Genomic DNA, 60948 nt, shown 5'->3' with positions numbered 1-60948 from the left:
ATTTTCTACAGAAATCATTAAGTTGAAGCACTGAATGCAGGACTTGCCCTTTTAAAGTCTGAGAGGAATGGGAAATTTCTGTTAACTGGTGTGGGATCCAGAGGCATTCAGTCCCTCCCTCTTGGTGGCATATTCATCAAGCTGGTTCTACAAGTTTGGGAGTCTCCTTGGGTCCCAGGTTGTATCCATTTAGTACTGTTTGTCCAGTTGTCTAATCTTTGTGCTCCAGTTTCTTCATCTATAGGTAGGGTGAATAATAGTACCCAATCTTACTAGAGCTTTTGTTTTTTTTTTTTTTTTAATTTCTTTATTGATTAAGGTGTCACATATTTGTCCTCATCCCCCCATTCCCATCCCACCCCTCTCCCCACGCATGCCCCAATCCCCTGATGAACTTAACCGTTGGATAGGCTTATATGCATGCATACAGGTCCTTTGGTTGAACTCTCCCCCTCCCCCCACCCTCCCCCTACCCTCCCCTATCCTCCCTCTGAGGCCCGATAGTCCGATCGATGCCTCCTTGCTTCTGGTTCTGATCTTGTTCCTCAGTCTATGTTGTTCATCATTTCCTCTAGATGAATGAGATCAAATGTCACTAGATATATACTAATAAGAACTGAATGTGAGACGAGCAATAATATTTATGCTGACAGGCAAATGAATCAATCTGTAGCGAGCTTCCCCCTGGACCAACAGTTCTTTTGAGACCCAATTTCGATGTCCAGTAGTTCCTTATGTGTACATGTCAGCACTGACCCCTCAGCTCTGGATGGTGGACAAATGGTGGTAATGGAGGTCTGACTCCCTCTGGTTTGGTCTCGGCCGAACCCAGGGGCACGGCGTCACCTGGACTAAGGGGCACGTGGCCTCACCCATACCCAAGGGGCGCGTGGTCTCACCCGGGCCTGGGACCCAGCCTCACCCGGATGGATCCAGGGGCGCACGGCCTCACCCGGACCCAGGATCTGGCTTCACCCGTACCCAGGGACGCTTGGCCTCTCCCAGACCCAGGGGCACGTGGCCTCACCCGGGCTTAGTTGCACAAGGTCTCACCTGGATCCAGGGACACATGGTCTCACCCAGACCCAGGAACGTTTGGCCACTCCCAGACTCAGGGCCACTTGGGCTCACCCGGGCCTAGGTGCACGAGGCCTCATCCGGATCCAGGGACGCATGGTCTCACCCGGACCCAGGGACGCTTGGCCTCTCCCAGACCCAGGGCCACTTGGGCTCACCCGGGCCTAGGTGCACGAGGCCTCACCCGGATCCTGGGACACATGGTCTCACCCGGACCCAGGGATGCTTGGCCTCTCCCAGACCCAGGGCCACTTGGGCTCACCCGGGCCTAGGTGCACGAGGCCTCACCCGGATCCAGGGACACATGGTCTCACCCGGACCCAGGGACGCTTGGCCTCTCCCCGACCCAGGGCCACTTGGGCTCACCCGGGCCTAGGTGCACGAGGCCTCACCCGGATCCAGGGACACATGGTCTCAACCGGACCCAGGGACGCTTGGCCTCTCCCCGACCCAGGGCCACTTGGGCTCACCCGGGCCTAGGTGCACGAGGCCTCACCCGGATCCAGGGACACATGGTCTCACCCGGACCCAGGGACGCTTGGCCTCTCCCCGACCCAGGGCCACTTGGGCTCACCCGGGCCTAGGTGCACGAGGCCTCACCCGGATCCAGGGACACATGGTCTCACCCGGACCCAGGGATGCTTGGCCTCTCCCAGACCCAGGGCCACTTGGGCTCACCCGGGCCTAGGTGCACGAGGCCTCACCCGGATCCAGGGACGCATGGTCTCACCCGGACCCAGGGACGCTTGGCCTCTCCCCGACCCAGGGCCACTTGGGCTCACCCGGGCCTAGGTGCACGAGGCCTCACCCGGATCCAGGGACACATGGTCTCACCCTGACCCAGGGATGCTTGGCCTCTCCCAGACCCAGGGCCACTTGGGCTCACCCGGGCCTGCCTAGGTGCACGAGGCCTCACCCGGATCCTGGGACACATGGTCTCACCCGGACCCAGGGATGCTTGGCCTCTCCCAGACCCAGGGCCACTTTGGCTCACCCGGGCCTAGGTGCACGAGGCCTCACCCGGATCCAGGGACACATGGTCTCACCCGGACCCAGGGACGCTTGGCCTCTCCCCGACCCAGGGCCACTTGGGCTCACCCGGGCCTAGGTGCACGAGGCCTCATCCAGATCCAGGGACGCATGGTCTCACCCGGACCCAGGGACGCTTGGCCTCTCCCAGATCCAGGGCCACTTGGGCTCACCCGGACCTAGATGCACGAGGCCTCATCCGGATCCAGGGACACATGGTATCACCCGGACCCAGGGACGCTTGGCCTCTCCCAAACCCAGGGCCACTTGGGCTCACCCGGGCCTAGGTGCACAAGGCCTCACCCGGATCCAGGGACACATGGTCTCACCCGGACCCAGGGACGCTTGGCCTCTCCCAGACCCAGGGCCACTTGGGCTCACCCGGGCCTAGGTGCACGAGGCCTCATCCGGATCCAGGGACGCATGGTCTCGCCCGGACCCAGGGACGCTTGGCCTCTCCCAGACCCAGGGGCACGTGGCCTCACCCGGGCCTAGGTGCCCGAGGCCTCACCCGGATCCAGGGACACATGTTCTCACCCGGACCCAGGGACGCTTGGCCTCTCCCAGACCCAGGGCCACTTGGGCTCACCCGGGCCTAGATGCACGCGGCCTCACCCGGATCCAGGGACACATGGTCTCGCCTGGACCCAGGGGTGTGTGGGCTCTCCCAGACCCAGGGGCGCTTGGCCTCGCCCGGGCACGGGATCCAGCGTCATCCGGGTCCAGGGGCACTTGGCCTCACCCGGACCCGGAGTCCGGCCTCACCTGGACCCAGGGGCATGTGGCCTCACCTAGACCCAGGGACGTGAGGCCTCACTTATACCCAGAGGCGTGTGACCACACCCGAGCCCAGAGGCGCGCAACCCCGCCCGCACCCGGGTCTCAGCGGGGCCCCGTCTTCCCGATCCCAATTCCTGCCGGTCAATCCCCCCTCAGCAATTCCCCTGGCCATCCTTCCGGAGCTCCAGTATGGCTGCTGCAGAACTCGTCGGGCGGCGGCTCGGCGAAGCTCCGGTGCACCCGGTGCATGGCGGTGGGCCAGTCTGGCGTCGCTGTGTCGGCCCTTGGGTCTGCATCGGTGGCCGGTCGCCGAGCATGCGCACCTGGCCGCTTCCGGGGCGTTGAGATTCTTGACGGACTCAGAGGTCAGCAAGCGCGGAGTCTCCCACCCCATGTCTCATAGGGGCTCGTCTGTCCGTGCTTGGCTGCCAGTGGAGCCGTCCCCTCAGCCGGAGACCGCCGGGGGAACTGCGCCGAGCACATTCCAGGCCGCTGTTGTATCGCCTGAGCCATAGTTCTTTTGTGTCGCCTGAGCTGTAGTTCTTAAAGTGTGGTCTTTGGGTCACCGGCATCAGCATCATCCCACATCCCCCTCTTTTATTCTAGTTGTAGAGCATCTACTCAGCCAGCCCTATGGTGGTCTTGGATGGTGTCTGCTCTGCTCTCTTGTCGTAGTCTCAAAGTTGTTGTGGTAGGCAACAATCAGGCTTCCGCCCTATGCCTCCATCTTGGTCCTCCTTTGTATAGTTAAGTCTTGATTGTTGTTGGTGTCACTGGGGGGGCTCTCTTTGGCTATAAAGGAAGAGTTGCTGTGCAGGAGACACGTTTATGGGCCGGGTCTTGGTGCAGCAAAGCTTTGGCGCTCACTGAATATTCCCGTTGAATGTGTCCCTTATGCACGTGGTTGAAATCTGGTGTTATCTCCCACAGACCACTAGATGCCCTCGTTTCTGGGTCTCCAATGGGGTGTAGATCAGCTACTGCCTTAGGCACTCAGCAAGGATTACAGCAAAAACTGTAGTTTCTTCCTCCTGTCTGAGTGGCCCTGGAGCAGTCCGACTAGAACAGCAGATCATCTGGTCCGCTGCCAGAGGGCAGTCCACCCACATGCATAAGCCGTTGCTTGGGGCGCAGGTGTGCCTGCAAGACTTGCGGGGCAGGTCTTCAAGACGTGCGGGGCGGGTCCCAGGGCGGGACGGGGTCTCAGGGCGCCAACAGGCCATGGTGTGGCGAGCCTCGATGGCTGTGAGTCTGGTCCTTCTGCCTTCCATGTATCTAAGTCCCCTCGTTCCGCACTCCAGCGCAGCAAACACTGATTGCTGGGCGCACCTCTGCAAGAGTCCCGCCTCTCCCCGCAGGCATCTGGGTCTCCCGGGGTTCGCCAGAAGATGGGTTTCAGGGTGATGGAGAGCTAATCTCCCTTAGGTTTGGAACAAAAGCCCCTTTCCCCCGCCACCAGCCAGACCCACGCACCTCCACACCTCATCCCCTCCGATTTCGCTGGGTGCGAGGCAACAGAACAGCCTTCAACCTCCGCCGCCATCTTTTTCAAACTTCTCAATTTGTACTTCTTAATCCCTTCATTTCAGTCAACTTTACTGAAGTCTAGCGCCGCCGGGAGGTGCACGGAAAGGGCGCCCGGGCCTCCGTCCGGTGCGCGGTGCGCGCGTCCCGCGAAACCAGGCGCGCGAGGGCCGCGCGGCTGGGACGGGCGCTGTGCGGCCGCCGAGCTCCAGGCACCGCCATCGCCGTGTTCCGGACGTCGCCGCCGCGGCGTCCCCCCAATTTATACTTCTTAATCCCTTGAATTCAGTCAACTCTACTGAAGTCTAGCGCCGCCGGGAGGTGCACGGAGAGGGCGCCCGGGCCTCCGTCCGGTGTGCGGGGCGCGCGGCCCGCGGCACCATGCGCGCGGGGGCTGCGCGGCGGGGACGGGTGCTGGGAGGCCGCCGGGCTCCGGGCGCCGCCGCTGCGGCGGCGTCCCCAGCGTCCCAGGCCGGGCAGCCTGCGGGGGCGGCGGAGTTGCGAAAGTGAGTGAGTTTCCCAGGGTTTCGCCCGGAATGGGGTTCAGTGCAATCGGAGCCGGTGCTCAGCGCACTCCGGAGCCTTTATCTCCTTCCTGCCAGTGAACTCCGGCCAGGTCATCAGCCGCCCCCTCCTCTCCGGTTCCATCCTCCCCGCAGGCGCGTGTGCTCGTGTCTCCGCCCGTTTAGAGCTTTTGTTTTTAATTAAATAAGCTAACATTTATGAAGTGCTATCAGAAGTGATATTGTTCTATTTCTTTGAAAATGATATAGGTTCCATAAGTGTAAACTTGTTTCAACCCCACAGAATTATAACTTAATATCTCTGTGTTAGTAAATTATACCTCATTTTAAAAGGAAAGAAATCACAAGAAAAGCAGCTAGATGAAACAGAGGCATGAAATATGTCATAAAAATAATTCAGAATAAGGGTCATACAGTTCATAAACCAGATGGATGAAAAGAATCAACACCTTACATAAGAATCAAGAAGAAATGAAGAGTGATATAGCTGCAACAAAAAACACCATGGAAAGTTTTAACAGTAGACTAGGAGAAGTGGAGGACAGAATTAGTGAATTTGAAGACAGGGAAGCAAAACACACCCAAACTGAACTGCAATTGGAGAAAAAAAATAAAAGGCAGGAGGAAAGCCTAAGGGAGTTATGGAACAACATGAAACTAAGCAACATACGAATAATAGGAGTGCCAGAAAAACAGGAAGAGGAACAATGTTTAGAAAACATTTTTGAAGGAATAATGTCAGAAAACTTCCCTGTTATGAAGAAGAAAAAAGTCACACAAGCACAGAGAGTCTCAAACAAGATGAATTCAAAAAGACCCACACCAAGACATATCATAATTACGATGGCAAATGTTCAGGACAAAGAGATCATCTTAAAGGCTGGAAGAGAGAGACAGAAAGTTACGTACAAGGGATCTCCCATTAGATTATCAAGTGACTTCTCAATAGAAACACATCAAGTCAGAAAAGAATGGAAGAAAATTTTCAAAGTGATGCAAAGCAATGGACTGAATCCAAGAATAATCTATCCAGCAAGACTATCATTCAAAATTGAAAGGGAAATAAGGAGCTTCTCAGACCAAAAAAAAAAAAAAAAAAAAAAAAGGCTAAGGAGTTTATAACTACCAAGCAGCAATGCAAGAAATGCTAAAAAGACTGGTATAAAAAGAAGAAATAAAAAGGTAGGAAGGAACACAGGCACAAAAAATAAAAATGGCTACAAACAAGTACCTTTCAATAATAACTTTAAACATAAATGGACTAAATGCTCCAATCAAAAGAAATTGAGTGGCTGAAAAGATAAAAAAAAAACATGACCCATATATATACTGTCTACAAGAGACCCACCTCATACATAACAAGGGACTCACACAGACTGAAAGTGAAGGTATAAAAAAATGTCTTTTAGGCAAATGGAAATGAAAAAAAGCTGGGGTAGCAACACTTATATCTGACAAAATAGACCTCAAAGTAAAGGTCATAACAAGAGATAAGAAAGGCCACTTCATAATACTAAACAGATAGATACAACAGGAGGATATAACCTTGATAAACATATATGCAGGAGCACCCAAATTCATAAAAACACTCCTGAAAGATATCAAGGGAGCAATCGACAATAATACAATCATAGTAGGGGTCTTTAATACACCACTGACATCACTGGATAAATTCTCTAGACAAAAAATCAGCAAAGAAACGGAACCCTCGTGCACTGCTGGTGGGAATGCAGACTGGTTCAGCCACTGTGGAGAACAGTATGGAGTTTCCTCAAAAAACTGAAAATGGAACTCCCATTTGACCCAGTAATCCCACTCCTGGGAATATATCCGAAGAAACTAGAAACACCAATCAGAAAGGATATATGCACCACTATGTTCATAGCAGCACAATTTACAATAGCTAAGATTTGGAAACAGCCTAGGTGCCCATCAGCAGATGACTGGATCGGAAAACTGTGGTACATCTACACAATGGAATACTATGCTGCCATAAAAAAGAAGGAATTCTCATCATTTGCAGCAACCTGGATGGAATTGGAGAACATTATGCTAAGTGAAATAAGCCAGTCAATGAAAGAAAAATACCACATGATCTCACTCATTTAGGGATAGTAAAGAACATTATAAAGTGGTGAACAAAAAGATAGATACAGAGACAGTAAAGCATCAAACAGACTTTCAAAGTACAGGGGGAAAGTTTGGGAAAGGTGGGGGAGTTATGAAATCAAACGAAGGACTTGTATGCATGCATATAAGCATAAACAATGGACGCAAAACTCTGGGGGGGGAGGGCATGTGTGGGTGTGGGGTGGGGGGGGTAATAGTAAGATATGTACACATATAATACCTCAATAAAAATATTTAAAAAAAATCAGCAAAGAAACATCAATCCTAAATGACTGTCTACACCAGATGGACTTAATTGACATCTTCAGAACATTTTACCCCAAAGCCACAAAATATACATTCTTCTCAAGTGCACATGGGTCATTTTCATATATAAACCCAGGAAAAGTCTCTTCAAATTCAAGAAGATAAAAATCATATCAAGCATCTTCTCAGATCACAATGGCATAAAACTGGAAATCAACTACAATAAAAATAATCCAAAAAAAATCAAACACATGGAGACTAAATTAAACAATGACTGGGTTACCAGAGAGTTCAAAGAAGAAATAAAAAACATCATGGCAGCAAACGACAATGAAAACACAACAATCCAAAATCTATGGGACACAGTGAAAGCAGTCTTGAGAGAGAAGTTCATAGATCTACAAGCCTACTGCAAAAAAAAAGAAGAAACAATGGTAATAAATTACCAAACCCTACATCTCAAAGAGTTAGAAAGGGAGTAACAAGGAAAGCCCAGTGTAAGCAGAAGGAAGGAAATAATAAAGGTCAGAGCAGAGATAAAAGACATAGAGACCAAAAAAACAACACAAAAGATCAACAAAACCAAAGCTGGTTCTTTGAAAGGATAAACAAGATTGATGAACCTCTTGCCAGGCTCACCAAGAAGCAAAGAGAGAAGACACAAATAAACAAAATCAGAAATGAAAGAGGAGAAATAACAACAGACCCCACAGAAATACAAAGGATTCTTAAAAAATACTATGAACAATTCTATTCCAACAAAGTAGACAACCTAGAGGAAATGGACATATTTCTAGAAAAATACAACTATCCAAAACTCAATCAGGAAGAATCTAAACATCTCAATAGGCCAATAACTATGGAAGAAATTGAAGCAGTCATCCAAAAGCTTCTAGCAAACAAAAGCCTGGGGCCAGATGGCTTCACAGTGGAGTATTACCAAACATTCAAGGAAGAACTAAAACCTATCCTCCTCAGACTATTCCAAAAAATTCAAGAAGAAGGGACTCTTCCAAGCTCCTTCTATGAAGCCAGCATCACCCTAATACCAAAACCAGATAAAAACTACACAATGAAAGAGAACTACAGGCCAATATCCCTCATGAACATAGATGCCAACATCCTCAACAATATTCTGCAAATAGAATCCAGCAGTACATCAGAAAGATCATACATCATGACCAAGTAGGATTTATCCCAGGGATGCAAAGATGGTACAATATCTGCAAATAAATAAATGTGATACATCACATAATAAATTGAGAGATAAAAATAACATAGTCATATCAATTGATGCAGATAAAGCATTTGACAAAATCCAACACCCTTTCTTGATAAAAACTCTCAGCAAGATGGGAATAGAAGGACCATACCTCAACATATTAAAAACCATATATGATAAACCCACAGCCTTCTCCTAAGAACAGGAACAAAACAGAGATGCCCACTCTCACCACTCCTGTTCGACATAGTATTGGAAGTACTAGCCATTGCAATTAGACAAGAAAAAGAAATAAAAGGCATCCAAATTGGAAAAGAAGTAAAACTGTCCTTATTTGCAGATGACATGATATTGTACCTACAAAACTCTAAAGACTCCATCAAAAAACTATTGGACTTAATAAATGAATTCGGCAATGTAGCAGGATACAAAATTAATGCCAAGAAATCTATGGCATTTCTATATACCAATAGTGAAATTAGTGTTCTCTATTTTTTAGAGACTAAAAAAGCAATCCCATTTACCATCACGCCAAAAAAATTAAGATACCTAGGAATAAACTTAATTAAGATACCAAGGAGGTAAAAAACATATATGCAGAAAACTACAGGACACTGTAAAAAGAGATAGAGGAAGACATAAGCAGATGGAAGAACATACCATGTTCATGGATTGGGAGAAATAACATCATTAAAATGTCCATACTACCCAAAGCAATCTATAGATTCAATGTACTCCCCTAGAAAGAACTCTCCAAAAATTCATCTGGAATTAAAAAAAGACCCCAAATAGCCACAGCAATCCTGAGAAAGAAGAACAAAGTACGTGGGATCTCAATACCAGATATCAAGCTGTATTACAAAGCCACTGTTCTCAAAACAGCCTCATACTGGCACAAGAACAAACATATAGTCAAATGGAATAGAATAGAGAACCCAAATATCGACCCAAACCACTATGCTCAATTAATATTCAACAAAAGAGTCATGAACATACAATGGAGTCAAGACAGTCTCTTCAATAAATGGTGTTGGGAAAATTGGACAGATACATGCAAAAAATGAAACTAGACCACCAACTTACACCATACACAAAAATAAGCTCAAAATAGATAAAGGACTTATACATGAGACAAGAAACCATAAAAATACTAGAGGAATCCACAGGCAGAGAAGTTTCAGACATATGCCGAAGCAATTTCTTCACTGATACTGCTCCTAAAGCAATGGAAACTAAAGAGAAAATAAACAAATGAGACTACATCAAAATAAAAAGCTTTGCACAGCAAGAAAAACGATCAACAAAACAACAAGAAAGTCCATTTCCTTGTTGTTTTGCATGGGAGAACATGTTTCCAAATGTTATCACTGATAAAGGTTTAATCTCCAACATTTATAGGAAACTTATACAACTTAACAAAAGGAAGATAAATGATCCAATAAAAAAATGGGCAACGGACCTAAATAGAATCCTTTCAAAAGAAGACAAAAGGGAGGTCAAGAGACAAATGAAAACATGCTCAAAGTCACTAATCATCCGAGAGATGCAAATAAAAACGAAAATGTAGTACCATCTCACACCTGTTAGAATGGCTATCATCAACAAATCAACAACAATTGCTGGCGAGGATGCAGAGAAAAAGGAACCCTTGTGCACTGCTGGTGGGAATGCAGACTGGTGCAGCCACTGTGGAGAACAGTATGGGATTTCCTCAAAAAACTAAAAATGGAGCTCATATTTGACTTATCACTCAAAGGTCTGTGCTTTTCTATTGCAGAACACTCAGTAGCTGAAAATTTTTTTTCCATTTATGAAAATAGAATCTCAGGTGCTCTCTAGTTGTCAGGTTTCATGGCAAAGTTGTAAAAGGGTTGTTTGGTGTTTGGTTATTTCACTGTTTAATGACAATATTTATATGATTTTTGAGAATTTTTTATGATGGGCCTAGAGATATTAGGCTAAGTGAAGTAAGTCAGATACAGAAAGGCAAATACCACACAACCTCAACTTTATGTGGAATCTAAAGAACAAAATAAATGAGCAAACAAAATAAAGCAGACTCATAGATACAGAGAACAAACTGATGTTTGCTGGATGGAAGGGTGTCAGGACAGTAGGTGGAATAGGTGAAGGAATTGAGAAGTACAAATTGGCAATTACAACATAGTTGTGAGGATGTAAAGTATAGCATAAGGAAGCCTATCTAATAAAAGAGTAATATGCAGATTGACCATCACTCCAACACACAGGATGCCTGCTCCCATGTGGTCAAAGACCCTGCCCCCATGTGGACACAAGATGGCCAGCAGGGTAGGGCAGTTGGGAGGGACAGGCCTGAAGGAAGGGTAGTTGGGGACAATCAAGCCTGCAGGGAAGGGCAGTTAGGGGTGACCAGGTCAGCAGAGGAGGGAAGTTGGGTGCAAACACGCTGGCAGGGGAGAAGTTAGACATCAATCAGACTGGCAGGGGAGTGGTTTGGGGGTGATCAGGCTGGCAGGCAGAAGCAGTAGGGGCAATCAGGAAGGCAAGCAGTTGGGAGCCAATAGTCCTGGATTGTGAGAGGGATGTCCGACTGCTCGTTTAGGCCCGATCACTGGGATTGGGCCTAAACGGGCAGTCAGACATCCCTTGAGGGGTCCCAGATTGGAGAGGGTGCAGGCTGGGCTGAGGCATACCTCCCCGCACCCGTGCATCAATTTCGTGCACCAGGCCTCTAGTCCTATATAATAAAACCCTAATATGCAAATTGACCGAACAGTGGAACGACTGATTGCTATGATGTGCACTGACAACCAGGGGGCAGACGCTCAATTCTGGAGCTGCCCCCTGGTGGTCAGTGTGCTCCCACAAGGGGTCCGCCACTCAGCCTGAAGCTGGGCTCACGGCTAGTGAGCACAGCAGCAGTGGTGAGAGCCTCTCCTGCCTCCGCAGCAATGCTAAGGACCAGTCAGACGTCTCCCAAGGGGTACCTGACTGCAAGAGGGTGCAGGCCAGGCTGAGGGACCTCCCACCCCCAGTGCATGCATGTCATGCACTGGGCCTCTAGTATAGTCAATAATATTGTAATAACTATGTATGGAGAGAGGGTGGATCAAAACTTATTGGGGAAATTATGTTGTAAATTATATAACTATCTACTATCCTATATAATAAAGAGCTAATATTCTAATTAGACCAGATGGTGGAACAACATTCCAGAATGACCAGTGGGCAGGTGAGCCTGCGCTTCCAGGCCAGCCATGGTAGTCCTGCCCCTCCCCCCAACCCCCACTTCATCAGAGATCATGGCGCAAGCCTGATACTGGCATCACCCCTTTGGCAGAAGTGGCCACAGGGGAATGGGCCTAAGCTGCAGTTGGACATCCCCCGAGGGGTCTCAGACTGCGAGAGGGTGCTGGCCGGGCAGAATGACCCCCAAGTGCGTGCAAGACTTGGGGGTCATTCTGCCCGGCCAGCACCCTCTGGGGGTCATTCTGCCTGGCCAGCACCCTCTCGCAGTCTGAGACCCCTCGGGGGATGTCCAAATTTTTGTGCACTGGGCCTCTAGTAACATATAGCTGCAGTGAATATAAAATATTGAATGTCTATTTCATTGAAAAAAATAATTTTATGAAATAAGACATATCAATTAGAAAAAAATTTACATTGCCCTAGTCAGTTTGGCTCAATGGATAGAGTGTTGGCCTGGAGACTTAAAGGGTCCCAGGTTCAATCCCGATCAAGGGTACATGCGCAGGTTGAGGGTTTAATCCTCAGTAGGGGCATGCAGGAAGCAGCCGATCAATGATTCTTTCTCATCACTGATGTTTCTATATCTCCCTCCTGATTCCCTTCCTTTCTGAAATCAATAAAAATAGATTTCAAAACATTTTACATTATAAATACTAAGGTAAAACAATATATCTAAGAAGTGTGCAATACTAATTTTCATCTATAGTTCTATGGCTCCTGGACCAGCAGCATCAGAAAACTTGTTAGAAATGTAAATCTGGGACTCTACCCCAAATCTACTGAATCAGAAAATCTAATATCTGTATTAAAAATCCCCTGAAATGCTCCAGATATATCTTCAAGTGGGAGAACCTCAACTGCTAAACCAGTGGCTCTCAACTGAAGTTGATTTTGCCACCAGTGGAGATTATCAAGAGCTGGAGATATTTTAAGTTGTCATAACTAGAATGGAAAGTGTTACTGACATTCATTGAGTAGTGAGCAGGGATCCTGCTCCATACCCTATAAATGCACAGGATGGCCCTATAACAAAGAAGTGTCCACCCTATAATGCCCATTGTACCAAGGCTGAGAATCCCTTCTCTAAACTGAGCCTCCACTCTTTTGAGTGGACAAGAAATTAAACCTCACACATTGGTTTCTGTTGGTGGGGCCTTCATCCTCAATTCCGCAGCCTAATTCTAGTTGTAGATGGACCAAAAGCACACAGGTTCTTAGTCCAGGTGACTGTCTTCAGTCCAGTGCTCTCTTTGTTGCCCATTGCCAAGGTGTAGTGCTGTTTCTGTTGAAATGTTGGGGCAGGAAACTCTCCAAACTACCCTGATCCAACTGGGACAAAAATTGCTCCACATTTTTAGTTGAGCATAATTCTGAACTGCATAGAATTTAGGCATCCTGAAATAATGTGCCAAGGTCAAGTGAAACAGTAGGTATCCATGATGTACTGTCCTCCCCCTAAAATTCTCTATTCTCAATAAATAGCCACCTCCATGGGTCTGGGTCTTCCCACTCTCCATAAACCCAACCCAGTCTCTTCCCATCAAGAACCACTTCACTTCAACTTGTACAATCAAACACAAAGTCTCTTTATTGTTTGGGGTTTGGGTGGATTTAGAAAGCTCTGCTTTAAGAAGCAACATTGAGTAGCTGTTCCATAGTTTTCTAATCCACTCATCTACTGATGGGCATTTGGGCTGTTTTTAAGTCTTAGCTATTGTAAATTGTGCTGCTATGAACATAGGGGTGCATATATACTTTCTGTTCACAATAGAATACTACGCTGCTATAAAAAAGAAGGAATTTTTACCATTTGCAGCAGCATGGATGGAACTGGAGAGCATTATGTTAAATGAAGTAAGCCAGGCAATGAAAGAAAAATACCACATGATCTCACTCATTTATAGAAAATAAAGAACATTATAACCTGATGAACAAAAAGATAGATACAGAGGCAGTAAAGCATCGAACAGACTGTCAATTTACAGCAGGAAAGCAGGGGAGTGTTGGGGAGGAGGAGAAAGAGATCAACCAAAGGACTTGTATGCTTGCATATAAGCACAACCAATGGACACAAGACACTGGGAGTGGGGATGGGATAAGGGCATGAGACAGTGGGTAGGGGAGGCTGGGGGAAGGTCAATGGGGGGAAAAAAAGAAGATATATGCACTACTACATGTAATACTTTAAATAATAAAAACAAAATAATTAGAATGATAAAAAAAGAAGCAACATTGAATCATTTTCCCTGGTGTGGGAGTGAGGAAGGGACAGGCTAATATAAGTTAATCTTTTTGTTCAAAACTCTCCCTGCCATATCATGTACACTATGTTTAACTTAGTATTTTATACATATTTGTGTATAACCCTTTAATGTATTGAGAAAGCAGCAATAAGAGGAGAGGATGATCTCTACAGACCTACTGAGCAGAGTCCACTTGCTGATCATTCATTAAGAGAAAGACCATAGAAAGAGCGAAGAATAAGTCATAATGCTGATAAACTATACCTCTCCCTGAAAAATCTGGCAAGGCTCTCCACATCCACACACTATGAGTTCCAGGAGAAGCCATTACAGACAATATGCAGCTGATGAGAGTGTCATGGAGATGCCCGGAAGTGTAGGGAACTAAACCATGTGGAGTGCCTGGGGCTGCGTCAACCTGAGACATCTAAGGGAAGCCAGCAGTGATTTGAGTGCAGGGACCATGATATTGAACATTCAACTGCCTCCCCAGAGCCCAATACTTTACTGGTAATTACAATTGTGTACAATTTATTCTTTCTCTCTGTCCACCGATCCATTGCTCCAGCCACATGTTGGAGCCCATCTGATACTTTTTGTAGGACGGAGTCACAGAGGCACACAGTTCCACTGGTTCCAAGTACAGGGCATGCGGATATGATGCAGATTATAACTCATTTTCTGCATAATTTTGTTATTCTTGTCAGTGTGAGAATACACAGGGAAGCCAAGGTTGTTTAGAGCCTGGGACTGGATATAGATGATATAGGAGATGAGGCCCTGCTTCCGGTACTCAGGCAGGGTGCCTGCCATCCGTATCTCTCCTGTCTGGTCCATCAGGTCCCAGCACACAGGGTTCCCCTCAGGCCCCAGCAGACAGAATGTAGGGAAGCTCTGTATACAGCGCTCGATGAATCTCTGGCTCCTCTCATTGCCACCAAAATGCCAGAATTTATCCACCAGGGCAGCGTGGGTAACATCCAGGGATGAGAGTTTAAACATTTCTTGATTGCTATGGAGTTTCCAAGAGAAAAGAAAAGTCCATGAGTACTTATTATATTTGTTCTTGTCCCTACTGTCTATAATACATTTCTTAAGCAATGATTTGGGCTGCTTTGAAGAATATTGACCGTAGGGGGAGCAGGAGTGAAAGCAGAAAGAGAAGTTGGGAGGCTACTTCGGGAATGGGAGGTGTGAGTAGTGCAGTAACTTTTTTGAAACTTACATGGCCTTGGGTTTGCCACCACCAGGTGGTAAGTTCTTTACATCCAACAAGGAAGGAATCAGTTTCTTTACAGTGTCAAGTTCCGCATAGAGAAATCGCTCTGTGTGCTTGACTTTGAAGGATTTCCTGGCTGCGAGATTTTGTATCACCTCATTCAGGTTGGACTGGGAACCTAGATGGGGTTTTAAGGAGACATGCAATTATTTCAGTGCATTTTATGGAGAAGCTGTCCAGTAGAGTGGTACGTGTCTACATTTTCAGTCTAAAAATCTAGGTTCTGCCTTGGTATTTCCAACGTGTGATTATAGTCAGGATTTGTGCAATGAACATGCTCAGAGATTCATTCACAACCAGGGTCATACCATTCGTGGCAATGCAAAGACTGGAACCAAGTTTCTGGGTTACATGAACATATTGTTTTCATAATCACAGGAGGTGCATTATAAAACAATAGTAGCCAACATCTCTTGTGTGCTTACTCTGTTCATAGTATGGCAGATTGTTGCAGGAATAACCCACAATGTGCCCACATCTCTTTGTATCTTTTCCCTGGAATAGTCCCCTCAGGCGCTGCATCTGGTCTTGCCCTTTCGGCTTGCTTTTTCCACTGGGAAAGAGTAAATTTGATGCATGGAGAGGCTAAAGGGGGCTTGCAACCTGGGCTTTCTTTGTGCTCCTGATTTCCTTGAGACCAACACTATATGGATAGGATTAGGCTAGTCAGCTGAGGACTTGTGCTCCTATCATGCTGTCACTATGGTGCCAGCACCAACAGCAAGAACCGTCATTCAGGCATGTGAGTGAGGCCATACTAGAGCAACCAGCACATAGTCCATCCATTAACACCCTACTGCTGCAAGAATAAATCCAGATAAAACCAGCAGAAGAACTGCCTTGCAAAACCCAGCCCAAATGTTGATTCACAGAATTATGAGGTTTGCTCTGCGGTCCAAGTTAATTGACACAGCCAGGTGTTGTGCTGCACAATTTTCCTATTCAACATGTTATCTAATCTTTTCAATGCCCCTGTGTTTTTGCTACCATTGTTATCCTCATTTTTATATATGACTCAGTGAGGATAATTCAGTGGCTAAGATGACATAGCAAGTAACAGACAAATGCCATACTAGGGAGTGTGATTCTGGATGGCATGCTCATAACCACGACAGTTTCCTTAATGACCTAGGAGGTGCTTTAAGGCATGAGTTGTCATTCTTATTCCAGGCATGGAAAGCCCTGGGGACCTGAGGGAAGCTCTACTCTGGCTCCTAATCATTTTAGGTGATTCTGGATAAGTGTGCAAAATATGGCATAAAATCTTGGCTATCAAGGTGTTATGTTGTTTCCCTATATGAAGCCCCCCCCCTTTTTTTTTTTGCAAGCTTTGAGGGTGTTTTTCCCCATTATAGGTTATATTCACAGCTGAGTAAAGAAACTGACAGCAGGCTGAGGGTTTGAAGTATGGAGAAAGATAAGAGTCATAGGGGAAATTATCAGGGCAGAGTATACTTCCTACTCAATTTACTTACTTTGGATCTGCAAATGCTGTTTCCAATTGATGACTTCTGGTGAGACAAGCAATTCCTGACAGTTCTTGGGGTCCTTGGAGTAGATTTGGTAAGTATTGGTGTAATGATCCCAGTTGTCAACCATCTCCTGTTGTCATTTGTGATCAGGAAATTAAGCAAATCCATGTTGTCCATGATTGCAATACTTTTTTTGATTCCATTACACTGTGATATATTTAAGTACTAAAATATTGGTATTTTTATTGATGAATTACAATTATTTCTGAATCATTTAAATCGTGTGATCAAGATGAGAGACTCAAGTATTCAATTTATGATGTAAAATTGCAGAAGAATACTATTTTTACCCATATATTGCATTAAAATTTCAAATTAAACAAAGACATAACTACTTAGAAAGCATTCTTTTATATTTCCATCCTTCTCCTCAGGATGAACGACAAGCAGTTGACAAGGAAAAGCTTCTGTTGCAATAATAAATTTTACTACATTTCAAACAGGTGCAGAACAAAAAAACTATGAACATGATAGTTTCAAATTTGGTTGCAGATTACTCTGGATTAAATCTCCATCTATATTTAATGAAGCCAAAGAAGATGAAAACTGGTTAGAAATGCATTCTTAAAACAATACTATGGTTATACTCATTGTAGTTCTAGAAGAACAAAGGAACTGCTTACTTAGAAAGTTCCCCTAAAATTACTAAAAAAAAGATGAAATTGTTAAAAGAAGGAGGCACAGGAAAAGATTACCAGGATTAGTGCAGAATTAAACAGCCTTTTTTAAATAGTTAGAAAATGTACAAAATGCACTCATGGTAAGCAATGATACCACTAACATATTTAAGATAAAGGTTATAATTATTTAATTTATTTTGTAATTTTATTTCAGCTTAGTTTTTATTAATAATGCAAATTTATTCATTTTATATATTGTCTAATTTAGTGGCTTTAAAAGTAATTTTTATTTGTCTGAAAGATATACTACTTGTATTTGTTATAAATTTATCATTTCACTGGATGTTTTAAAGTGAACTTATAATTTTTGTTTTTGATATTGAGTCGCACTAATTTTTAAATGTTTTCCCAAAATGTATATGGAAATTCTAGTATTATGAATTTACTTTTTAGAATCACCCCAACTCATTGTCCTTGCCCTTTCTATGTCCTCTTTTCCTTGTCAGCCTAAAAAAATACAATTATCTACAAAATATAGTTCAGGTAAAGGTTCCACTAAGATGTGCCTCCAAGCTTTTCCTGTGACCTCCATCTTCAACCTCCACAGTTTAATTAGCTTCTGTCTGTGCTATTTCTGTACGTTATGCATCTTCGGTTGTTATATACTTCTCATCAAATTGTAATTTACTTGCTTAGCTACCTTTTCCTCCAAAAGGTGAGCTACTTGAGGATGAGGATTTGTTCACTATCACTGTGATTTATTTCTCTATTCCCTGAGTCTACATTGCCACGTGCATTGTAGGCACATATAGCAAATAGAAGTGTATGCATTCCACATCTGGCAACTTACCTGTTCCTGAGGGCGGACAACCACTGTACTAAAATCAGGCCACTTGTCTACCAGGGCCTTTAGCTTGAATGGGTTTCCCTGGTTCATGTGGAAGACAGTCCCATACACCTGTACTTGTTGAGAAAGTGAGAAGGTCAGCTTATTAGGAAGAGATGAACCAGTGCCCTGTTTCATCAGGATAAGAATTATTTCTAGGAAATTAGGGTAACAAACTGGTAGGGCACCTACTTCAAATTGTCTACTTTATTACTCCAATGGAAATAGATTTTGGGGTCAAACCATGAGAACATTATATAAATATAGTCAAGTATCCAGATATATAAAATAAATTAATGAAAAATTATTCATGGTCACAATGAAGAATTCAGTGACATATCTTTCCATTTTATTCCACTTACTTACATAGTTACACCTAATTTTTAAATAATGAAGGTACCTAATCTCCATCCACACACACATGCACACACTGTACAATGATTATATTTTCTTTTTTTAAATCCTCACCCAAGGATATGTTTTTATTAATTTTATAGAGAGAGGAAGGGAGAGAGAAACATGGATGTGAAAGGCAACATCGATCGGTTGCCTCCTGTACACACCCGGAACGGGGATCGAACCTGCAACCTGTGTGTGTGCCTGATAGGGAATTGATCCTGCAATCTTTTGGTGTATGAGATGATGCTCCAGGCAACTGAGCCACCCAGCCAGGGCACTATGATCATATTTTTGACAGTGTAGTGATTCTACCTCAATAGCACCCATTCTTCCCTTCATTCAAGGGGTTCTAGGTCTGTTATCTGGTTCAAGCCTGGGAATTAATTGAGAGACAATGTTTCTCTGTTTGTATGATTCAAGTAAGACCTTTGAGTTTGTGTAAAGTACTTGCTGTAATTACTCATACTTAGTAACTGTTTGAGAAGTACCAGATATTAATTTTATCATATTTTATTTGTTAACCCTGGTAAAGTTCAGAAATATCTACCAAAAAGTAGTGACTTTCTAGTTTTACTCATGTTATATCCAAGAACACAGAGACTCATATATATTTACTCTTGCAGTGTTTCCTAGGAAACAGTGAATTGTGAAATCACAACAGTCTGACTCTAAACCCTGCCTTCTTCATGGTTGCCCTACCCTATGGCAATCAGAACGATCAGTGATTTGTGTTTACACTAAATGCCTGCAGCTTAGTCTACAAAAGATCCCTACATATGGTGTCAGAGTGCCTGGAAAAATCGGTGACTTTTGGTAATTTGTGCTTTTTGCAGGACATAAATTGTGAAAATTATGTACTTAATGTTGCTAATAGTATGTCCTTATTTATCCTTATAATGCCAATTGGGTTTGTAGTAATGTCCCCTATTTCATTCCTGACATGGAAAATTTGTCTTTTTTTTTTAAATTTCTTGGTCAATTTGACTATTAATCTTTTCAAAAAACCAGATTTTGGAGTCATTGGTTTTCTTAATTGTTTTTCTCCTCTCAAATTCATTGGTTTCAGCTCTTATCTTTTATAATTTCATTAATTCTGTTTGCTTTGGAGTTAATTTACTCATTTTTACTAGTTTTAAATGTGAAAGCTTAAAGCATGGATTTGATAGCATTATTCTTTTATAGTACAAGTACAGAATGCTATATATTTCCCACTTATTCTTGCTTTAGTTACATCCCAGAACTTTAGAGATCGTGTATTTCCATTCCAATAAAGTATTTTCTAATTTTTTGTATGACATTAAAGAATGATTTATTTATAAGTGTATTGTATAATTTCTAAATATGTAGGTATTTTCCAGATACTTCTCAGGTTTCGTTAAATTTTAAGTTTAATTTCATATTGTTCAAGGATATACTTTATATTATTTCAATTCTTTTAAAATGTTTTTAAATATCATCTATCTTGGCAAATATCCAATGTGCATTTAAAAATAATATGTATTCCACTGTTGTTGAGGGAAATATTCCATAATGTCAGTTAGTTTAAGTTGGCTCATAGTATTGTTCAGCTCTTCCATATCCTTATAGGTTTTATGTCTATTCTCTAAATTATTGAGAGAGGAGTGTTGGAGTCTTAAATTATATCTGTGGGTTTACCTGTTTCTTCTTTCAGTTCCATTAGTTTTTACTTCATGTACTCTGAGTCTCTGTATACATTTTAGCATTTTTTGGTCTTTTTGGTGAATTGATACCTTGATCATAATGCTATGGCATTTATCCTTGGTAATATGCTAGTCCCTTTGCAACATATATTATTGCAATAAAAATAAAACAAAAACAACCAAAAAACCTTCTCTATGGTAAAAGATCATTGTTCCATTTCTAAAACTAAATTTCTATGTCATCTCAAGTGAAACATAATACATTTGGGTTTGACAAAATAGAAATTGATCTGTTATTAATTTCAAAGAAGAATCATAATGGTTAACCTTTCATCAGTTACTTGATTGTTTAGAAAAAAAATAATTTAAACATGAATGTGTTAGTTATAGCCAACTTTGAAATTCTGGAAACACTTCCATTGCTATCTGAAACTACTCCTGGAAGGGCACATGGAATGATCTTGGGTCATCACACAGCAAAGATCATAGTGGGTTCATATCATAGCGTTGCCACTCATTACTGGTGTGATCTTGGTCAAGTCAGATAACTGAGCCTCCAGATCCTCTTAGGTTACATGGATATACTATACCTGCCTGGCAGCAAGATGATGTGAACTATGTGAGATGCAAGATGTGTGAGTGCCTGGCACAGGACAGGGGCTCCATGAGTGCTAATTCTCTTTCCCACATTTTTCATAGGCAGTCGCTATTCCTTTTTTCCCTAGAAGGTTCCACTCTCACCTTTAGGGACTCAGGGAGGAATTTCCTCAAGGATTTCTCTAGCATCTGCAGCAGTTGTGGGCCTTGTAATTGGAACATCTTGGCAGGGACTTTATCCTAAAGAGGGGATCAAGAAACATCAAGGAATGAGAAGTGCTAGACAACATACTAAGACACAAAACAGACTCTATAGGCAGTTCTAGCTAATGGTCTGGCCTTTATCCCAGCCATTTCATTGGTGCCCATTCACTAAACTCCTCTCCAACTCTAAGGAAGGATAAGTTTGGCAGAAAGCACAGATGCCTCTTTCTGAAATTATTTGTACTGTTTTTAAACTTTAAAAAAATATTTCTGAAAATATTATTTTGATTTTTACATCATCCAGCATTCTAGTAATTAAGGATTCACAGAGATTCAGAAATATATTCTCTAAGCATGAATGAGCATCTTTTGAGATTAAGCTTCCATTCATGACAAACCTGACTTTGCCAGTTAGAAGCTATATGACATAGGGCAAGTTACTTAATTCCTCTGCCTTGGTTTTCTCCTCTATAAATGACAATGACTATAGTACCTGCACTACAGAGTAATTGAACAGTTAAATAAATCAGTACATGTAAGCTTCGTAGAAGAGTGTCTGGGACATAGCAAGCACTCAACTAATGATTATAATCAGTATCCTGTTTATTATTATCATTACTAGAAGCAACATTTAACCACACTGTCATCCAAAAAGTCTTTTTCTGCACGAGAATTTCTGATGAGGTTTAAATGGGGGAGAATCCATGGAATCTGGCATGTGGTAAATGAGACATTTAATCTTAAATCTTACAGGGTGCCTGGCATGGAGTAGTACTCAGTATGTGTCAGCCATTTTTATTATTGTTATCACTTTAACTTAAATAAAGCATATCTCTTTTCTTGCTTGTAGAGCCCAAAAATATTAAAGAGCCCTTATATAGGAGACAAATAAATGATGTAATGAAACATTTTCTAAACTCAACTATGTGTTAGAGCAGTGGTCGGCAAACTGTGGCTCACGAGCCACATGCAGCTCTTTGGTCCCTTGAGTGTGGCTCTTCCACAAAATACCACAGCCTGGGCGAGTCTATTTTGAAGAAGTGGCGTTAGAAGAAGTTTAAGTTTAAAAAATTTGGCTCTCAAAAGAAATTTCAATTGTTGTACTGTTGATATTTGGCTCTGTTGACTGAGTTTGCTGACCACTGTGTTAGAGACATCTAAAAAAATTAAAATTACTTAATCCTGCTTCTGGTATTTTGTTGTTTAGAAGTTCTTAAGGGAATATGAGATATATAATTATATATATATTTTTAAAAAGTTCTCCAGGCTATTTTTATTACTGTTGTTCAGCTTAATTGAGATATAATTTACATACTATAAATCCTCAACAATACCTTTCAAATCAGTAAAGCAAGAAAACTTGTAGAGCTAATTCTCAAAGCTGGCCAAAAGGCTGGGGTCAAAGTGTATTTCAGTAGATGCAATTCTTTGGCAGATGGACAATACTGAATTTTACCCAAGTCCTGTTATCCTTGAAAACATGAGTGGTTAAAGAATTTCTTCCACTGACTTAGCATTCCTGGAATGGCTCACTGCAAGGAGCAAGCCTTCCCCCATCTGACTTAAGGCACATGGTTGTCCTCCTTGTTTACCTCTCATAAAGCCAGATGCTGATGCTCCAAATTCCCAGTGTTTGTCTCATGAATGATTAGCTAACTGTGGATCCCCACTGACATTTCAGAACAAACTGCAAACCAAACTTGAGTTAATTTTCTCTCCTTCCCCTGGATTGAGTCAGCATATAACCCCATTCTTACTCCCTACCAAGAAGAGGCTGAACTCAGGGTAAAACATTCTCTGCGCTGTATGCATCCTGCCTCTCTTGCATTCCTCGCTTCCTTTCAGGATTCTCTCTAGACCTGTTTACATTCCCTCATAAATGGTTAGCAAACCAATCTACCAGGACAAAGTTCTGATGTGCTAACAAAGTGTTAGTGGATTTAACTAAACTTTAAGCCTCTCTCCTCTACACAGGACTGATCTTTGACCCACACTCAGCCTGGGCCCAGCACTGGCAGCAGAAGACCATCCCTGGTAGAAAGATACTCCATGTATCTTGCTTACTCCTTTTTACAAAAGGATAGTCATTTCTGCTTAAACTTTTAGATGGTCTGGGGTTCTCCCTGTTGAAGTAGTTCCCCCTCCCTATTATAACAGTCCCCTTTCTCCTTCTTGCAATAATCCTTTCAAATAAATTCTCTCCTTACCTAAGTCTGGAGTTGTTTTCTATTTAGCAATACTTTGGTACAGCTTCATTATAAGTAAATGGACTTGTGACTAGCCTGGAAATCTAAGTATCAACCTGTTTATTTATTCATGCACTCAATAAACATTGATTGAGACTTTTTATTGAATTTATTAGGGTTACATTGGTCATATAATTATATAGGTTTCAAGTGTGCAGTTCTGCAATACATCATCTGCACATCTGCTCACCATCCAAAGTCTAGTCTCCTTCCAACATCATTTATCCCTCGTTTACCTCCTCCACCTGCACCACCCTAGTTCCCTCTGAAATCACCATACTATTGATTGAGAACTTCACCATTGTGGATTTGTAAGGTATACTTCAGCTTGGCTGGACTATATTTTCTGGAATTCCCTTTGGATTTCATGGGAATTCTATGGGGGACTTGGAAGACAGGATGGAACTGCAGGCTTTTTGTAGCTGACTTGGAGACATGAGGCAGTGGCTGGACTGGCAAGGGTTTCACTGTCCCCTGGGTTTGCCTTCACCTTCACTGTCATCTGGTCCAGGGTGTTTAGCTCCCTAATGAAGGAGCCTGGCTTCTGCAGGGTACCCATTCTCCCAAGCTCAAAGTCAACAAGAATTGACTAGGTCTCTGTTCCTGTGAGGGCCAACTTGTGCTGTGGGTTTAGCTTGTTCTTATTCTCTTCCACTTTAAATTGTTTTCTCTTTCCTGACTACCTCTTCTAGTAGTTTAGTCTTCAGCATCATATGAGAAGAAACAGCCTACAGAAATTGCTGAACTTCCACACAGAAGTGTAGAAAGCTGAATCCTGGGACACATCTACTTTTGCTTCTCTTTGAACCCTGGCTGATATACATAACTCTGATCAATAATCTGAGCAACTGTGAGCTTAGAAGAAACTTGAATAGATTACCTGTTAAGAACTCATAATCTAATAAAGGAAATAAAACATGTGCATAACTAAAGAAAATGCCTCTAAATTACTTCATATATGTGCTGTGGATTTTATAACATTTTGATGCAGCCTTTTTTATGGGGGACATTTTGATGTGGTCTGAAACAGAAATAATTTTTCTTTTCAATTGTATATTTAAATTATATTAAAAACTGATTTACTTAGCGTATCCCCAATCCTTACCTTTTCTTGAGCTTTATCCCATCCTTAAACCTAAGGGTGAGATGTATATAGTGTATATTACTACATAATATGAAGATCATTTGTCTGTTTTGATTCACTGCATCAAACTGGGATTTCAAAATGATTGGATCAAGCATGCTGACTAAAAATGGTGGACAAGGAAAATAAAGAATTTTGCCTAAACTCTATGAGATTTCACAAGATGGAGCTATTACTTCTAAGTGGAATTTTATAGGGTTCTCACAGGAGAACTGGGGAGGAGGATGGTGTTAGTTGCTATATTCCTGGGAAGCACAGGCTAACTCTCTCTGTTAGGAACTATGGAGAAAAGTATTCTTGTGAGGCTCCAATTGTGTTAAAACTTGGATTTGCAAACCCCTGTAGATATCAGGAGAGAGTCACTGCTGTCTAGATTCATTTATCTACCTACTTTAATGACCATTCATTTAAGGTTCACCCTTGTTCTACTTTTGATGTCCATGAACTTTTGTGAATTAATATTAACTGATTGGAAAGTACCGGACACAATTTGTTTCTCTTTATAAAGATAATTTACATAAGGAATGACCATCATTATTTTACTACTCTAAGACCCATTCACATGAAAGTTATGATATTTATGGTGCCAGATGGGAGAGTCTTAAAATGAACATGGAAAAGTTAGGAAAATTACAGTTCAGCCAAAATTACTAACATTACATTTTCTATGATTTTAAGTCAGCAATCAATCTCATCTTCATTTTAGTTCTTGCACCAGACTATTCTTTTGAAATTTTAATCAGGGAAATTAATGTTCCTAGTCATTATTTATCCAAGGGAAAAAAAGCTGACTATCTTAGAATGTTACCAAGGATTAAAGAAGATAATGTTTGAATAGTATGTCTACAAACTGCTATATAAATGTCATCTGAATCAGCATATTCCTTCCCAAGGGCTGTTACATTTTCTGTGCTACCAATGGCAAGTTCTCAATTCTTCTCACATTTATTTACCAATCCAAAGCAAAACCCTGACTTTAGTCAGTCAAGAATTTCTCAAAGAACTAGGGTACTGCCCTATACACCCTAGGTTCCTAATTACAGGTTTCTCAAATGGAAGTGCTTTCTTTTCCCCAGCAGAATTCTCAATTCAAATGAATCAGAAATTTTCATACACACCCATCAATAGCATTCTGAATCACTCCCCTACAGAGGGGAAGCAAAAGGAGATGAGGGGTCCCAGAGCAATGATTCTCCCTTGTTCTCACCTGCAAAGCTGTTCTCTCATTCAGTCTCTGCAGAGATCCTCAGAAAAAGACAAGGAGCAGCAGATTATTCCAGAAGATGAAATATGTTGTCTGAGCGTAGTGATCTTGAAGAGTGTACTTTGATCTGTTTCCTCCCCCGGTAGGTGAGCTGAGGTTCTTAATAGAACCTGTGTAGCATGCTGTGGAATCTTCAGGCAGCAGAGCGTGAGATGGAGAACCTCCCCCTGGGTCCCATGTTCAAGGACGTGGCTCTATCATCAGGTTGTGCCAACACTTTATTGACCTTTAAACTTTTAAACAAAAAAGTTATAACCAGGAGGATTAAATATAGTGATGTTTGCAGTGTTTCCCACATAAGTGCTTCACTTACCCAGAAGTGCTTCACAAAGTGCCCAACTCTCTCCTCATTCATTAATCAGTTCAGATCAGAAACCTGCAAGAAATTTTTCATAGTGCCTAACAAGTTGCTTTTCACAGAGTAGGAGCCACATGTATGTGCCTTTGGTATATGGTGTTACTGAACATAACACAATATGAGCATTTTGATTTGTGTCACTTAAGTGGAGAGGTTGTCACAACTAGTTTCTTAACCTGTCAGCAATGCCTATCTTTTGTGGGGGAGGAAAGAAGCACAAGTCCTTACCTGGGGAGCTGTCTCCACACCAATCTTCACAGGTGTCCCCAGAGACAAATGAGAATGGAAGACTTTTCCATGATGCAATTACCTTTTAATGCAGGCAGTTCAACAGGATCTAACAGAGTGTATTTCAGTATGTCTCCTACAGAAATTGCTGATCTGAGGCTTGTAAGGTGGACAGTGCACAAAGCAAAATCTTCTGGTGTCAGCTATCATGAAATCCAACCCTTCCTCTCTGCGTTCAGGGTGAAGGAGCTGGCTCTTCAAAGTTCAGAGGCTGACAGTGTGCCATCAGAGCTACCCCCTACCAAATGCCAGGTTGCTCTTTGCCCCCACAGGCCCTGCCATGACTCTGCAATGTATGTGAAACCACCAGGCCAGATACTGATAGGAGTGTAAGATTGTGTAGATAATACCTCTTCCTTCCCTTCTCATTTTCAAGTACCTGCAATAAGAGCAAGGTAATAGAAAAGATATGGATGATATCTGATTTGCAGAATCAGACCTATTTTCTTACACCTATGCAGAACAGAAGATCACATGTATGGAGTGACTAAACTGTTAGAACCCTTCTTTTTTAGTATAAGTGGTGCCCTCTCCACTGCCCATTCTGAAGCTGCAGATAAGCATTCCAAATATGACTCAATGTGGACACTTCTTAGTCTCACTTTTAAAAAAAGTTGTTTTAATTGACTTGAGAGAGAAGAAGGGAGAGGGAGAGAAGGATAGAAACATCAATGATGAGAATCATTGATTGGCTGACTACTCACCTCCCTCCCAAACTGGGGATCAAGCCCACAACCTAGGCATGTTCCTTGACCGGGAATTTTACAGTGACCCCCTGCTTCATGGGTAGACACTCAACCACAGAGCCACACCAGCTGGGCTTAGTCTCACTTTTATAAAGAAGAAAGCTGAGGCTCAGTGTGGCTGAATTAGATAGAATTTAAACTCAGAGACTCTTCACTCCAATGTGCTCACTGCCCCACATTAACTCTTGCTCTACCTTCCTCAGAAAAGAAAGGGGAATTCACAGAAGTAATATTTTGAATACCAAAGCCACTGTGTGAAACAACTAAGGAGAGAAGTTTGACACTATCTCTATCTTTTCCTCATCATGTTAATCCTTGTTTACCACATTAGAGTTTCAGTGTGGAGGCAACAAGAGTAACTCTAATCAGAGGAGCAGAGTCAGGTGTAGCTGGTGTCCAGAGAGAAAGTAAGAAGAGCTTGAATGCTCCTTCAGTCCATGGATCAGCACAATACAGGTTTGTATATTATTTTTCGGTCCTTTCTAGGAGTCGTGTCCCTGCTAGACTATTAATTTTCAATCTTATCTCTTGAGTTAAGGTCATTATGATCATTTATTACTCTTTCTCTAAAGCCAAAGGCCAATGAAACTATTCTGTCACTATCAATAGAGTGGACCCCTTGACCGCAGTAGTGTCTGTATCTCACTAAAGTTGATTACAACAAAAAACTGGGATCCTTCTGTACCCAGTCCTAGAAGTCAGACCCCTAGTCCTCTCCTTCAGCTATCACCCGCACCCAGTCACTCAGAAGATTCCAGGGCCTCTACCCCCAAGCCCTGTATCTTAAACTAGTTTCTTAACCTCTCTAGGTTGTTTCCCTGACTGTCAAGAGTGCTTTTGCACCAGGTAACCAAGCATTGTTCTGTTCTTCCTTGACTCTGTGCTTTTATCCTTGCTATGTTACATGAAGTAATGAATGTAAATTTTCTTACATTCTTTGGGATCAGGTACAAGGAAAAGGGTTCAGGAGCTCTTGTGTCAGTCTTCATCTCCGTGTTTCTCCCTGAGTGATGGAGTGAGGTGCTGGCAATGATGCTAGAAGCAGCTTAGCATAGTGGCTCAGAGAGATGACGATGGGGCCAAACTAACAGGGTTGAGATCCTGACTGCACTATTTACCTATGATGTGATCTTACCTATTTCATCTTTCATGCTCTTTTTCTGAATATATAAAGAGCAGTAAATAATAGTACTTACTTGGTAGGGTTTTGAGTTCTTCCTGTGCTCAGTTTTTGGGGGACAGAAACTAACAAGTGTGACAAAGATATAGAGAAATTGGGACTTTTGTTCACTAGTGATAGGAACGTAAAATGGTGTAGCCACTGTTATAATCAATATGAGAATTCCACACAAAAAAGTACACCTATCTTATTACCCAGCTATCCCACTTCTGGAAATATATCTACAGAAATTGAAATCAGGACCTTGAATAGCTTTCTCCACTCCCATGTTCATTGCAGCCTTATTCACAATAGCCAAGAAGTGGAAGCAACCTAAGTGTCTATCAACAGATGATTTGATAAAGAAAATGTGGTCTATATACATTGAGTGGCCAGATTATTATAATCTCTGAACACATAATAATCTGGCCACTCAGTGTATATTAGAGGCCCGGTGCATGAATTCATGCATTGGTGGGGTCTGGCCAGCCTGGCCAGGGGGAGGGGACATGGGCGGTTGTCCGGCCTGCCTGCTGGTTGAACTTCTGGTCGAGGGGACAATTTGCATACTAGCCTTTTATTATATAGGATATACACTGAGTGGCCAGATTATTATGCGTTCAAAGATCATAATAATCTGGCCACTCAGTGTATATAGTGGAATATTAGTCAGTCTTTGAAAAAGAGGAAAATCCTGCCATATGTCACAAGATAGATGAAACTTGAGGACATTATGCTAAGTAAATAAGCCAGTCACAGAAGGACAAAGAATGCATGATTTCATTTAAATGAGGGATCTAAAGTAATTATATTCATAGAAGCTGAGAGTAGAGTGGTACTTACTGGGAGCTGGGGAGAGGGAAGCAGAATGACTTGCTCAAAGGGAAAAATATGTCTGTTATGCAAGATGAAAAAGTTCCAGAGATCTGTTGTACAACATTGTGCTTATAGATAACAATACTGTGCTAAACACTTAAATATTTGTCAAGATTCATTATTTTTTTAAATTTAATTTTATAGAATTTATTGGGATTATGTTAGTTAATAAAATTATATAAGTTGTTGGTATACAAATCTAAAATACATCATCTGTATACTGTATTTTGTGTTTGTTATCCCACATTGTGTCTCTATGTCTTTTTCCATCATTTATTTATCCCCCATTTACCCTCTCCAGGTTCCCCTATCCACATTTCCTTCTGGGAATGACTATATTGTTTTCTGTCTATGAATTTTATTTTATTTTTTGCTTAATTCCTTTACCTTTTTTACCCAGCCTCCCTAATTCCTCTCCTCTGACAGCTATGAGTCTGTTTCTATTTTGTTGGTTATTTTATTTTGTTCATTAGAATACACCTTTAAATGGAATCTTATGATATTTTTTTTCTCTGATTGAACTATTTTACTTACAATAATATTCTCCAGGTCAATTCATGCTGTTGCAAAATATAAGATTTCTTTCTTTTTTTATGGCTGAGTAGTATTCTATTGTGTGACACAGCTTTTTTTATCCACTAATCTACTAATGGGCACTTGGGCTGCTTCCAAGTCTTGGCTATTGTAAATAATGCAACAATAAAAAGAGATGCATATATTCTTTCAAATTAGTGTTTTGGGGAATGTATGCACCCCTATGTTCATAGTAGCACAATTTACAATAGCTAAGATCAATAGATGCCCATCTGTAAATGAGTGGATAAAAAAAGCCCTGGTACATTTATACCATGGAAAACTATGTAGCAGTAAAAAAGAAGAATTTCTTACCTTTTGAGATAGCATGGATGGACCTGGACAGTATCATGCTAAGTGAAATGTAGTGAAAAGTAGTGGCAAACAACATATGGGATATTAGACCCTGGCCCCGGTACTCAGGCAGGGTGGCCCCCATTCGTATCTCTCCTGTCTGGTCCATTATGTTCCAGCATACAGGGGTTCCCTCAGGCCCCAGCAGACAGAAGGAGGGGAAGGTCTGGATACAGCGCTTGATGAATCTCTGGCTTCTCTCATTGCCACCGAAATGCCAGAATTTATCCAGTCAGAAAAATACAAGTATCACATATCTCACTCATATGTGGAATCTAACAAAATAAACTGATGAACAAAGTAGATCCAGAGACATGGAAGCATAGACTAGAGTGCAGAATCTTGGAAGGAAGGAGGGAGAATGTGGTTGGGTGGGAAGTAATCAGCTGAAGATCTTGTATGCATATATGCATAACCCATGGACACAGACAACAGGGTGGTGAAGGCCTGGGGTGGGGGGTAGTGGCAGGCTAGATGGCGTCAATGGGGGGGAAATGAGACATACTGTATATAAGATTTTCAACAATAAAGATTTATTTTAAAAATTTCAGGTTTCTTCAGATAAATTCCTGGAAGTGAAATCTTGGGTCATAAAGCAGTTCCATTTTTAATTTTTGAGCTAACTCCATACTGCTTTTCAAAATGGCTGCATTAATCTGTATTCCCTTAAACAGTGCATCAGGGTTTGCCTTTATCCACATCTTCACCAAAATCTGTCATTTGTTGATTTATTGATAATAGCCATTCTGACAGGGGTGAAGTGATATCCCATTGGGGTTTTAATTTGCATTTCTCTGATGATTAGTAACATTGAGTATCTTTTAATATGTCTAATGGCCATGTTTGTCCTCTTTGGAGAAGTGTCTATTCAGGTCCTTTGCTTATTTCTTAATTGGATTGTTTGAGATTTTGTGTTGAGTTTTATAAGTTCTTTACAAGTTTTGGTAATTAACCTCTTATCAGATATATACACAAATAAGTTCTCTTATTCAGTGGGTCGTCTTTACCTTTTGTTGATGGTTTCCTTTGTTGTGAAAAAACTTTTAAGTTTTATGTAGTCACATTTACTTTTTTCTTTTGTTTCCCTTGTTTTAAGAGATATATCATAAAATATAATGCTATGAGAAATGTCCAAGATATTACTGCCTATGTTTTCTTCTAGGATTTTTGTGGTTTCAGGTCTAACATTTAGATCTTTGATCCATTTTGAGTTTATTCTTGTGTGGGATAAAAAAGGTGGCCTACTTTCATTTTTTTGCAATGTACCTGTCCAATTTCCCCATTGACAACAATTCACATGGAGATAGGAGTCCAGGAGAAGTGTTAGGGCAGTGTGCAACTTAATAAAGAGCATCACTGAGATCCAGAAGTGTAGGAAACAGAACAAGATCAGGGTTCACTACAGCAAGTTCTGTCTATGCCAGGTCTGCTGGACCCTGGGGAAATTCATGAACAAGGACTGTGTCGGTCCTCTTGACCACCCCACACTGCTTCTACAGAGCTCACAAAACATGAACTGCTTTATTGCTGATCATCATCCCTTTTTTCTTTCCATCCATCCACATATTTCTCCTGCTGTAGGACCAACTCACTCAACACTGTCTTGTGTTCAGGGCTGCTTCAAAGAGGCACACATTGCCACTGGTTCCAGTCACAGGGCAAGCGGACATGGTGCAGATTATGACTGCATTTCTGAATGATATTGTTGGCTTTGTCTGTATGGTTGTATACAGGAAAGCCGCGTTTGTCCAAAGCCTGAGTAGTGGCAAACAACATATGGGATATTAGACCCTGGCCCCGGTACTCAGGCAGGGTGGCCCCCATTCGTATCTCTCCTGTCTGGTCCATTATGTTCCAGCATACAGGGGTTCCCTCAGGCCCCAGCAGACAGAAGGAGGGGAAGGTCTGGATACAGCGCTTGATGAATCTCTGGCTTCTCTCATTGCCACCGAAATGCCAGAATTTATCCACCAGGGTAGCATGGGTAACATCCAGGGAGGATAGTTTAAACAACTCTTCATTACTGTTAGAAAAGAGAGATGAACAGTCTGTAATATCACACACACTGTGTAGGATTATATTTATTTTCCCCAAAATTGTCTCTGGATAATGACTCTATAGCCAGCATGCATGGATGCATAATCTGACCTAGCTGTGCGATCTTTAGCGGGCAATGCAATGTCTCTCTGTCTCCATTTATTTCATCATAAAATAGGGATATTAAGAGCATCCTTAGTAAAAGCAGTTCTGAGAGGGTAGTTTTTGAGGTCTACCTCAAAAAAAAAAAAGCACAAAAAATTAATAATAAACTATTTAACCCTACACATTAAAGAATTAGAAAGAGAACAACAAGAAAAGCCCCAGAGTAAGTAGAAGGAAGAAAATAATGAAGATTAGAGCAGAAATAAATGACATAGAGACTATAAAAAAACTACAAAAAAATTCAATGAAATCAAGAGCTGGTTTTTCGAAAAGATAAACGAGATTGATGAACCTTTAGCTAGACTCACCAAGACACAAAGAGAGAGGACCCAAATAAATAAAATCATAAATGCAAGTGGTGAAGTAACAACTGACATCACTGAAATACAAAGGATTGTAAAAAAAAATACTATGAACAACTATATGCCAACAAGCTGGACAATGTGAATGAAATGGAAAAATTCATAGGGAAAAAATCTTCCAAAACTGAATAAGGAAGAATCAGAAATTCTGAATAAGCTAATAACAACTAATGAAATAGAAGCAGTAATAAAAAAAATCTCACAGCAAACAAAAGCCCTAGTTTGGACAGCTCCACAGGGGAGTTTTACCAAACATTCAAAGAAGAACTAGCACCTATCCTCAAACTATTCAAAAAATCCAAGAGGAAGGAACACTTCCAACCTCTTGTTATGAGGCCAGCATTATCCTAATTCCAAAACCAGATAAAGACACCACAAAGAAAAAGAATTATAAGCCAATATCCCTGATGAACAGAGATGTTAAAATCCTCAACAAAATTCTAGCAAATTGGATGCAGCATTACATTAGAAAGATCATACACCATGACCAAATGGGGTTTATTCCAGAGATGCAAGGCTGGTACAATCTCCAAAAATCAATAAAAATGACACATCACATAAACAAACTGAGAGACAAAAATCACATAATCATATCAATTGATGCAGAAAAGGCATTTGACAAAATCCAACACCCTTTCCTGATAAAAATTCTCAGCAAAGTGGGAATAGAGGGATCATACCTCAACATAATAAAGGCCATATATGACAAACCTACAGCCAACATCATACTCAATGGGCAAAAAACTAAAATCATTTCCCCTGAAAACAGGAACAAAAAAGGGATGTCTATTTTCACCACTCTTATTTAACATAGTATTGGAAGTCCTAGCCACAGTAATCAGACAAGAAAAAAACATAAAGGCATCCAAATTGGAAAGGAGGAAGTAAAACTCTCATTATTCACAGATGATATGATATTATACATAGAAAACCCAAAGACTCCAGCAAAAACTACTAGATTTAATAAATGAACTTGGCAATATAGCAGGATATAAAATTAATACCCAGAAATAGATGGAATTTTTATATACCAATAATACATTCTCTGGAAGAGAAATTAAATAAACAATCTGATTTACCACTTTAACTAAAAATTAAGATACTTAGGAATAAATTTAATCAAGGAAGTAAAAGACTTATACTCAGAAAATTACAGGACATTGATAAAAGAGGTAGAAGAAGATATAAACAAGTAGAAAAATATATCATGTCTATGGATTAGTATAATTAACATCATTAAAATGTCCATACTACCCAAAGCAATCTATAGACTCAATGCAATTCCTATTAAAATACCAACAACATATTTCACAGATTTAGAACAAATACTACAAAAATTTATATGGAACCAAAAAAGGCCCTGAATAGCTGCAGCAATCTTGAGAAAGAAGAATGAAGTTGGAGGAGTCACAGTACCAGGTGTCAAATTATACTACAAAGACACTGTAATCAAAACAGCCTGGTACTGGCACGAGACCAGGCATATAGATCAATGGAATAGAATAGAGACCCCAGAAACCTACCCAAGCCATTATGCTAAATTAATATTTGACAAAGGAGGCAAGAGCATACAGTGGAGTCAAGAAAGTCTCTTCAGCCCTAGGTTGTTTGACTCAGTGGGTAGAACATCAGCCTGTGTACCACCAGTTGGTTACTGCTGCTCCAAAGCTTTCCTTAAACCAGAGGTCACCAACCTTTCAGACCTCACAGACCACCAATGGTCTGTGGACCACCGGTTAGTGACTGCTGGAAGGGTCCCAGGTTTGATTCCACTTAAGGGCACATGCTTGGGTTGTGGGCTTGATCCCCAGTAGGGGCCATGCAGGAGGCAACCCATCAATGATTCTCTCTCATCATTGGTGTTTCTATCTTTCCCTATCCCTTCCTCTCTGAAATCAATAAAAATGTATTTTAAAGAAAGAAAGTCTCTTCAAAAAATGATGTTGGGAAAATTGGACAGATACATGCAAAAAAAGGAAACTAGGCCACTCACTAATTTACACCATACACAAGAATAAACTCAAAATGGATAAAAGACTTAAATGTAAGTCAGGATACCATAACAATCCTAGAAGAAACCATAGGCAGCAAAATCCCAGACATTGCTCATAGCAATATGCTTATAGATATATCTCCTAGAGCAAAGGAAACTAAGGAGAAAATAAACAAATGGGACTACATCAAAATAAAAAGCTTCTTCACAGCAAGAGAAACCTTCATCAAAATGAAAAGGGAGCCCACTGTATGGGAGAACATATTTGGCAATATATATCTGATAAAGTTTTAATATCTAAAATATATAAGGAAGACAAATAATCAATTAGAAAATAGGCAAAGGACCTAAATAGACACTTCTCTAAAGGAGACATATAGATGGCCAAGAGATATATGAAAAATGCTCAAAGTCACTGATCGTCAGAGAGATGTAAATTAAAACAATGAGGTATCACCTCACACCTGTCAGAATGGCTACCATCAACAAACAACAAATGACAGGTGCTGGCGAAGAGGTGGACAAAAAGGGAAATCTAGTATACTGCTGATGGAAATGCATACTGGTGCAGCCATTATGGAAAACAGTATGGAGTGTCCTTAAAAAATTAAATATGGAACTTCCATTTGACCCACTTCTAGGAATATATCCTAAGAAATCCAAAACACCAACCAGAAAGAATGTATGCACTCCTATGTTCACAGCAGAGCAATTTAAAATAGCTAAGATCTGGAAACAGCCCAAGTGACAATCAGTAGGTGAGTGGATAAAAAAGCTGTGGTACATTTACACCATGGAATACCATGCAGCAGTAAAAAAGAAGGATCTTTTACCCTTTGAGACAGCATGGAGGGACCTGGAGAGTATTGTGCTAAGAGAAATAAGCCAGTCAGAGAAAGACAAGTATCACATTATCTCACTCATATGTAGAATCTATTGAACAAAATAAACTGATAAACAAAATAGATCCAGAGTCATGGAAGCATGCGACAGACTGTGGAATCTCAGAGGGAAGGCAGGGGAGGGTGGGTGGGAGGAGATCAACCAAAGAATATGTATGCATATATGCACATATGCATAACCCATGGACACAGACAATAGGGTGGTGAAGGCCTGGGGCCGGTACAGAGGCAGGTTAGAAGAGGTCAATGGGGGAAAAAAGAGGACATATATAATACTTTCAACAATAAAGATTTTTTTAAAAAAGAGCATCCCTGTCAAAAGACCAATTATGAATACTGTATGAGCTATTGCTTAAGTACAGGACTTGTGCCACACGAACAATAAGAATTACATAAAAATTAAGTATTGTTCTTCTCAACATTGCTCTGACTTTCCCCTTAAGATGGGAGATTGTTATCACCCCCATTTTACAGATAATAAAAACAGGTAAACAGAAAATATAAAACTTGAGGGGCAATCAGGTAGGCAGACCAGTGGTTAGGGGTGATCAGGCAGGTAGGCTAGCATTTAGGGGCAATCAGGTAGGCAGACAGCCCCTTGCATGGCTGGCCCCTCCCCCCAGCAAAGAAAGAGGGAGGCCCAGGCCAGCCAATCCATTGCACCCCAGCCTGTCACCTACAGAGGGAGGCCACCGGTGGCAGGGGAGGGGAGGCAGTGCTGCACAGATGGCAAGCAGTGGCAGTGGCGGGGGTGGGGCCAGCTTCCTGCAGACCTGGGAAGGAAAGACCCGATAGGCCCTGATCTCAGGCCAGGCCTAGGGACCCTACCCAAGGGGTCCCGGATGGTGAGAGGGTGGTTGGGCTGAGGGACGCCCCTGAGTGCATGAATCTTCATGCACTGGGCCTCTAGTTAAGTTAATAATGATATACCTACCTATATAGTTTAAGTTTAAAAAATGTGGCTCTCAAAAGAAATTTCAATCATTGTACTGTTGATATTTGGCTCTGTTAACTAATGAGTTTGCCGACCACTGTCTTAAACAACCCTGCAAACCTTGGGGAAACATGTGTTCCAGTTTCCACAGAATTCCCTTATTCTTAAGCAATCAATGCCAAGTGTGTGACTTTTCATCAGCTCTCCCCCTAAAATCAACATGTCATCTCACTGGGCGAAACCAGAGCAGACCAGTCAAGTGTCACCTAAAAACAAGTATGTCCACTTGCATTCTAATTAATTAATCTCAGCACAATTTAAAAAATTGTGAGTTTTAGGTCATTTGCAGTGTTCCCTTATTAGGTGGAAATTGTCTTTTATTGGCTTTACTTTCTAACAGATACGAACTTGCTCAAAAGAGGCTACCATAAAATGCACCTGCATTGGAGAAATGTCCATCTATCAATGTAGACTCTTGTAAAGAATTCGAAGTATTAGATAAATGGTTTCCATTAAGCTGGAAATACTCCTTCGGGTGTGAGCTTCTAATTCATGAGTTGCTGTAAACTGATTCAAATAATGAGACTTCCCCCCCCCCCCTCTGGGCTGATAATAATCTAGTAGAGAACTGACTGAATCCCTAAAGAAGGTATTATCTAATGGTTTCTACAATTGTCCTGAAGTCCAAACAAAGCTGTTGTATTAAAATGTGGGTTTTGTAAGGCAAAAAAAAAAAAAAAAGAAAGAAAAAGAAAATCTAAAACTTCCAATGGATGTTTAGAATGTTGGTAGGCAGAGGGCCCTTGGACACGTGGGAAACTCAAGTCCAGAGAGGAGCAGTGCAGGCAGGCGCTGAGGCACAGAACACTGAAGTCATCTTTTTCTGCTATGGGATAAGGGGCATCAGCAGGTGTCCTGGAAAGGACCCACAATGTAGAATTAGAAGATGGACACTCAGCCCCAGTTATGCCTTGACCTTTCACATGATCTGAACAAGCCATTTGTTCATCCGAGCCTGTTTTCTGGCAGGAAATGGGGATAATATCACCTACCTTGTCTATCTCATGGGATGGGCAAAATAAATCAAATGAGTTGATATATTTGGAGGTATCTTTCAGGTGTAATGTGCAATGCAATGTGAATATAACTTTTCCAGGCATATTAATAAACACAGGGCCAAGGGGTTGGGCATCTCCAGATCTCATTTCCACCATCACTGCTCAGTTATATTCAGTGTTAGACTGGAAATCAATGGTGGAACGCATTATTTGTTTAAATTCTCATTATTAAAAAAAACTTTTCCTCTGCAAATTTATTACATGAGTATTTGTCAAGATTCTAGTCCAGTCTGTGTTCTGTTCTGGTTGTTGAGTATCTATCAATGAATAACATAAAGAGGGTGCCTGCTCTTGTAAAATTTGAAATAACATAGGAGAGGATCAAACAACAGGTAGGTAAATACACAAATAAGCTAATTTCTAATCATAATAAGTGCAATAAAAAATAAAAATTGGGTTATGTGATGAAGCATTATGTGAGAGGGTGGTTTTAGACATAGTGCTCTGAGAAGAACCTTCTAAGGAAATGACATTTGAGAGTATGAATGTCACGAAAGAGACAAATATATGAAGATAAGAGGGAAGGGCATTTAGGTAGACAAAGAGCATATGCCATGGCTCAAAGGCATGTGTGAGTGTATGAGATCAGGTTGCAGAAGGAAGATAAGAGCCACTGGTGATAGCAAGCAAGACAGACAGGATGATGTCCAAGAGGTGATGAATTCCAGATCTCATAGGGCCCTTGAAGGTCCATAAAGGGCTTTAGCCTTTATTCGAGGTGAGCTGAGAAACATCAATGGCTTTAAATGGGTGAATGGACATGATCCATGTTACATTCTAAAAGAATCACTCTGGAAATGAATTGTAGGGAGGCAAGAGTGAATGTAGGAAGGAAAGTAGTGAAAGATGTGAGTAGTAAGAGCATCTTTTTTCAAACTCACATGGATTTGGGTTTGCCAGTTTTAAGAGTAAAGTTGTTTGCCTCTGGCAGGGAAGGGAGCAGTCTTCTGGCTGTCTTGGGCATCATATAGAGGATGCATTGTGATTGCTTGACTTTGACCTGTTTAATGGCTGCAAGATTGTGTATATTCTCATCCAGGCTGGACTGTGAACCTAGAGGGGGTAAAGTAAGGGAACAAGTGAGATGCTACAAGAAGTTTCCCAATGGATGTTTGCAGGACTTAAATCTAGGCAATGTTGCTTCTGGTGTTGTCAATGACCGTGTGACCTTAGCCATGTCACTGCCTGAGAATGTTTTCTCTAATGCAAAACAGAGGTACTAGAAATCCTGACTCTCTGACTGTGAAATCAAAGGAGAAGTGATAGTTAAGAATAGTAGCCAAGCTTTCATGGGCACATACAACATGCCCAGGTATTGGTCTAGTACCACATTTGATACTTACATTGACCCTATGTTTTACATACTTTTAATATCCTCATTTTTTTATATCCAAGAAAATTGAATAATGGACAAGTTACATCACTTGCTCAAGATCACAAAGAAACTAACCTGCAAAAAAAAAAAAAGAAAGAAAAGAAACTAACCTGCAGAGCAAGGATGCTACCCTAGGGAGCCTGACTCTGGAGGGTATGATCATAAGCATGACAGTTGTTCTTGTCACCTGGGATGTGCTTTATGGCACAAGGTGCTATCATTCTTATTCTGGGGATGGAGGCCACAGGGGTAGTTCTGCTCTTATACCTAATCACCCTGTGGGATCCAGAATATGACTGCAAAAATATAACCTCAGCTAACAAGAAGTTTACTTACTCACAGTTCCCTATATGAACTCCATAATTTGCAATGTTTGGATTCTACTGCACTGATGAAAAAGGTGGTGGCAGCTGATACAAGGAATGAACATCAAGTTGAGTGTCTAGGTTTTGGTAGAAGGAATAAATGTAAGAGGTGAATGTTCTTGGGATGAAAAGTGACCCACCAGGTATAGACATTAGCTGTCCCAGCAGCTAGCACACACCCCAGATTTCTTACTTACTTTGGATCTGTAAATGTTGTTTCCAATTGATGACATCTGATGTGTCAAGGAATTCTTGACAGTTCTTGGGATCTTTGGAATAGATTTGGTAGGTATTGGTATAGTGATCAAAGTCATCTGTCATCTCCTGTTTCATTGAGTAATGTGAGATAAATCAAACTGATTATAACAAGGGACTGGAATACCTGAGTTTAGGATTTTCATTATACTACTTTACTATTTTACAAACTTAAATATTGATATTTTTCTTAACATGCTACCATTATCTGTGTATCATTTACATCATAAGACCACATTATGTATTTAATCAATTATTCAATTTGTGATTAAGAAAAACTTGCTGAACTGGATATTTATATCTTGCATTACAAGTTTGAATCAACCAAACATGTACTGCTTCAGAAAGAATTCTTCTGTAATTCTGGAATCCTCTGGAGAAGTAAAGTACTCTTATCAAAGGCAAGTTTCCATTGCAAGAGTAAATCTTACTCCATTTTAAAGAGTCTCAGAACAAGTGGATTATGAACATGACAATATAGAAATTGACACAGGCAAGAGAAACAATGCTAAACAAATTAGCCTTCTCACATACATATGATAATGCTATACAAATTATAGAGGCCTAATGTCTTTAAAATGCAAACCATAATGCATTATTATTTAAAAATAATTTTCATTTCCAACAAAATTGATATGCAAAATTTATTCAAAAATATATTCTCAAAATTAATATATAAGAGATAGGATTATTGGAAAATGAAGGAAGGAGTTAGAGAACAACAACTCAATGAGGGTAGAATGGTTAAAAAGTGTTACACAAAAATGCACTGCATTAATACAAGGACAATCTATGCTTTTAAGATCAATTTGAAAAGTAAACGTTCTTTCATATTTAAATTTCAATAAGCTAAATATCTTCATTTTGTATTCTGTCTAGTTCGGTATTTTCTAAAAAGCACTATATATTTACATTTTATTTGTAAATATTTTATATCAAAATGATATTATATGGTTACATTTTCTTGCATGCATAAGTTTTTGCTTTATAATTTCTGATATGCTTTATAACATACTTGTATATGAAATGTATGAAGTACTTAGTTTGGGTAATTTTATTTTTTCTCTTAAATTTATTTATTAACTAGAGGCCTGATGCATGAAATTTGTGCAAGGGTAGGCCTTCACAGCCCCAGCTGCCTTGGACCTCACAGCCCCAGCTGCTGACTCTCACCCTGCAGCCCCGCCCCCTGCCTACTGGTCATTCCGGAAGGTTGTTCTGCCATCTGGTCTAATTAGCATATTAGCTTTTTATTATATAGGATGGCAGCTTACATTCAATATTATTTTGTATTAGTTTCAGATGTACAGCATAGTGGTTAGGCAATCATATACTTTACAAAGTGGTCCCCTGATATTTTCAGTACCCACCAAGCACCAGACATAGTTATTACAATATTATTGACTCTATTCCCTATGCTGTACTTTATATCCACATGACTATTTTGTCACTACTAATCTGTACTTCTCAATACATTCACCTTTTTCACCAAGTTTCCACATATCCCTCCCCTCTGGCAACCATCAGTCTGTTCTCTGTATCTATGAGTCTGTTTAGACATTGTTTGCTCACTTATTTGGCCCTTTCATTTCCACATATAAGTGAAATCATACGGTATTTGTCTTCTTATGAATTACTTATGACATATTTCATTTAGTATAATACTCTCTAGGTCCATCCATGCTGTCACAAATGGTAAGATTTCATTATTTTTTATGGCCAAATAATATTGCATTGTATATATGTACCACCACTTTTATACCCACTCATCTATTGATAGGCACTTGGGTTGATTCCATATCTTGGCTATTGCAAATAACACTGCAATAAACAGGAGTGCATATGTATTACTTGAAATTAGCATTTTTAATTTCTTCAGATATATGCCCAGAAGTGGGTAATAAGGTAGTTCCATTTTTAATTTTTTGAGGAAACTTCATACAATTTTCCATAATGGCTGCACCAATTTGCATTAGCACCGAATGGTTCCCTTTGCTCCACATACTTGCCAACACTTGTTGTTTGCTGACAGGTGTGAGGTGATATGTCATTATGGTTTTAATTTACATTTCTCTGATGATTAGTGACAGTGCACATTTTTTATATGTCTATTGGCCATTTGTACGTCATCTTTGGAGAACTGTCTATTCAGGTCCACTGCCCACCCTTTTTTTTTTTTATCAGATTGGTTTTTTTTTGTGAATGTGTTGAATTTTATTTCTGGGCTCTCTATTCTGTTTCATTGATTGATGTACTTGTTTATATGTCAGGACCATGTTGTATTTATTTTTATTTTCTTTATTATTTATTTTTAATCCTTATCTGAGGATATGTTTTTATTAATTTGAGAGAGAGAGAAGAAGGGAGAGAGTTCTAGTAGTTATTTTGTGTGTGTGTGTGTAAAATGTTTAGCGTTTTCTTTTTTACAGCAGTGTAGTATTCCATTGTGTAGATGTACCACAGTTTTCTAATCCACTCATCTGCTGATGGGCATTTAGGCTGTTTCCAAATCTTAGCTATGGTAAGTTGTGCTGCTATGAACATAGGGGTGCATATATCCTTTCTGATTGGTGTTTCTGCTTTCTTTGGATATATTCCTAGAAGTGAGATTACTGGATCAAATGAAAGTTCAATTTTTAATTTTTTGAGGAAATGCCATACTGTTTTCTACAGTAGCTGCACCAGTCTGCATTCCCACCAATAGGGCAAAAGGGTTCCTTTTTCTCGCATCCTCACCAGCACTTGTCATTTGTTGGTGATAGCCATTCTGACAGGTGTGATATGTTGTTTTGATTTGCATCTCTTGGATTAGTGACTTTGAGCACGTTTTCATATGTCTCTTGGCTTTCTGTATGTCTTCTTTTGAATAGTGTCTATTTAGGTCTGTTGCCCACTTTTTAATTGGATTTTTTATCTTCCTTTTGTTAAGTTGCATGAGTTCCCTCTAAATACCACACTGCTGTAATAAAGGAATTCTTACCATTTGCAACAGCATGGATGGAACTGGAGAGCATTATGCTAAGAGAAATAAGCCAGTTAGAGAAAGATAAATATCACATGATCTCACTCATTTGTGGAATATAATGAACAACATAAACTGATGAACAAAAATAGAACCAGAGTCATAGAAGCATCAAACAGACTATCCAACCTATGAGGGAAGGCGGGTGTGAGGGGGTAAGAGATAGACCAAAGGACTTGTATGCATGCATATGAACATAACCAATAAAGGCGAGGGCATGTATTGGGGGGTGGGGGCAGGAGGGGAGAGGTCAATGGGGGAAAAGGAGACTTATGTAATACTTTAAAAAATAAAGAATTTAAATTAAAAAAATATTTAGGGTTTTCTATATAAAGTATAATGTCATCTGCAAATAATGACAATTATACTTCTTCCTTTCCAATTTGGATGCCTTATATTTCTTCTTCTTCTTCTTCTTCTTCCTCATTGCTGCAGCCAGGACTTCCAGTACCATGTTGAGTAAGAGTGGTAAAAGTGGACATTTCTGTCTTATTTCTGATCTTAAAGGAAATGCTTTCAGTTTTTTCTGTTTAGTATGATGTTAGCTGTAGGATTGTTATATATGAGTTTGAGATATTGTTTAAAGACTGTTACTTAAAATGTATCCCCAAATGCAGGCATTGCAATTTGTTCTTTATATTTCCCTAACATTCTTCATATTTAACTAAACCTATTTTTCGGTGTTATTTTCTCTGCTTAGAATGCACCTTCTGTTCTTGTCAAACTGTCAAAAATCTATTTATCTCCAAAATCCAGTTTGGGTGAAATGGTTATCAGGAAGGTTCCTTTCCTCTCCCTCCATACCCTGACATCTAGGCTTTAATCACTTCTTAGCCAGTGCTGCTTCTGTCGCGTGTATGTTCATGAGTGTTTTCATACATTTTCACACCATGTTGTAATACCTATACTTTCCTTCAGGCTGTAAACTCCTTGAGGACAAGAACCTGTTCAACATCATTATGATTCAATTCTCTGTCCCCCTGGGTCTCCATTGCCATGTGCATTGTAGACACATAAAGCAAATAGAAGTGCATGCATTCCACATGTGGTACCTTACCTGCTCCTGAGGGCGGACAACCACTGTATTAAAATCAGGCCACTTGTCCACCAGGGCCATCAGCTTGAATGGGTTTCCCTGGTTCATGTGGAAGACAGTCCCATAAACCTGTAGCATCATGAGAAAGTGAGAGGGTCGGCGCATGGCCAGTGCCCTGTTTTATCAGAATGAAGATTATTTCTATGAAATCAGGGTAAGTAACTGGTAGGGCACCTACTTCAATCAATCTTCAGGTCCTACTTTATTACTCCAATAGAAATAGATTTCTTGGGTTGAGCCCTGAGGATATTATGTAGTCAAATATCCAGATATGTAAAATAAATTAATTAAAAATAATTCACTATCACATTGTAGAATTTTGTGACATGTTTTTCCATTTTATTCCACTTATTTACATAGTCACACACAATTTTTAAATAATGAAATTACATAATATATATTTGTTTAACATCTATCTTCCCCCCCATACACATACATACACACACTATATAATTATCATATTTTCTTTTCTTTTTTAAAGTTCTTACCAGAGAATATGTTTTTTATTGATTTTATAGAGAGAGGAAGGGAGAGAGAAATGTGGATGTGAGAAGTAACAGCAATCAGTTGCCTCCTGTACACAACCAGAACGGGGATCAAACCTGCAACCTGTGTGTATGCCCTCATAAGGAATCGATCCCACAACCTTATGAGGGCAATGCCCCAGGCAACTGAGCCACCCATCCAGGTCACAATGGTCATATTTTTGACAGTGTAGTGATATCTTCTTCAAGGGAACTCACTCTTCCCTTCATTCAAAGGGATCTAGGTCTGTAATCTGGTTCAAGCCTGGGAATTAATTGAGAGGCATTATGATTTAAGTAAGACCTTTGAGTTTATGTAAAATACTTGCTGTAACTCCTGAGAGTAACTCTTCAAGAAGAGTTGGATATTAATTTTATTATATTTTATTTGGTAACCCTGGTAAAGATTGAGAAACATCTATCAAAAAGTATAGACTTTCTAGTTTTACTCATTTTACATCCAAGAACACTGAGAATCATTGATGTTTAACTTTTGCAATGTTTCCCAGAAAACAGTAAATTGTGGAATCACAACAGTCTGACTCTAGATCCTGCCTTCTCCACAGTTAACCTATCCTATGTTAGTCAGAACAATCAGTGATTTAGATTTATACTAAATGCCTGTGGCTTAAGTCTACAAAAGATTCCCACATTAAGTGTCAGAGAAGCAGGAAAAGTCAGTGATAGGTAATATGTGCTTTTCTCAGGCCATAAATTGTGAAATTTATGGGCCTGGTTCTGATAATAATATGTCCTTATACAGTATCTTAATAATAAAAGCCCAGGATTGTAACGACCGCTCACGACCAAATGCTGACCATCCGGAAGTCAGCACTGGGTTGCCCAGCTGCAGCCTGGTGACCCAGCACTGACTGCCCAGGTGGCTAAGACCCAAAAAGTGAGTCAGTGTCTGATCTTCAGCCTCAGTGGAAGCTGTTGATCAGTGTACTTAACCTCTCTCTTTCTCTCCTTCTTTCTTTCTGATCTTTGCCAGCAGCCAGGCTTTTCTTTCTCTCCCAGCCTCCGCCTCTTTGATCAAGCACAGAAATAGGCCTGGAGATGGTGACTGGCATAGAAATTGACCAATCAGAACCAAAGGTGGGTGCTGTGGGGAACCAATGGCTGCCTAGGAGGTGGAGCTTCTGACGCTGACTGGCATAGGAACCGACCAATGAGAACCAAATCTGGGTGCTGTGGGGAGCCAATGGCTGACTAGGAGGTGGAGCTTCTGACGCTGACTGGCATAGGAACCAACCAATGAGAACCAAATCTGGGTGCTGTGGGGAGCCAATGGCTGCCTAGGAGGCAGAGCTTTTGACGCTGATTGGCATAGGAACCAACCAATCAGAACCAAAGGTGGGTGCTGTAGGGAACCAATGGCTGCCTAGGAGGTGGAGCTTTTGACACTGGCTGGCATAGGAACCGACCAATCAGAACCAAATTGGCCAGCAGAGGAGGACAGTTGGGGGCAACATCAGGCCTGCAGGAGAGGGCCATTGGGGGCGAGATCATGCTGGCAGGGGAGGGCAGTTGGGGGCAACCAGGCCAGCAGGGGAGGGCAGTTAGGGGTGATCAGGTTGGCAGGCAGAGACAGTTAAGGTCAATCAGGCAGGCAGGCAGATGAGCAGTTAGGAGCCAGTGGTCCCAGATTGTGAGAGGGATATCTGACTGCTGGTTTAGGCCCAATCCCTGGAATTGGGCCTGAAATGGCAGTTGGACATCCTTCAAGGGGTCCCCAATTGGAAAGGGTGCAGGCTGAGTTGAGGGAACCCTCCCTCCATGTACGAATTTCATGCACCAGTCTCTAATATCCTTATAATGTCTATTGGATTTGTAGTAATGTCCTCTATTTCATTCTTAACCTTTTGCACTCAGATGTCGAGATTAAAATTACTCTTTGAATGTATCAATAATTTGAAATATAAAAAAATCCAAATAAATAAGTTTGTATGAAAAGAAACTCCAGTTATTTATTCTACTGCCGCGCTTTGTAAAATCTGGGGTATTTAAAAAATTAAATCCCGAGTAGAATAAAGGAATCGAGAAAAAAAGCAAGCGAGTGCAAAGGGTTAATGTGGGTAATTTGTCTTCTTTCTTAATTTCTTGATCTGTTTGTTTATTAATCTTTTCAAAGAACAAAATTTTGAAGTCATGAAAACTTGAAAGATTGATTTGAGACCATTATTCTCTTATAGCACAAGCACCGAATGCTATATATTTCCCACTTATCACTGCTTTAGTTGCATTCCAGAATGTTAGAGATGTTGTACTTCCATTTTCATTCAAATAAAGTATTTTATAGCTTATCTGTGACATTAAAGCATGGTTTATTTAGAAGTGTATTGTATAATTTCTAAATATGTAGATATTTTGCAAATAATGCTTAGGCTTTGTTAAATTTTAAGTTTAATTCCATATTGATTAGGACGTACTTGATATAATTTCTAATATTTAAATTTTTTTAAAATATGGTCTATTTTTGTAAATATTCAATGTGCTTTAAAAAGTAATATGTGAAGAAACCAAGATGGCAGCATAGGTAAACACCTGAACTTGCTGCCGTGCACAACCACTTCAAAACTACAACTAAGACAAAACAGGTATCATCCAGAACCATGGGAAAGCTGACTGAGTGGAAATTATACAACTAGAAGGAAAGAAAAAAGCACACTGAGACTCGGAGGAGGTGCGGAGGTGCAGAAGTTAAGTGCGGAGGTATGGAGGCGCACATGTGTGGAAAGGAGATGGCAACTGAGGATGCTGTTGTCTTTTTCAATCGGGAGGGAGACACAAGCTCCTGACTGCTCTGAACTTCAGTTCCAGGCAAGACTCTGGGGACCCAGACTCGTACAGGGAGAAACTGGACTGTCTGGCATCGGGCCAGAACACAAGGGAGGCTTTCTCTCTCAGAGGTGCTTGCAGTGATCATTGTTCCTGCATAGTGCCACGGGACACAGAGACCTGGGGACCTCTTTGGGGAAGGGCTGATGGTCAGCCATTGCTGTTTGCTCTGCCCAGGTGATTCCTTGAGATGCCGCCACACCCAATTTACAACCCCACCCAAGCTGTGCACAGAGGCTTATGCATATGAATGGCCTGGCCCTTTGTAATCTAAAACCTAACATACTGCAGCTGGGTCAGAGAGCAAAAGAAGGCCCAAAGCTCCACAGCAGCTTGCATTGCTTCACAGCTGGGCCCCATCTGGGCACCTCCAAACCCCAAACAAAGAGGAGGAATCTGCAAATCTCTTTGTAGTTCCTGCTGGGTGGCCTCAAGCAGTGGCTGACATTACACCTCTTTGGAGATCCAAGAGCCAGTGTACCCAGTGGTCAGAGTGAGACCATCCAGATTACAACTCTTCAGATCCATAAAAGACACACTCAGGGGGCAGACTCAGTGAGCGCCAAAGCCCCACTGAAGCAAGTTTTGCCCCATAAGGGTGTCTCCAGCACAGAAGTTCTCCCATCTTAGACACAACTGATCCTCACAGACAATTGGCCTGAAGGTCAATTCCTTCCAGTGATACCAACAACAATCAAGACTTACCTACAACAAGACTGTGCACACAGCCCACAAAGGGGTGCACCAAGAGTGTCTACCTCAGGTAATTAGGGAGGCTGAGCCACTGAGCCCTATAGGACACCTAGCACACAAAGCCACTCTATTGACACAGGGAAGCAGCCAAAATGCAGAGACAAAGAAATAGATCACAAATGAAAGAAATGGAAGAAAGCAAACTACTGGATATAGAATTCAAAACCACAGTTATAAGGTTATTCAAGAATCTTCTAGACAGTATAGAGTTTCCTCAAAAAACTAAAAATGGAACTCCCATTTGACCCAGTGATGCTTGTCCTTTTTCCCTATGAAGATTCCACTCTCACCTTTAGGGACTCAGGGAGGAATTTCCTCAAGGATTTCTCTAGCATCTGCAGCAGTTGTGGGCCTTGTAATTGGAACATCTTGGCAGGTATCTTATCCTAAAGAGGGGATCAAGAAACATCAAGGAATGAGAAGTGCTAAAATACATACAAAAGCACAAAGAAGACACATTAGGCAGTTCTAGCTAATGGTCTGGCCTTTATCCCAGGAATTGCATTGGTGCCCCATTCATTCAACTCCTCACCAACTCAAAGGAAGGATAAGTCTGGCAAAAAAGCACAAGTGCCTCTTTCTTTCTTTCTTTCTTTCTTTCTTTCTTTCTTTCTTTCTGTATGATAGAATAGAAAAGTTTTATTATAGTAACAATAAGCAAACAATTGAAGTGGAAAGGGGAAGCAGTGTGGGGATGACCCACCTAGCAGTAAGTAATCAAGGTGTGGGGTGATGGAGGTGTGGTGGCAACAGTTAATTTCACAAGAAAAGGAGAGAACTAGTTATTCAGAAAAGTGGTTACCTTGAGGTTGCTCAAAGACTTTCTACAGAAACACATGAATATACTGAACATTGTTCTCTTAGCTGTTGAATCTCTGTCTTTTACTCTTTCTGGCATTTCACTTAGTTGAGTTCTGAGAAATCTGTTTTTCAGACAACTCTTTGCTCTTGAGTGGGCAGGTGATAAGGAACTATTTCAGTCTTTCCATAAGAAGGTAATTCAACAAATTTATAGTCATTTAGAAAGAATTCAATAAGCATCTCTAGCTATCCATTACCTAATGCAAATAATTGATTTCTTTAACCACATGGGTAAAATGATCATTGTCATCCCAAAGGCAAAAATGTGGAGTAGAAGCCACAGTTGGAGATTATGTGCCAATCTAGAAAGACTCTAGAGAATCATTGTCTGTTGGTCTCCTGCCTTCCCTTTCTCTGTCTCTAAGAAAGAGTTCAGAAGATAGGGAGCACCCATACTTTCTACTTTGGAGTTTTACAAATTGAGAATGTGTCTCATCCCTGTTAAATAAATCAAACAGATATCTACCAATTGCCAATAAGAAACTTTACTAAACACCCCAGTCCTGAGAACTTGAAGGACAGAAACAGAGACCTCTGACTTTGGGGAATGAGTTATATGGGAAGGAACACTAGAAAATATGCAGGAAACAGATTTTCAAAAAGCTTAATTTATCTTGAATAGAATAAAGAAAAAAAGGTAAAGCGACCACCATTATTATATCCTTGGTTATGTCAAGTATACTAGTATCTTGCTGACTCTCAACTTCATCTCTGGCTTCTTGAAGCCTTTTTAGATAGCAAATCTCCCTTTCTACCAATTCCCTCTCCATTTCTGCCTTTCTCTTTTCTTGCTCCAGTTTATCCTCCAGGTTTCTGATTTTTAAAAAAATATATTTCTCTCTTACTTTTCTTTTCTCTCTCTCCAGCTCAGCTCTGTATTTTTCTTGTTTCACTTGAATCTCTTTCTGAATCTCCTCCTCAGCCCTTTGGTACATCTTATCAGTGTAGAATTCTCCCTCATTCTCCATCACCATGTGCTGGACCAGGTCCAACAGCTGTGCCCTCTGAGCCTCCTGCTCAGCTCCTGTTGCCTTATTGTGTGAACTCACAGTGACCACCCCTGAACTGTTCCATCAGATCTTGAATGCCTTTTGGAGCTTCCTTTAAGTAATCATGGAACTCGATACCACCCAGGTCATCTTTCCGGATGAATAAGAGAATCATGCATCTCCTAGCTTTGGACCCAAACATTGACAGCATCTTCTCCATGGCCTTTTGTTCTTCCTTTGTGTACCGGCCCAGCGGGACCACCAGGAGCACAGCGTGAGGTCCCGGGGGAGGTCAGGAGGATGCATTTAGCAATCTCCCTTTGCGCGTCAGCATCCTGTTCCTCAGTGTCGAAAATGCCAGGTGTGTTCACGACGACAATTTCTCTCCCATTCCACGTGCTGCTCCCTTTCTGACAGACCTTGGTGATGGGTTTTGCTGCAATGCTGGAATGAAATGCTTTCTTTCCAAGGATGCTGTTCCCTGTGGCACTTTTTCCTGATCCAGTCTTACCCACTAAGACAAGTCGCAGTTGTGAATCTCCGGGATCTTGGTTTCCAATCCCATGGCCGGTCCTAGGTTCACTGAAGTTGGAAGGATGTTCAGTAGAGCTGCCATCGTAGTTTGAATTTCCGTGGCTGAGGTGTGGGAGAAGGTGCGGACTTGTGGAGTCTGGGGAGAGGCTGGGGAGAGGTGGGGATCCAGGAGAAGTGGCAGCGAGTCTGGTGCTGAGTCATTAGGTGCCTCTTTCTGAAGTTATTTTTTAATGTTTTTAAACTTAAAAAAAATATTTCTGAAAATATTATTTTGATTTTTATATCATCCAGCATTCCGGTAATTAAGGATTCACAGAGATTCAGAAATATATTCTCTAAGCATGAATGAGCATCCTTTGAGATTAAGCTTCCATTCATGACAAGCCTGACTTTGCCAATTAGAAGCTTTATGACATAGGGCAAGTTACTTTATTCCTCTGCCTTGGTTTTCTCCTCTATAAATGACAATGACTGTAGTACCTGCACCACAGAGTAATTGAACAGTTAAATAAATCAGTACATGTAAGCTTCGTAGAAGAGTGTCTGGGACATAGCAAGCACTCAACTAATGATTATAATCAGTATCCTGTTTATTATTATCATTACTAGAAGCAACATTTAACCACACTGTCATCCAAAAAGTCTATTGAGTGACTCTTTTTCTGCACAAGAATTTCTGATGAGGTTTAAATGGGGGAGAATCCATGGAATCTGGCACATGGTAATTAAGGAATGACCTATCATTATTTTACTACTCTAAGACCCATTCATATGAAGTTTATGATATATATGATGCCATATGGGAGAAGCTTAAAATTAACATAAAGAAGGTGGAAGAAATGACAGTTCAACTGAGATTAAAATTACATTTATTTTTATGCCTTTCAGTTAATAATTAATCTCATCTGAATTGTAGTCCTTGTACCAGAATCTACATTGTCCTTTTGAAGCTCTAAGCAGGGAATGAAATTTTCCTAGTCATTATTTATCCAAGGGGAAAAAAACCTGACTACCTTAGAATGTTACCCGGGATTTAAAAAAATAAACATTTGCATGTACATACTGTGCTATATAAATGTCACCTGAGCCAGTATATTCCTTCCCATGGGCTGTTACATTTTCTGTTACTTATCTACCAACGGAAAACTCTCAATTTCTTCACATTTATTTACCAATTCAGAACAAAAGCTTGACTTTAGTCAGTCAAGAATTTCTCGCAGAACTAGGGTACTGCCCTATACACCCTAGGTTCCTAATTACAGGTTTCTCAAATGGAAGTGCTTTCTTTTCCCCTGCAGAATCCTCAATACAAATGAACCAGATATTTTCATACACACCCAACAATAGCATTCTGAATCACTCCCCTACAGAGGGGAAGCAAAAGGAGATGAGGGGTCCCAGAGCAATGATTCTCCCTTGTTCTCACCTGCAAAGCTGTTCTCTCATTCAGTCTCTGCAGAGATCCTCAGGGAAAGACAAGGAGCAGCAGATTATTCCAGAAGATGAAATATGTTGTCTGAGTATAGTGATCTTGAAGAGTGTACTTTGATCTGTTTCCTCCCCCGGTAGGTGAGCTGAGGTTCTTAATAGAACCTGTGTAGCATGCTGTGGAATCTTCAGGCAGCAGAGCGTGAGATGGAGAACCTCCCCCTGGGTCCCATGTTCAAGGACGTGGTTTTGTGACCAGGTTATGCCAACACTTTATTGACTTTTAAACTTCCATTAACTTCTCTGTATTCTCCTCAACATATCCTGTGCACAAGCAGGTTGAACTAATCAAGAGGAGACAGAAATTCCAAGGAGGCTCACTCATAGATGGAGACAGGCTGACAGCTCTGGTACGGGGGAGAGTATTGGGAGTGTTGGAGCGATTGAGAAAAAAAAAATGAGAGAGAGAGAGAATTCATGGACATGGACAACAGTGTGGTGATTGCAGCAGTTGAGGGGGTGGGTGGAGGTGAAAGAGGGCTTAGCGCAAGCATGTCAAACTCAAAGGCTAACACAGGCCAAATAAACAAGGTTTAAGTTGATGTGGGCTGCAAAACAACAAAATCTTCAATTTTCATATAAACGTAGGTTTATTTTGATAGAGACCCGCTGAATATAAAGGGCTGCAATAAATGAGTAATTGTTAACATAAAATAATAGAACATTTTAATAAAAACTAATATTTTTTCTTGAACATTAACTTACCAGACCCTGACTAACTGCACAAATTAATAAGCGTAATGCAAATAAACCTGTTTTTCTTGTTCTCCGAAAGTGAAATATTTCCTGTTGCGCACATCAAACAAGTCAGTCCAAGACTAATGACGTGGAATCGGCTGCTAAAATACTCGCTGCTAGTATTAGTGGAGAGAAATGGTGCTCCTGCGCATAAGGCGTGTAAGGGAAATGAATGCGACAAGATTATAGTAATCAGTCATTAGTAAACATTGTAGTTCGTTATTAATAATCCTACCTAATAATAGAGTAATATGCAAATTGACAGTACCTTCGCTACACCCACCAGCCACGCCCACCAGCCACGCCCACCAGGAAACGGTTGCAGGGACGCTGGGGTTCGGCCGGAGGCTTTCCCGGCCTTGGGCACCAGCGGGTAGCCTGCACGGATCACAGGAAACCACTGGGGGTCGGCTCCTGCAATCCTTAGCAGGGAGGCTGGGTGCAGCAGAGCCCAAGGCCGCCGCCCGGGGCCAAGCCCTGACCCTGAAAGAAGGCAGAAGGTGGTGGCCACAGCCAAGGCCTGGGTCCCTGGTGCCGGCAGAAATCTGGTGCAGGCAGCCAGGTGAATGAAGGTCTATTGCACAAATCTTCGTGCAAACGGACTGCTAGTTATGTATAACAGGATACTGTAAAAATTAAGTTATGAAATTTTTATTAAAACATTACTTATATACCACTAGAGGCCCAGTGCACGAAATTCATGCACTGGTAGGGTCCCTAGCAGGCGGCCAAGTACTCCCTCCCTTCCCCCTGGGCCAGCCCCACCCCCTGGTTGAACTCCGGACAACTCTCTCCGTTGAGGGGACAATTTGCATACCATGCTTTTATTATATAGGATTATATTGTCTGGGCCGCAAAAATATTCTCGCCAAAATATTCGTTGTGGGCCACAGTCCGCAAGTTTGACATGCTTGGCTTAAAGAGTATAAATGATGATGGAGGCGCGCGGGCCCGGCCCGGGGCAGGGGCACCAAGCAGAGCAGCTGGGCCGCTGCTAAAGGCCGCACCCGCTCGTACTCAGGCTCCGATTTACGGTCCAGCAGCAGCGGAGGAGATAATGGGACCGCAGGCGGCGGAGGGGCGCGGGCCGCGGCCGCCGGGAGGTTTCTGGCTCAGGTGCCGGGCGCACACCAGCCTAGCGCCTCGGGCGGCCCGGCGCAGCCGCTCTCTCCGCGGGGCCGTGGGCACCGTGGCGTCGGGGGCCCGCTCTGCTCAGTCCTCCTTCAGCATCTCCAACAGCAGCAGCGGCCGGTACGGCTCGCAGGACTCGGTGCACAGCAGCCCGGAGGACGGCGGCGGCAGCGGAGGCGGCAGGGACTGGCTGGCGGGCGGGGGCCGGGCTCACCGCGCCTGGTCATCGGCTCACTCACTACCAGCTCACCTCTCTCACCTCTCGCCGCACTTGTTTGGAGGATTTAAGTGCCCTGTATGCTCAAAATTTATACCCTCAGATGAAATGGATTTACATCTTGTGATGAACAATGCCAAGAATAACCTATCATGAGGATGTCCTGAGTAAAGACGCCGGGAGAATGTGCGATATGCCTGGAAGACCTGCAGCAGGGGGACCCGATAGCACGGCTGCCTTGTCTGTGCATCTACCATAGAGGCTGCATAGATGAATGGTTTGAAGTAAATAGATCTTGCCCTGAGCACCCTTCAGATTAAGCATCAGCTTCCTGTTTTATAGGTTTTCTTCTCTTCTCAAGATGCTTAAAAAAAAAAAAAAACAAAAAAAAAAAAAAACAAGAGGAAATGGGGATCTGTCTCTGGAAAAACAAAAAACAAAAATGCAGGCATACTCAGCCAAAAATCTGAGTTCTGTGCGACTCAGTTGATGCAGAGGTGGACAATCATATAGGGAAAAACCCTGCTGGAGGGAGGACATTTGTCACAGAACTCAGTGCACCAAACATGACATAAGGACTCAACAGGGATTTTGAAAATGCTGCACATCCCTTAATAGTCATCTACACAGGTAATGCTGATAAGCATTTTGTATGCAGACGCCGAAGTTAACTGATTTAAAAGTTGATTTACTTTTTATTAAGTTCTCTAGAGCTGCGCAACTAGTGTTTTGATTTGTTGTGTTTTTTAGTTTGGGGGTCTCTTTATTTTCCCCAACGTGATGTTTCTGCATTCATCTATTTTTAAGTTGAAGACCACATACTTTTCTTCCTATAAATTAAAGTCTTAAATGTGAAACCAAGAAATGTAATCAAGCAGTGAAACATTCTCTGAATGTAGACCATGATCTCAAGTTCTAATATTTCCCCACCACCACCAAGAGTGGAAAATAGACTTCTACATAGGAAAGCTAAAATACTTAAACATTTTAAATTAAAGGTTTAATGTTACCAGAATGCAGTCCAAAGAGTAAATCAGGTTACATAATTACATTTTAATGAATTAAATATTGGATTGTCTACTGAATTGTCATTTCTTAAGTATATTCTTTCCTCTTAAATAAAACTGCTCACAGCTAATCAGCAACAAATCATCTTGCAGCTATGCAACTTTAAAAAAAATACAAATTACCAGTTTTAAGTGCTGCCAGCTACAGTAATGTTGTTTTAACGGGTATTTTCATTTGTTCTTTTCATGTAATTATTTAATTGTGCTTTGCATCTCCGGACAGTTTTCCCACATTTGGGTAAAATGTTTTAGCAGGTTGTAAGCTTCATAATTTATGAAAAGAGTAAAATAAAATTTTCTTGAGTAGAACTTGGAATAATTTGAGGGACTTTTATATACTTTTAAAAATCAGAAATCAATTAGGATGTCAGATTTATAGCAGTTTGCATCTTTAATTTTCCAGATAATCTGGAAGTTAGTGTCTGATAAATGATTTTTAAAACAAATATGAAGATTTTGTTAATTTATAATTTATTAGTGTGTTGTTACTGTAATTGAAAATGTTATAGAACATTTAAATTCAGTCTTGTGTAGAAAGAAATGTATTAAACAAAATTATGTGAATAAATATTCCTACAAAATACATCTGAATGGTTAAAAAAATGATGATGGAAAAAATGAAATAAATTTAAAATGTCAATTTCTACATTTTTCTTCTTGATTAATGTATGATGCAACTAAGATTCATTGGGGGGAAAAAACAAAAAAATTATAATATAACCAGGAGGATTAAATATGATCATGTTTTCAGTGTCCTCCATATTAAGTGCTCCATTCACCCACCTACTTCCAGAAAGTGCCCAAATTTCTCTTCATTCGTTTATCTATTCAGATCTGCAAGAAATTTTTCAGTGCCTAAAATATTGCCTGTTACAGAGTAGGTGCTAGTATATTCCTGAAGTTGAAGTTATTCCTTATCCTTAGGTATATGATATTACTGAACATAACACAATATGGATATTTAGGTTTGTGTCATGTAAGTGGAGAGGATCACAAAGCAATGATTATGTTTTTTGGGAGAGGAGAGGAGCGTGAGTCCTTACCTGGGGAGTTGTCGCCACACCAATCTTCACAGGTGTCCCCAGAGACAAATGAGAATGGAAGACTTCTCCGTGATGCAATTACCTTTTAATGCAGGCAGTTCAACAGGATCTAACAGAGTGCATTCCAGAAATTGCTGAGCTGAAATTTATAAGGTGGACATTGCACAAAGCAAAATCTTCTGGTGTCAACTCTCATGAAATCCAACCCTTCCTCTCTGCGTTTAGGGTGAAGAAGCTGGTTCTGCAAAGTTCAGAGGCTGACAGTGTGCCATCTGAGCTACCCCCACCAAATGCCAGGTTGCTCTTTGCCCCCACAGGCCCTGCCATGCATCTGCAATGTGTATGAGATTGCCAGGCCTGATACTAGAAAGAGGGTCAGATTGTGTAGACTATTCCTTCTTCTTTCCCTTCCCAGTTTCAAGTACCTGTAATAAGAGCAAGGTAGTAGGAAAGATATGGATAAGATCTGATTTGCAGAATCAGATCTATTTTCTTACATAAATGCAGAACAGAATATCACTTGAATGGTGTTACTAAAGCTTTTAGGATCCTCCTTTTTTTTAGTATAAGCTGTGCTCTCTCCACTGCCCATTCTGAGGCTGCAGATAAGCATCCTAAATATTACTCAAGTGGGCATTTCTTAGTCTCACTTTCGTAGAGAAGGAAACTGAGGCTCAGTGTGGCTGAGTGAGATAGAATTTAAACCCAGAGCCTCTTCACTCCAACATGCTCACTATCCCACATTAACTCTTGATCTACCATCCTCAGAAATGAAAGCGGGGATTCATAGAAGTGATCATTTGGATATCAATGCCACTGTGTGAGACAACGAAGGAGGGAAGTTTGCCATTGTCTCTATCTTGTCCTCATCACGCTTATCCTTCTTTACCACATTAGTGGAGAGTTTCATTATGGAGTCAATAAGAGTAACTAATCCAAGGAATGGGGACAGGGTAGCAAAAGTAAAAAGAGAGAAAGTATGAAAAGCTTGGGTGCTGCTTCAGTCCATGTACCAGTACAGAACATGTTTGCTTTTTTTTTTTTCTGCTCTTTTTAGGAGTCTTGTCCCTCCTAGTGCCGGGAAACAATTCCAGTATGTAATAATTACAAGAGTTTCATCAAAAGGTTGGTGAAGCTTGGGGGTTCAACAAGGGCTGAGCCACGTATGTAGTTTACCTGTTGGAATTGGCTGAATGGCATTTCCCCCAAACCTGAATAGGATTGTATGCTGCCAGACAGCCCAGGGCATCTTAAATCTGCATCTTATTGCCTCCTGTTGTCCAAACACCTGAACAGCTGTAGACTATCTGACAATGCTTCTATAAACCCTACCCTTTGAAGTGTATTATCTCCACCTTGCCTTAGGACAAATTGTGTTAATAAATAGCACAAGGTCTTTAGACAAGGGGTAGTCTTCTAGCTTCTTTAGCTGAAGATCCTCTGACCCCAATGCCTTTTAAAATTATCTTTCGTCTTTGGACTCCTTCTTAATCATCTACGCATCAGCTCCTTTCTCCAGATTGATGAATCCTTTGTAACACTGGGACAAGAACCCCGGCATCCTAGAGTATTAATTCTCAATCTTACCTCCTGAGTTAAAGTCATTATGATTATTTATTACTCTTTTCCAAGGACAAAGGACAATGAAAGTATTCTGTCACTATCAACAGAGTGAACTCCTTGGTCCCAGTAGGGTCTGTATCTCATAAAAGTTGATTACAACAAAAGACTGGGATCCTTCTGTACCCAGTCCTAGAAGTCAGATTCCTTGTCCTCTCTCTCCTTCAGCCATCACCCACACTCAGTCACTAAGAAGATTCCAGGGCATCTACCCAGTTCCCTTGTATCTTAAACTAGTTTCATAACCTCTCCAGGTTGTTTTCCCAGCTGTCAAGAGTGCTTTCGTAATGAAATTACCTACAATATATTTGTCTAACATCTATCCCCTTCCACACACACACACTATACAATGGTCATATTTTAATGTCAATAAACACAAATCTTACATAATCATTTTAATGACTTTAAAAGCCTAAGTGACCGTTATGACTAATATGGCCAGAACGACTGGAACAACCAGTCTACCAGTTGCTCTGACACGCACTGACAACCAGGGGGCAGATGCTCAATGCAGGAGCTTCCTCTTGGTGGTCAGTACGCTCCCACAGCCAACCTCCCACAGACCCTCCCCCTGGCTAAGACTCCAGGCAACAGAGAATCTGGGTGCGGGAAGCCTGTAGGAAGAGAGTGACCCCAACACTGATTGAGATAGAGTAGCAACTCAGAAGGGGCAGAAGGAGCAAGGCAGCAGCCTAACTGCAAAGACATGAAGTAAGCACCACTGCCATCTTACCTCTGCCACCCTCAGCCACTACTAACTTGGCCCCGTGGCTTTCCGGGCTCCTAACTGCTGATTGGCTAGCACTCTTACAGCGGTGTGCCACCATTGGCCAAAGTCAGCTACCTATCATGCTTGAGGGTGGAGCCTCAGGAAAATGTGTGGCTGAGGTAAAAGAGACAACCTGTTTGTCTGTCAGCAACTCTGCCCTGGGGAGAGTGAGGAGGCCTGAGTGCGAGCAGCAAAGTAGAGCAGTATTTCCACCTCAGAGCATAACTGGTGTTCAGGCCATTTTGGGGCACTCTGTCTGTGGTCTTTGCCACTACCTCAGCACATTTACATGGGGCCAGCCATCCAACCTCCCAAGGTCCCTCCTGCTGGCTGGCAGGCCCTGATCGCTCCCTCCCCACCCCCATGCATGAATTAGTGCACTGGGCCTCTAGTATCCACTATGGAGAAGAATGCTAACTTAATTTTTCTATTTCCTACTGCAGGTCATTTTAGTGTTTTCTAATTTTTAGTTTACTATTCAAAGAACATTAATTTGCAAAAATTTTTGCAAATATGCCTGTTATTATAAAATTTTGAAAGGAGATTTCTATCTGTAGGATGTGGTAATTCATTATATAGGATTACCAATTGAAGGTAGTTAAGTATTAATATAGACCAATGAGACAAATGTTAGGTGATGCCTACCAAAACAGATGATTTTAGTTTTAGCTGAGTCAGAGACCTTTGGTGATTTATGCTTTTTCACAGGCCATAAATTGTGAAATTTATGGGCCTAGTGTTGGTAATAGTATGTCCTTTTTTATCCTTATAAATGTGTATTGTGTTTGTAGTAATGACCCCTATTTCATTCTTAATGTGGGTAATTTGTCTTCTTTCTTTATCTCTTGGTCAGTTTAGTTATTAATTTTTTCAAAGAACCAGATTTTGGAGGCATTAATTTTAACTGTTTTTCTCCCCTCAAATTCATTGATTTCTGCTCTTATCATTTATAATTTCCTTAATTCTGTTTGCATTAGGGTTTATTTACTTTTCTTTTGCTAGTTTTTAAAATGTAAAGCATTGATTTGAGACCATTATTCTTTTCCTAGAGGCCTGGTGCATGAAATTCATGCACAGGTAGGGTCTGTAGGCCTAGCCAGCAATCAAGGCCAATCAGGGCCTACCAGCTGCCAGTTGGAGCCTTCATCTTCCTTCATTCTGCACTGCCACCTTGTGATCAGTGCACGTCATAGCGAGGGATCAAACTCCCCGTCTCCTAATCAAACTCCTCAGGGGACACTTTGCATATTAGCCTTATATATATATAGATAGCACAAGCACTGAATGCTATATATTTCCCACTTATCACTGCTTTAGTTGCATCCCAAAACTATAAAGATGTACTTCCATTTTCATTCAAATAAAATATTTTCTAATTTTTGTGTGACATTAAATCATGATTTATTTGAAGTGTGTTGTATAATTTATAAATATGTGGGTATTTTCCAGATACTTCTCAGGTCTCTTTTAATTTTTTTTTTTTAATCTTCACACAAGAATATTTTTTCATTGATTTTTAGAGAGTTGAAGAGAGAGGGAAAGATAGAGAGAAATATCAATGTGAGAGAAACACAACCATTGGTTGCCTCCTGCACACTCCCTGACCAGGGCCTGGGCTGGGAAGGAGCCTGCCACAGAGGTATGTGCCCTTGACCAAAATCTAACCAGGGACCTTCAGTCTGCAGGGCAATGCTCTATCCACTGAGCCAAACCAGCTACGGCCCTTTTAAATTTTAATTCTATATAATTCAAGGACATACTTGATATGACTTAAATTCTTTTAAAAAATTTAAATATGGTCTATTTTGATAAATGTTCAATATGCTTTTTAAAATAATATGCATTTTGCTATTGTTGAGGAAAGTATTATGTAAATGTCAGTTTTTTCAAGTTGGCTTATAGTATTGCTCAGCTCTTCTATATCCTTACAGATTTTATATATAGCCTATAAATTATTGAGAGAGAAGTGTTGGGGTCTTAAATTATATCTGTGGGTTTACCTGTTTCTTCTTTCAGTTCCATCAGTTTTTACTTCAGGTACTTTGAGCCTCTGTTGTTATGTGTAGACATGTTAGCATTTTTTTGCTCTTTTTGGTGAATTGATATTTTGATCATAATACAATGGCACTTTTTATCCCTGGTAATATTCTAGTCCTTTTGCAACATATATTATTGCAAAAAAAATAAATAAATAAAACACAAACAAAAAACAGAATATCTCTATGGTACAAGATCATTGTTCTATTTCTAAAACTAAATATCTGTATAATCTCAAATTAGACATAATCCATTTGGTTTTGATAAAATAAAAATAGACCCATTATTAATTTCAAACAATCATAATGTTTAACTTTTCAGCACTCACTTGATTGTTTAGAAAGAATAATTTAGATAGCAATGTGTTAGTTATAGTCAACTTTGAAATTCTGGAAAAACTTCCATTGTTATTTGACATAATTCTTAGAAGGCACAAAGGAATGGTCTTGGGTCATTACACAGCAAAGACCATAGTGGGTTCAAATCATAGTGTTGCCACTCACTACTGGTGTGATCTTGG

General features: G+C 41.1%; 3 protein-coding genes and 1 pseudogene across 3 annotated transcripts; 1 reads left to right on the top strand and 3 right to left on the bottom strand.

The window, feature by feature from the left end:
• Nucleotides 1-14593: 14593 nt before the first annotated feature.
• On the bottom strand, nt 14594-21202 carry LOC103292667 (glycine N-phenylacetyltransferase-like). The gene is made up of 5 exons (XM_008148904.3): nt 21125-21202; nt 18288-18395; nt 16761-16887; nt 15232-15403; nt 14594-15018 (listed from the first exon to the last, which is right to left on the bottom strand). Exons 1-5 carry the CDS (start codon nt 21200-21202, stop codon nt 14616-14618), a joined length of 888 nt encoding a protein of 295 aa, XP_008147126.1. The 3' UTR covers nt 14594-14615.
• A 10610-nt stretch (nt 21203-31812) lies between these two features.
• Nucleotides 31813-56076, bottom strand: LOC103292670 (glycine N-phenylacetyltransferase-like). The gene is made up of 7 exons (XM_054725575.1): nt 56003-56076; nt 48467-48550; nt 48225-48320; nt 43778-43885; nt 39641-39767; nt 38585-38756; nt 31813-32215 (listed from the first exon to the last, which is right to left on the bottom strand). The coding sequence occupies exons 3-7, from the start codon at nt 48300-48302 to the stop codon at nt 31813-31815; spliced, it is 888 nt and encodes a 295-aa protein (XP_054581550.1). The 5' UTR covers nt 48303-48320; nt 48467-48550; nt 56003-56076.
• On the bottom strand, nt 49365-50870 carry LOC103292758 (GTPase IMAP family member 4-like; annotated as a pseudogene).
• On the top strand, nt 51921-54263 carry LOC103292669 (E3 ubiquitin-protein ligase ZNRF2). The gene is given in 7 exon segments (XM_008148905.3): nt 51921-51997; nt 53486-53698; nt 53700-53875; nt 53878-53909; nt 53911-54020; nt 54022-54070; nt 54072-54263. Coding segments are annotated over 7 exon segments (798 nt in total). The 3' UTR covers nt 54213-54263.
• Nucleotides 56077-60948: the final 4872 nt, after the last annotated feature.

The sequence above is a fragment of the Eptesicus fuscus genome, chromosome 13 (genome assembly GCF_027574615.1).
Source record: "Eptesicus fuscus isolate TK198812 chromosome 13, DD_ASM_mEF_20220401, whole genome shotgun sequence".
Classification (NCBI taxonomy): Eukaryota; Metazoa; Chordata; class Mammalia; order Chiroptera; family Vespertilionidae; genus Eptesicus; species Eptesicus fuscus.
Note: the sequence above shows the minus strand (reverse complement) of the source record. Positions and strands in the feature narration are given on the sequence as shown.

Coding starts and splice junctions, on each gene's coding strand:
- LOC103292667 (XM_008148904.3), bottom strand. CDS start 21,202: ATGTTCCAATTACAAGGCCCACAACTGCTGCAGATGCTAGAGAAATCC. Junction 18,396..21,124: donor TCCTCCCTGAGTCCCTAAAG/GTGAGAGTGGAA, acceptor CAACAAGTACAG/GTGTATGGGACTGTCTTCCA. Junction 15,404..16,760: donor ACAGCATTTGCAGATCCAAA/GTAAGTAAATTG, acceptor AACCCCATCTAG/GTTCCCAGTCCAACCTGAAT.
- LOC103292670 (XM_054725575.1), bottom strand. CDS start 48,302: ATGTTCCAATTACAAGGCCCACAACTGCTGCAGATGCTAGAGAAATCC. Junction 39,768..43,777: donor TTGTCCGCCCTCAGGAGCAG/GTAAGGTACCAC, acceptor TCAATGAAACAG/GAGATGACAGATGACTTTGA. Junction 38,757..39,640: donor ACAACATTTACAGATCCAAA/GTAAGTAAGAAA, acceptor TACCCCCTCTAG/GTTCACAGTCCAGCCTGGAT.